Genomic DNA, 72,089 nt, shown 5'->3' with positions numbered 1-72,089 from the left:
TGAGGCGATGAACTATGTCGTCGATATTGCTCTGTTCTTCCTGGAGATATTCCAGAAGAGGAAGATTCTGTTGTAAGCCCGACAGCTTAAAAAATGTGGTTAGAGCTTAAAGATGGAAACGCAAAAACGGCGTTTCAAAATCTTCCCACTCTGAAGGCTGAATAAAAAAAAAGATCGTTTACAGACCCCCGAAACGCCGGCTTTGTATGGATGAGAGGCTGGTTTGGTGAAAAATTTGTGCGTTTAGGCCAGGGTTTGACTTCGTGTGGACGGGGCCCGAGGCTGCAGCATTCCAACCCCTGCATAAAAAGGGGAACTCCACACACATTAACATTCCACGAGGGAAACACTTTAGCTCATCAAAGGACAGAGATGACAAATGTTTTCTATTCACACCAGGATGTTAGAATCTTGACTTGTTTCCCCCTTATCTAACCTAGGGGGAAACTTCCTTTCAAACCTCCTTTATTTCCTTTCATCTCAACAAGGCTTCTAAGTAATCAGTCCTAAATAAGAAAAAGAAAAGACAAACTTTAACATCACTCACAAACAGCCAAGGAAAAATACCATTCCACACCCCTCAACAGGATATTTGCAATATTCCAGGGATGAAAAAAGGACGTTCTAGAAACCTCTTTAATTTGGTGCTGTTAAAAAATAAGACCAAAGGTTTATCACTTTATTATCTGAAATCAATTTAATGCGATCCAAATTAAGTGGCTGAAAAACCAGCTTGTTCTTCAAAGGCTCTGGTTCAAAGACTATATCTTTTGTTTTGTCTGCATTTAGAAGCAGAAAGTTAAGAGTCATCCAGGTTATTATGTCTTCAAGACATGCCTGTAATCTATGTAATGGAATAGTTTCAACTGGATTTATAGACAGATATAGCTGGGTATCCTCAGCATTACAGTGGAAATGAATCCCATGCTGTCTACTAATTCTACCATTTTAGAGCATATATATACTAGAGATAATTGGCCCTAGCACTGATTCCTGTGGTACTCCACAGGTAACCATAGAGCATGAGGAAGATGTATCACTAGCGTGAACGAACCTAAAATTGTCAAATAAATTTAAAGCTGCCTAATGCCATTTCTTTATATTTCTGAAAATTATCCTAGTCTTTCTAAAAGTATTATGATAAGCTGTATCAAATGCAGCATTAAGATCTAACAGGAGGACCATATATACAATATTGAAAGTCTTCAAAATGCTAATTATTATGTAAATGGTCACAAAATTTTTTACCTAATATTTTCTTATGAATTGTAGAGAAAAGACCCTAACCCTAACCCTTTTGTGAAAGTGATCCTGAAGGTTATTAAAAAGGTGTCAGAGAGGACAGGGTTGTGAGGAAATGCAGTTATTTCTTCACATTTAATGTCATATGTCAGCACAAGGTCCAATGTTTGAAGATGAGAATGTGTGGGATTATTCACATTTTAAACAAAGCCAATAGCATCTAAATAGCATCAAATGCTGCACTTAAGTTATCACCCTCAATGTCAGAGTGGAGGTTAAAATCCCCACCATGATGACCTTGTCAGTATTTAAATTTTAATCAGACTGCAGTTACGAAAACTGATCTAAAACTCAGAGTAGGTCCTGGTGGCCGATACAAGGTTACAAACTTTGTTGCTTCACAATTTAAATGGGCTAATCTAAGGATTAAATTTTCAAAGAATTGTAACTATTAACTGGCTTTGGAGTAATCAGTTTTTTTGCTCCTCCTCCTCCATGCTCAGAATTTATGGGCATATGAACATTTACATAACTAGAGGGATTTTAGAGTTTATTAGAGTTTATTACTTTCATTTTTCTGTAGTTGAGTTAGCGTTAGCTTGCATGACCGGCTCCGTCATGCTGGTTTTCCTTCAGTATGAGCGCCACAAGCGTCACGTCACGTGACTAAGAAAACGTAACGGGATTGGCTGGGTGTTGGACGCCACACTCCATTGCTAATATCTGTGACCTGAAGTAACCCTTCCCTTTTTACACTGAATTTAGACGCTGAATTTAAGACAGTGAAACAGAACCAGTTGAATCTCAGGAGGCTTAAAATTGAAAATTGAAATTTTGAAAGGTTGAATTCTTTTATATGCATATTTTTTTAACACTCAAAAACTAAACTAAAAAATAAGTATTGAAAATGTAATCACTTTGAAATAGTAATGTGGATTTTTAGCTTAAAGATAAAATAACAAATGAAATTTCAACTGTGTAGAAATAATGACAATGAACTTCTTTTTAGGTCAAAAATGTGTTCTGAATATAGTTTAACACTGAAACAGTGATTTCAAACATACAACATTTAAATTTCAGTGGCATTTTTATTTCAAATCCCAGCAACACAGATTTACTTCCATAATGAACCTAATAAGATCAAGTGTTTAACTTACAGGAAACAGAACTAAGAAATTTATGAAAATTCAATCATAGACTCTTCTGCTAAACATGCTTTTTTATGATTTGCAGTTTAGATCAACTCTAAACTACTTAAAATAAGTAACCCTTTCCTTCTATCTCCACCAGAGGGCGCCATCATCCAGTAGGCGGAGCTCTCCTTGTGCTCTGTGTTCCAGCATTGTGTCAATAATAAGTGTTGCTGTGAAGAGAACAATAGTCAGACTGAATGTTGAACATCAGCTAGTTTCTCCTGCTGATTTAAACCTTGTTGGACAGATGGAACATTGGCTGTGGATTATTCTAGCTGCTCTTTTCTTTGGTAAGATAGAAAGCTCAACATGTTTCCTCTTCAAACACTTGAACACATTACTGAGCTCTACATGAAGAGCTTTAATGTTCATTCTACAGAAAATCAGAGCAGATCATTTCTGCTGCCATTTGTTACCTTGTAGAAACACCTGATATGGTTCAAAGTGACAATGATCAGAGAAAATGACATCTATTCTACATGGAATAGAAGTCTTTAAAGCTGCTGATTGTTCTCCTTTAATCAATCATCTTTATTGATTCATCTCTTCCTCTGCATGTTCTGTTCTTCCTCAGAGTGTAAAGGAGACTCAGTGACGCAGACAGAAGGACATGTTGCTGCTGCTAAAGGAGAATCTGTCACTCTGGGATGTATTTTTACAACAAGCTATACAGGTTATACCTTGTTCTGGTATAAGTTAGAAGAAAACAGCTTTCCAAAGTACATGCTAAAGCAACTTTCTTCAACCAAGGAAAAAGCTCCAGATTTTAACCACATCAGATTCAATGCTGACCTTGACAGTGACAAGAAATCCTTTAATCTGACGATCCAGGATCTCCGTCTGTCAGACTCTGCTGTGTACTACTGTGCTCTGCAGCCCACAGTGACAGGAAACACCAGAACTCTGTACAAGAACCTGCAGAGCAAAGACAACACGGCACCCAACAATATCCACCAAAGAGCCTTACAGTCTATGAGATTGAGTCAGGTTATTACTCTGAAACCAAACATCATTTCTAATTTGTGAACAACTTTAGATCAACAAAACATTCCAAGGAATAACAACATGCTTGTTTTAACAAGCAACAAAATTAGAAAACATAAAGTTGAACAAGAATTCATTTATGGGTCATTGTCTTTTCGCTCATCTGAAATACACACATGTTACTGTAAATTTATGAATTGTGAAGCAAAAAAAAAACTCATTGGAAGGAATATACTGCTTAGAATGCCAAGCTGGGATAATGCAAGTCAGTTATGTTATTTTCTTGCTGCATTGGGTAACCTTATATATAGATTTATGTGGAAAGTATGCATCTGTACAAATTAAATCATCCTGTTACAGATAGCAGGGAAAGTCAGTCAGATTTTAGCCCTGAGTGTGGAACCATTGGCTCTCCAGTCTTTTAGTAAATTTGTTATTGAAATTTTATTCCATGTTATTTACTTGTATTTTAACTTTAATTTAATTTTTTCATATGGACACATGTGTGTCTCTATTAAAAGTGATGATGATGATGATGATGATGATGATGATGATGATGATGATGATGATGATGATGATGATGATCATATTTTTCTGAATGACATACAGTATATTAAAGATAATCCAGGAAGGCATTAATGTTTACTCAAAATGTTTTCACTCACTCACAGTGAATGCATTTTTTGAATACCAATCACAGTTTTCAGGGGTTTTTATCCACCTCTTAACATATATTTTGTATGAGAGATCAGCATAGATGCAGGTGTGACAAACTATTTTTCCATTGTTTTACATATTTATCTAAATGACATACAGAAAAGAAATGAACCGTAAATCAAGGAAGAGGAATGACTGTTGCTCATAGTGAAAGAAGGTTTTTAAACCGTTTTACTGTTTTTGCACAGTGCTCATTGTTTCGAGGGGTTTTGGAGCATCTGACCTTGCCTCTTTAACATGGAACCCAATGTAATTTAAAAAGACAAGCAGAGGTGACAGACCTTTATATTTGTTGTTCTCACTCTTTTTGTGAATAAGCTGCAGATATGAAATCAACCACAATCGAGGACGAGGGATAGCTGTCACTCAGACTGAAGAAACTTTTTTGAATTTTTGTTACGTTTTTTGTTCAGCGCTCATTTGTTCGGAAGGCTTTTTCCTTGTATAAAAGGATGTGGAGTTAAGGAACAAAAGTTACTGCACCTTGGATTCTGTTTCCGTTATGCTTGTTGAAATGTCATCAACAAGGGGTGCCAGGTCCTTAGAGGTCAGTTTAAGCTGTTCTCTATGAACTAGCGCAGGGGTTGGCAACTTTTCCTTTTTTCTTTTCTTTCTTCTTTAGTGCCCCCTTGCGGCTCCCTTTTTTATATGTTTATTTTAATATGGTGTGCAGGAGGTCAAACAGACATTTATTATGTTTTCCAATGTTGTAAACATTCGTATAATAAATTAAATTTAACAATAAATGTAAACATTTCTTTCAACGAAAATAAGCGTCATAGCCATAGAGATCAGTGGTCACAGCCTTCAACACACGATCAGCATGGCGCAGTTCCAGGTGAACAAAATGTGGGGGATGTCCCAGGCCACAGATCACAAAGGCAAAAAAGGAAGAGAGCACTGGAAACGGAATGTGAGATTACTGGGTTACAGAGATCTGCTCTGATGAATGTCAGTTCCTGCTTGGTTCCTCATGACTCATCAAACTCCTCTCAACAGAAGCATGTCCACCATTGATTCCTTTATTTTGTTTCTATCATTTCATGATCCTGACAAAACCTAAACCGTGGCGAAGTGGCTCCTCCCTAAACTCATGCTACTATGTGACATTTGCTTCAGGATAAAGATTTAATCATGAATGACTATTATATATTTAAGCCCAGTTGCTCCCTTTTTTATAGTGGGCTAATACACTTAGAGTCCGTGTTGCCAGATTTGGTTTTTTGGTGCATCATGGCTCTGTGAACAGTTTGGGTTGCCGGCCCCTGAACTACCGGCTTTGCAGCTGATCCTAGACTAACGTAAATGAGCCTTATTCAAACACCTGTAGGACTTTAAACCATGGATGTTCACACAGGGCAATTTAATTTCATATCAAACCATTTCCATCATAACAGAGTCTATTAACAATATAGCAGTGAAAAAGAGTGATTAAATCATTGCTGGCTCTGACCCTATCCTTAACACACAACCCTACTAGATTTTCAAAGTAAGACTTCACAAAACAAATGCCTCTACTGTAATGATCTTGGCACTGCTGTCTGGTCTGATTACTCATTTCACTCACCTGTATAGCTCCGCCCTGTTTGCATCCCTGCTTATCTCATTCACCTGCTCTAGTCTCTATTCAACAGCCTTCAGACCATTCAACAGTTCCAGATTATTTTTGAGCTGTTCGTGAGAAGTTTTCTAGCATTCCTGGATTCTGTTTGCATTATCCTGACCCGTTCTACCTCCCGTTCTACCTCTGAGCCCGCCTGTCCCCATTTGCTTGTCCTTTGCCAGGGATTTCACCACCTTTTTTGCCAAACTATTCAGACAATTCTGAGCTATGCTGGGGATCTTTGTGAGTCCATCCTCAGACGGAAGGTCCTACAGAAAGGAGCAATCAAGAGATGCAGACCAATCTCTGCGTATTATGTAAGTGAAAACCTACCAAATGGTCCAGTCAATTGCCATGGTTTGAATAGGCTGTTCCGCTCCTTCGAGCACCACTGTGCTCTCTCTGCTTTTTGTTGTTTTTGGTTTTCAGACAACAGTGTTCACATCCAGGAAAAAGATTTAAAGGTTGTCTGCTTTGATGTACCAGTGAGCCATCAGAGAGCCAAACCAATGCTACAAACCACCAGAGGGCCCTGGCAACTGAATACTGGTGGGGTCAGAAGGTTTGACTCTCCACCAAACAGTGGTGTCAAAAGTTCACACATTTGTTACTTGAGTAGAAGTATAGATCCTGCAGTTTAAAAATACTCTGGTAAAAGTTAAAGTATCAGCTTGACCTCTTTACTCAAGTAAAAGTGAAAAAGTATGTGCTCCAGAAACTACTTAAAGAATAAAAGTATAAAGTAACCTTTGAAAAAACAGCCAGATGCCACTATATGAATTGAAAGCTTTTGAGTATTTCTACAAATTCTTTGAGATAGGGCCAAGGATGAGGGAGGTCTTGTTGGTCTCCGTCTCCCGATAAGCTCTTGCCTGTGTCCGACCTTTCAGACATTGTAGCATGGCATAGACAATTCACGTCTGCAGTTTGAAGAACACCTGCTTGCTTCTGATGGTTTCCTTTAGCTAACCAATGAGTGTTTGCGTTCTATGACTCATCCAATCACACTAGTTTTCACTAGATGTGGATGGAGCCAATGATCTGCATTGGATGGAGCACATGATGGGAAATTAATATTTAGAAACATTAAACCAAAGCCAAGAGTAACAAGTAACATTTGTTTTAAAAATCTAAGGAAGAGAAAGTACAGATACTTGTGTGAAAATGTAATGAGTAGAAGTCGGAAGTAGAGTAATACAGTAAAGTATAGATACCTAAAAAGTGTACTTAAGTACAGTAACAAAGTATTTATACTTCATGACTTGACACCTCTTCCACCAAATACATGTCCTTTAGGTTGGAAAGCAGGAAGCTGGCACCTCAGTTCATCGGGCCATTTCCCATTACTAAGGTGGTGAATCTGGTGGCTGTCTGCCTCCAGCTCCCCCATTCTACGAGGATTCACCCCACTTTTCATTTGTCCTGGGTCAAACCCTTTGTAGATTCCAGGTTCCTCCAAACAAAGTGGTCAGATCGCATCTGAGTTTATCTGAACTCATAAGGAAGGAACCAGGAAAAACAAGACACATCAGAACACAGGGCAGAATAATCCCCTATGATCTGTTAATTGACACACAGGCTACCTGATGTGTTAAGGACAGACTGTTCTCCAGGCAATGTCTGTATGAGGGGCCAACAGCAGAAAGACTTTTGGTTATTTATTTACACAACGTAACTGTGAAGGGAAAATGTGTTGTATCCTAATGAAAGATTACCATATTTTTTGGCATTTGAGTGTTTGATATTAGTTTCTTAACACAAAAGAAGCTGCAATTGTTAAGCTTGGTTTATGCTCAGAAACCAGGTCTTCTGCGTGTGTCGCAGTTAAACCAGATATGCCCCCCCACCCCAATTCCACAGACACTCTGGTGCACCTCCCTTAAATTGTGGGTGAAAGCAGACAGTGCTGCACATAGCATCACAGGGAGAAGAGAAAGGAGACCTCTGATTGATCAATTCTACATCCGCTCTACACCATGTGTATTTCCTCTATGGTACCTTACCAACTTGTTTTGTTTGTATGACTGCCATTGTGGAAAATGACTTGTGAAGATGGACCAGCTAGAAGAGTGGATGTTCGAAGAAGCGAGGAAGAAACCCCATCTGCAAAATAAAATTTTTTAAATATAGTCAGAAAAAAATCTTGAGGATGTATCTTTAGGAAGTTGACCCAAATATATACTCTGAAACTTGAAATACCCCCAAGTTTCAGAGTATGGCTGGATTCAGTTAAGATTATCTCACCAAAAATCCAGATTATTCATTTGAATATGTTAAGAATAATTTGATTGTACCTGGATTAACCTGATTTATTGTCTTGTTTTGCTGCTGCTCATGACATCCTCAAGATGTTTTTCTGACTATATTTAAAAATATAGTCAGTTATAGTTTAAAAATAATCTTTTGCACTAATGGTAAAAATGACCATTTGAATGCATGTTTGTTTTTTGCAATAAAAAGAATAAAATTTCTTGTTTTTTTTTTTTTTTCCAAACTTGGGTGAAACAATTTCATAGTACTCTAAATAATTGAGGTAACAATCTGCATAGACCTTTTTGAGTAGAATTTGACTCAAAACAAATAAGTTATGATAGATTATATAACTAACACCAAAACTTAATTTTCCTTCAAAAATTTTAGTAATATTAAGTTCAATCAGCATTATTACGCATTTAGACATCAATCTAAATCATATTGGTTATACTAAAAAAGTTAAGTTTGTTGAACTATAAAAGTTTCTTGATATATACTTGATAATGCTTGAGTTGTAAGTACTTAAAAAGGTCCATGCAAATTGTTACCTCAATTTTTTCAAGTTTAACCATAATATTATTTTTTAGAGTGTAGTACTAGAATGTGAAATGCTTACTGGTGGAAAAAGCTCCCCCCTCTCTGCCAGGCAATAAACATTGGAAGTCCTCAGAACCCGGGCATCGTAGACGCTTCCTGGCCATCCAGCATAAATGTTGGTAAAGCTGTTGGAATACTGTGTTTATTTCATGCACTACAGTACTTTAAAATATGAAAATATCACTATTTCTTACCAAAATCGATGATCCACGACTCCCTGCAGGATAACTGAGTGCCACCCTTTGCGATTGAAATAGTCTGTGTGGTTCTCCTCTGGGGCGATTATTTGGATATGACTCCCATCTATTGCTCCTCCACACTGCGGGAAACCCCATCTGTGTTTGAAGCCTTCAATGACCTCCTGCAGATCCTCCCCCTGGGGTAGCTTTATGTACTCCGGCATGAGGATATCACGAACAGCTTTACAGAAGTCGTGGACCAGGGAGCAGACGGTGGACTTGGCTATGCCAAAGAGGTTGGCTATTGTGCGATAACAAGCACCTGTAGCTAGCCAATACAGCCCCACGGCAATGCATTTACTCACTGGTATGCTCCGCCAAAGATGTGTGTCTTTGCGTGAGAGCGCTAAAGAGAGCCGTTCACAGACGCACATGAAGGTTGCCTTTTTCATTCTAAAGTTATGAAGGAACTCCGTATCACTAAAGCCACTCACATCGCTATCCCACCATTCCTGGCTTCGACTCCGCACCCACACGCTTCTCTGTACAGACGTTGCTATTACTGCCCCACAAAACGCCATTGCAAGAAATCTGGCTCTCTTTCTTTTTGATCTTCTTAAAAAGATTTCGTTAGTAATGTGCCTGCTCCTGTTGGAGAAGAACTTAAAGAATGCAATATACGCTGCGGTATTAGGAGTCATGTTTACTTCCGCAAACACTGAGGACGCTGCTACATGTGACGTCATCGCGTCCCCGAGTGCGCATGCGGGACACTTCGGTTGAACACTTTCAGTTCACACAGTAGATCACATACAAGTCGCATATACTTGGAAGTGTGAACGGACACGCAAAAAAATCCGATTTCACAAAAAAATCGGAATTGAGCATTAAGGCCTGCAGTGTGAACGTAGCCTGAGTCAATGCAATCAACTGGTTTTCCTTAGATAGAAAACTTTGTATCAATTTGACTGTATGATCTGGTTGAACTGTAAAGTGCCTTGAGATGACATGTGTTGTGAATTTGGCGCTATATAAATAAACTGAATTGAATTGAATTGAAATCAAAAATATCTGCGTCATACCTGCAAAAAACTAACTGCAACACACTGCTGCAGGGTTATAACCAGCCCTTTAGATGACCACATGATGGTTGATGGTAAGTATTGACAGATTTCTGTATCGGAGAATGGTCCAGACCAATGTCCCTGTTTTAATTCTTACCTGCAGCTGCTATAGTAATCTACCTATGTTGTTGTGTTCCATGTGTCCAAACTCTGATGATCGGGTAACTGATATTAAACCTCTGCCTTGTGAAATATTTGCTTTGACTGACCCTGAATCTCAAGAGCTGAACTTGTCATCTGTGTGAAAAATCTTTATGTTAAGGTTTTAACAGTTTGCATTGAGATTGATCAGGCTTATCACATTTAGGAGCGCAGGTTAATCAATTCTTCGATTGTTTTGACATTTTCTCTTTCCAGGGAAAACATAAAAGGGTAACAGATGATGATGAGAGCTCAAATGATAATATTGTGTTTTTTAACATTCTCAGCTAATATGTCTTTCATCATGAAAAGCATCATAACAGTTTAATGTATCCCTGCCAACTGATGTGACATTAGCCAAACTCTGGAATGTGATTCCAAGGTTCCTTTTAAAGAGGTGGGTTTAACAAATTCTCAACTCTAAATTCATCTATTTTAAGGTCAGGAACTCTGGGGTTTCAGTTTCACAATGTCTGCTATGAATTAGTTCAATCAACCGTCAGTAGGTTCACTCAGAGTTGAAAATGTGCGTAACAAGTTTGAAAACTGTTGGGAGCTGGAAAAAATACCATTTTTCTCCAGCAGAGTCCGCCGTGGATCCTCTGAGGGAGCCTCCTGCACAGGTGCAGCTCATCAAGACCATCAGAGGATCCACTACTTAAGCTGCCTTCAGACCTTACCTCAACGCCGCAGTGTTGTTCCAGTTGGTGACTCGTGCTTCCTCCGTGAAAGCTCTGAAAGAGCTAACCTGCCGAGCCGACCCTCCGAGCCAAACCCTGAAGATTCTCAGTCAACCTCTAAGCAGCTCTGGGCAAGAGCCAGGAAACCCAAGCCAAGGTCTGTTCAAATAAGACGTGAGACGCTGAAGCAGCTAACGGACTCTGCTAACACATCCTTCTCCAGAACCAACAGTGACTCTCCCAAGGAGAACCTCAAGAACCCTCAAGGTACTATCAGAGCTCCATTGGAAACCAAGACCCCGTCAACAGTCCTTAACTGTGCTGTCTCTCACGCAGACTCCGGTGAAACCAGATTCCAGGCCCTAACCAGTCATCGGCATATTGTGTGCTTGTGCAAATAAACTTGTTAAACTTTTCATCCTGTGTCCGTCAGTGGTGTTCTGCATCTTTGGGTCTCCATTAGAGAACCGATCATGACAGAACACTGCGGCCAAACTCAAGGCCCAGCAGATCACCTCACCCGTCGTTTGGACGAGCCGGAAGCTCTTCTCCAAGGTCAAACCCAAACGCTTCGTGAGTTATACCATCTTGTTGGTTCACATAATCAAATGCTACAGAGTTGCTCTAACTTTCTGAATGGAGCTAACGCTACTTCTGCACAGCAACCATTTCCGGGTCCAGTTCCTCCCCCGAGGTCACAACCTGTGACGTCATCAGAGTTCCGTCCTAGTCTCCCAGAAAAATTCTCTGGTAACATGAAAGATTGTAAGGGTTTTTTATTCCAGTGCCGGCTGATTTTTCTGAACTCTCCTAGTTGTTTTTCTTCTGATCACAAGAAGATATCGTTCATTCTCTCTCAGTTAACAGGAAGAGCTTTAGATTGGGCTCAGGCTAGATTTGCCATCGATGACGGTGTAAATTGCCGTTTTTCTGACTTCATTGCTGAATTTTCCCAGGTATTTAACCAGGAGACGGACCAAACGATCGAGATCTAAGCCCCAGTCTCTATCGTTGCCCGTTCAGGCCTCTCATTCAGGCGAAAGGGATAATGAGCCTATGCAGGTGGGACACACTAGGCTTTCTCCTGAGGAGAGACAGAGGCGTTTTCTTGGAAAACTTTGCATATACTGTGGTGAGAGTGGTCACTTTATCGCCTCCTGCCCGGCAAAATCAAAAGCCGGGGCCCGCCAGAGGATATGAGGAGTCTGGCGGGCCATATAAATTCAAGTAAATCTCCTCGACTTTTGTTGCCAGCTACTTTGTTCTGTAATAACCAGAGTCTCTCTTTCTCCACCTTCATCGACTCAGGCTGTGAGCGCAATCTAATCGACTCTGAGCTCGTCCAGCAGCTTCAGATTAAAACCATTCCCCTTTCTCAGCCTCTCAGTGTGTCTGCCATAGACGGAAAGAGACTCCATTGTGTTACCCACCAAACCCAGCCCCTCGAGCTACTTCTGTCAGGTAACCACCGAGAAACTATCACCTTTTTTGTGTTTCCTTCTGCATGTTCCCCCCTGGTCCTCGGATTCGAGTGGTTGGAGAAGCATAACCCTCACATAAATTGGACCAAACGTCTCCTGGAATCTTGGTCTACTACGTGCCACGAAACATGCCTTCGTTCTGCTGCCCCGATGGTGGGGCCTCCTAGAGGTGGGGGGGAGATGGACTCTCCTGACCTTTCTTCTGTTCCCTCTGAGTATCACGACTTAGCCCCCGTTTTCAGTAAGGTCAGTGCGACGTCCCTACCTCCACATAGACCCTACGATTGTGCCATAGAACTTTTACCCGGTGCTCCTCTTCCAAGCAGCAGACTGTATAATATTTCCAAACCAGAAAGAGAGACTATGGAGAAATACATCAACGAATCATTGGCTGCTGGAATAATCCGTCCTTCATCCTCTCCTCTGGGCGCCGGTTTTTTCTTCGTGGGAAAGAAGGATGGTTCCCTGAGGCCATGCATTGACTATCAAGGTTTGAACCAAATAACTATTAAAAACAAATACCCACTGCCTCTTCTCGCCTCAGCTTTTGAACCAGTGCAGGGTGCAACTGTCTTTACTAAGCTGGATTTAAGAAACGCTTATCACCTCCTCAGAATTCGAGAGGGTGATGAATGGAAGACAGCCTTTAAGACACCCTTGGGCCAGTTTGAGTACCTGGTGATGCCCTTTGGTTTGACTAACGCCCCAGCCTGTTTCTAAGCCCTTGTGAATGATGTTCTCAGAGATTTCCTCAACGTATTTGTGTTTGTTTACATTGATGACATTCTCATTTATTCCAAGGATCTCCATGAACACAAGAGACACGTCCGTCTCGTTCTACAGAGACTACTGGAGAATAAGCTGTTCGTGAAAGCCGAGAAATGTGAATTTCATCAGTCTTCAGTCACCTTTCTGGGGTTTGTGCTCGAGGGCGGCCAGGTAAAACCTTCTGAGGACAAGATCAAGGCAGTCCTAGATTGGCCTGTACCTGAGAATCGAAAGCAATTACAGAGGTTTTTAGGGTTTGCTAACTTCTATCGCCGCTTCATCAGGAACTACAGCCAAACCGCCCTGCCATTAACCTCACTAACTTCTTCCAAACAAGTTTTTCAGTGGACTCCCGAGGCCCAAGCTGCATTCGAGAAATTGAAATCCATGTTTTCCAGAGCACCCGTGCTAATTCAACCTGATCCTTCGAGACAATTCATCCTTGAGGTGGACGCTTCAGATTCCGGTGTTGGAGCTGTTCTCTCCCAAAAGGACGACTCAGATCAAAGAATACACCCTTGTGCCTATTTTTCCCGTAAGCTCTCCTCTGCTGAACAAAATTACGATGTGGGTGATCGTGAGCTCCTGGCAATCAAACTGGCGTTGGAGGAATGGAGGCATTGGCTGGAAGGAGCTGAGCATCTGGTCCTTGTGTGGACTGATCACAAAAATCTGGCTCACATCCAGTCAATCAAACAAGCTAACCCTCGCCAATCCAGGTGGTCCATCTTTTTCTCCAGATTCAACCTCATTATCACCTACAGACCCGGATCCAAGAACGTGAAGCCCGATTCTCTCTCTCGTCTCTACTCTGCCGATCATCCAGAGACACCTGAACCTGTCCTCCCAGCCTCATGCACCGTTGGAGTGGTCAACTGGGAAATAACAGACCTAATCAACTCAGCCCTAGCCACCGAACCAGATCCAGGTACCGGTCCGTCTAACCGCACATATGTTCCTTCTTCTGTCAGGTCCCGTCTGATCCAGTGGATGCACGCCGCAAAATTCTCCGCCCATCCAGGAGTGAGTAGGACTGTCGCTCTAATCTCCAGGCGCTTCTGGTGGCCCACGCTCCATCGTGATGTTAGAGAGTATGTGCTGGCCTGTCCCACATGTGCTCGCAACAAGGCTTCGCATCAACCTCCTTCTGGTCTCCTTCAACCTCAACCTGTTCCCTCGCGTCCATGGTCCCACATAGCCATTGATTTCGTCACCGGTCTCCCTGTCTCCCGAGGTATGTCCACCATACTAACCATTGTCGACCGTTTCTCTAAGTCTTGCCATCTAGTCCCCCTGAGAAAACTTCCCACGGCCTTCCAGACAGCCCAGCTTCTTATCAAACATGTGTTCCGGCTTCATGGCATCCCCCAGGAGATTCTATCGGACAGAGGTCCCCAATTCATATCCCAGGTATGGAAGGCTTTTTGTTCTGCGCTCGGCTGCAAACCATCTCTCACCTCAGGTTACCATCCCCAAACGAATGGCCAGACCGAGCGTATGAACCAGCATCTGGAATCCACTCTCCGCTGTCTAACGTCCAATAACCCGGTGGATTGGAGCCTATACCTTCCCTGGATAGAGTATGCCCACAACTCTCTCCGTTCTGCATCCACTGGACAGTCGCCCTTCCAGGTCAGTCTTGGATATCAACCACCTCTGTTCCCCGCAGATGAGAGAGAGATATCGGTGCTGTCCGTTAATCATCACATCCGTCGCTGTCGAAGGATTTGGAGGGAGACCATTGCCACACTCAACCAGTCAGCTGAATCAACCAAGCGTTTCGCTGACGCCAAGAGACGCCCCGCCCCTGAGTATTCTGTGGGCCAGGAAGTGTGGCTTTCCACTCGAGACATTCCCCTCAAGGGGATGTCTCGAAAACTTTCCCCGAGATTCATAGGCCCATTCAAAATCTCCCGTGTCATCAACCCATCAGCTGTCCGTCTCCAACTTCCTCCTTCCCTCCGAATCCATCCGACCTTCCATGTCTCCCAGATCAAGCCTGTTTCCTCGAGCCCCTTGTGCCCGCCATCCGACTCCCCACCACCCGCCCTGGAAGTCGATGGCCATCCAGCCTTCACGGTCCGCCGTATTGTAGACTCCCGTCGACGAGGTCGCGGTTGGCAGTACCTCGTCGACTGGGAGGGCTACGGACCAGAAGATCGTCAGTGGGTCCCAGGCTCGTACATCCTCGATCCTGCCCTGATCGAGGAGTACGAGCGTTCCCGTCCTTCCACTTCCTCCGGACCGCCAAGGGGCGGTCGTTGAGGGCGGGGTACTGTTGGGAGCTGGAGAAAATACCATTTTTCTCCAGCAGAGTCCGCCGTGGATCCTCTGAGGGAGCCTCCTGCACAGGTGCAGCTCATCAAGACCATCAGAGGATCCACTACTTAAGCTGCCTTCAGACCTTACCTCAACGCCGCAGTGTTGTTCCAGTTGGTGACTCGTGCTTCCTCCGTGAAAGCTCTGAAAGAGCTAACCTGCCGAGCCGACCCTCCGAGCCAAACCCTGAAGATTCTCAGTCAACCTCTAAGCAGCTCTGGGCAAGAGCCAGGAAACCCAAGCCAAGGTCTGTTCAAATAAGACGTGAGACGCTGAAGCAGCTAACGGACTCTGCTAACACATCCTTCTCCAGAACCAACAGTGACTCTCCCAAGGAGAACCTCAAGAACCCTCAAGGTACTATCAGAGCTCCATTGGAAACCAAGACCCCGTCAACAGTCCTTAACTGTGCTGTCTCTCACGCAGACTCCGGTGAAACCAGATTCCAGGCCCTAACCAGTCATCGGCATATTGTGTGCTTGTGCAAATAAACTTGTTAAACTTTTCATCCTGTGTCCGTCAGTGGTGTTCTGCATCTTTGGGTCTCCATTAGAGAACCGATCATGACAAAAAGCCAGTATAAGTGAAACCCCAATTTGATGAGTAAACATAACAATACGCAACAGGACATGCCTATTTCACCCCACTGGAACTACAAATTTTAATGAAGAATTTGAAGAAATGGACAGAGGTGTCAAGTAACGAAGTACAAATACCTCGTTATTGTACTTAGGTACACTTTTTAGGTATCCATGCTTTACTCCATTACTTATTTTTCTTCCTACTTATGACTTCTAGTCATTACATTTTCACGCAAGTATCTGTACTTTCTATTCCTTACATTTTTAAAACAAACGTTACTTGTTACTATTGGCTTTGGTTTAATGCAGAGGTTACGGATTAGCGGACCGCGGTCCGGTGTTATGCCGACAAGTGCATCCCTGTTGAGATATGCATCCCCTGTACGGGTGTTATGAATAATATTAATTCCAAAGATTTTGTCCGATTTATTTGATCTAGTCTCTTGTTATTCACACACAACAATAAACAGTGAAACTACAAAGCTTTGTCTTAAGCAGAAAATCAAACGCACATCTACACAGCACAGCGTTCACAGACCAGTGTGATGCATTAACGAGCGTCACATAGCTATGATGCATTCAGGAGCATGGGACACTTCACACTTACAAGGAAAGAGACATAAACGGAACAGAACTTAAAGGAATAGTACACCCAAAACATGATTAGTCTTCATTTTCTACTCACCCCCATGCTGAACAACACTCTGGAGTACTTTTTTGATATCTCAAATGCATCTGGAGATCTGGGAGGCTTCTTGCTGTCTGCTAACATTCAAATAATGGAGGTGCCCAGCGCACGAGGCAGAAAGGTTCATAAAAGTCCACAAAAAATGTTTCAATATTCCTCCATACTGCTCGTCCAATGTATTCCAAGTTTCCTGAGTGGGTAGCATCCAGAATTTACTCGAAACGAAGTCATTTAGAATGTTTTTAGAGCATAAACAGTAGTGTATAGGATTTCCTGAAAGCGCGCACATGCGCGATCCCGACGCTACGGAAGCCGGCAGACCAAACCAGCGCATTCAGCTCGGCAAAGAACTCATGCTCTTCCTCAACACTGAAGTCCTCAGACATTTTTCTGTCGTTGTTTCTTTCTTTGCACAGGTAAAAACCACATTTCTTCTTCTATGCTTGCATTATTGGAAGAGCAGACGCTGAATGCGCACTTTCATCTGGTTTGGTCTGCCGGCTTCCGTAGCGTCGTGATCGCGCATGTGCGCGCTTTCAGGAAATCCTATACACTACTGTTTATGCTCTAAAAACATTCTAAATGACTTCGTTTCGAGTAAATTCTGGACGCTACCCACTCAGGACACTTGGAATACATTGGACGAGCAGTATGGAGGAATATTGACACGTTTTTTGTGGACTTTTATGGACCTGTCTGTCTCGGGCGCCATAGACCTCCATTATTTGAATGTCAGCAGACAGCAAGAAGCCTCCCAGATCTCCAGATGCATTTGAGATATCAAAAAAGTACTCCAGAGTGTTGTTCAGCATGGGGGTGAGTAGAAAATGAAGGCTAATCATGTTTTGGGTGTACTATTCCTTTAACTCATACAATAATGTATTTATGCAGAAACAGTTTTCTTACAATACTGAAAGCTCTATAATTGTATTTGTTATTTTTTGATTATGCACATCTTCTAGCTTTTTATTATAAAAAAAATCTATATTACAGCAGCAAATTATCAAAGTTTTTCAAAAGCCTGTTTAAAAGCTCCAAATGAGGCTTCAGGTCATACAGCAACAATTACGCTGTAATTGTTTTACAGGCAGAATTAGCATTTGCTGACCCTTGACCTTTAACTACTGATGGATATACAGTAATACAGTCATACAAGGTTCAACTCCTCTGATATAGCACGGGAATCAATTTTTGGCAAATTGTATTTAAATTTTTTTTTATTTCAAAATTCAATGTATAACAAGAATGCATAAATACCTGATTTTATTTCAGTGTTAAATTCTGTTTAAAGTAACAGATCATTAAAAATGTCTCTGGACCTTTACTGGTTGATGATTTGCTTTATTCGGACCAGCTGATTTTTAATTGGTTCCCTGTGGTTTAATGTTTATAAATATTTATTTCCCGTCATGTGCTCCATCCAATGCAGATCATTGCCTCCATCCACATCTAGTGAAAACTAGTGTGATTGGATGAGTCATAGAACGCAAACAGTCATTGGTTAGCTAAAGGAAATCATCAGAAGCAAGCAGGTGTTCTTCAAACTGCTAACATGAATTGTCTATGCAATGCTACAATGTGGGATTCAGAAAAAGATGTTGAAATGTCTAAAAGGTCGGACACAGGCGAGAGCATATCGTGAGACGGAGACCAACAAGACCTCCCTTATCCTTGGCCCTATAAAATAGTCCTATAAATAGCCCTAGAAATAGTCGAAAAATGTAGCTTTCAATTCATATAGTGGCATCCAGATGTTTATACTTTAAGTAGTTTTTTGAAACACATACTTTTTCACTTTTACTTGAGTAAAGAGGTCAAGTTGATACTTCAACTTTTACCAGTGTGTTTTTAAACTGCAGTATCTATACTTCTACTTTTGACACCACTGGAAATGGAGAATGTGTTTAAAAGACATAGAAACACCAATACAGCTGCAACAGAGAGGGTGATGGCAAAGGAGAAGATTGTTGCTCGAGTTAATGTGTAAGTTACTATGAAGCCACTATGGCATGTCATTTTTACATTTAGTATAAGCCCTTTCCTCTGTTGTTACTTTTTTAGATAATTAAAATAGGAGTTCTTCTGATGAAAATCACATTCCTAGAATAAACCGTAATCATTTATTTTCTAAATGACATTTTTGCAGTAAAAACAAAAATTTCTGAAAATTCTTTTAAGTGGCTGTAATACATTATTCATATTCAAAATAATGCAAATGCAATAAGAACAACAGAAATTAATTTCTAGACATCCAGAATGTTTATTCTAGATATGAAGAATTACATTTTGTATGAAATGTTAATTTTGACAAGTAAAATTGTTTTTTTCAGATATCTGGAATACACATTCAGTAAAACTAATACATATCATTAGTTTCACTGATATATCAGTACAATTAAGCATTAAAGGCTGCAATGAAGCTATCATCTTCACTGTCAGCATGGATTTTAAAATCCCCTCACTACGATGAAGCTAAATCAGATTCTTATCCAAAAATTCAGATTAAGGACCTGGTGGATGATACAAAGTTACAAAAAGAAGAGGTTTTGTGGCTTTGCAATTTATATCAGGGAAACTAAAGGCTATATATCAAAAAGAGTTTTAAATATTAACCATCTTTGGAGTAATCAGAAAGTCAGACCGAAAGATTGTTGCTACTCCTCTTCCTCGTCCCGAATGTCTGGGGATGTGAAAATTAAAATAACTAGGAGTTGCCTCGTTTATGCTCATACAATCCTCTTGCTGCAGCCAAGATTCTGTAAGGCAATACAAATGAATGTGATTATTAGGGTTGTAAATAATAATCATTTTGTAACGATGCGTCGATCCAACAGCTGACGATCCGATGCATCGATACGTCCGCAACATAATCGATTCATGTTTTTTTTTCCTCCGGTCTGTTTTTATCCATTTGCTCCTGGGCGTAATTCTCCCTCACGTGCTGCGGTGGCGCTAAACCTATTTTGCCCTCCTACCGCGCTTCCTGGTTATCCTCCTGCAGCAGTTTGTTGCAGTGGGCTTGACACAGACATTTTTTATTTATGCTCAATATTGAAGCGTGGTCTGTGCTACACTCTGTGGGTCTAGATACGGCCGAGGCGGCGAGGAAGTGGGGGCGAGTTTCATCCGACGACGGAGGGACATGAGGGCCAAAAAGAGCGGAGATCCAGGTGGAAAAATGGTCCCAGCGCTCTCACGCACCTCGCTCTTCTAAAGGGTCAAACTTCACGAGTTGTTTTCTGCAATTTCGGTCGTGAAAACAAAACAAGCAGGCCTCCTGTCTGCGGCACTGTCTGCGGTCAGCTACAATTTGGGAGAGGAGCAGCGGAGCGTCTGTGGAGGGGGCGGGGACATCTGGAGCCGAGGTATTGCATTGCACTCATTGAACTGATTTTGTGCAGTATTTTTTGATGCAAAGCCTCAAAGATGTCTTGATGGAGTAAAAAGTGGGTAACAGTAGAGAAGCTGCAGAGAGGTGTGTTAAACTACAAATCTGCTTCCTGGTCTGCACCCTGAGCTGTCAGTGTTTTGGAGTAAACCATCTCTAACAGTTAAGAAGAGGCACATACTGTAAAATTACGGCACTAATCTAAACTATCACAATAAAATCAAGACCATGCAGGGCTCCTCTGTTATTTCTGCATATAAAGTGCCAGACAGACATTTTCCTTAGATGGGAACCAGTGTTAAAGAATATTTAGTCTTTCATTAAGATGGCTGTTTTTAATTCTTTATTCATCTAGGATAAGTTATTTTGGATGGATTACCACTGTTTACTAAGAATAATTAGATCAATTTAAAAATAAGCATAAAGAGACATGGTAAAATTGATCCAAATTGAGTCAGCTAAAATCACCTAAAAGAAGGCTTATAATCAGGTATTTAAAATACAGTATTCCACCATATTATGATGATAGCTGCTATTCATTTTGCTTGCTATAAATAATATCCAGGAAAACTAGTTTCTACTGCCCACCCCACTATATGACAAGCAACTAGAAGCCTCATATTTACATTGTTTAAATCTGTATTGCAGATCCACCAGAGGGCGCCATCATCCAGTAGGCGGAGCTCTCCTTGTGCTCTGTGTTCCAGCATTGTGTCAATAATAAGTGTTGCTGTGAAGAGAACAATAGTCAGACTGAATGTTGAACATCAGCTAGTTTCTCCTGCTGATTTAAACCTTGTTGGACAGATGGAACATTGGCTGTGGATTATTCTAGCTGCTCTTTTCTTTGGTAAGATAGAAAGCTCAACATGTTTCCTCTTCAAACACTTGAACACATTACTGAGCTCTACATGAAGAGCTTTAATGTTCATTCTACAGAAAATCAGAGCAGATCATTTCTGCTGCCATTTGTTACCTTGTAGAAACACCTGATATGGTTCAAAGTGACAATGATCAGAGAAAATGACATCTATTCTACATGGAATAGAAGTCTTTAAAGCTGCTGATTGTTCTCCTTTAATCAATCATCTTTATTGATTCATCTCTTCCTCTGCATGTTCTGTTCTTCCTCAGAGTGTAAAGGAGACTCAGTGACGCAGACAGAAGGACATGTTGCTGCTGCTCAGGGAGAATCTGTGACTCTGGGATGTACCTTTGAGACCATTTCTACAAATTATGCTCTGTTATGGTATAAACAACAAGGCCAAGGTGTTCCAAAGTACATGCTCAAGGAATATATTAAAAGAAGTGACAATGCTCCAGAGTTCAATAGAAACCGATTTACTGCTCAGGTCAATAAATCAGCCTTCGATCTGACGATCCAGGATCTCCGTCTGTCAGACTCTGCTGTGTACTACTGTGCTCTGCAGCCCACAGTGACAGGAAACACCAGAACTCTGTACAAGAACCTGCAAAACAAGGACAAAACAATGCATCCTATCATCCACTAGGGGGGCTCCTAAAGCAGGCTTTAAGAACATGTAATAAAGATGGTTATGGAGGGTGTCAAGTGCCATTATAAAGTAAATTACTTATGAAATAACCATTTAGATGTGTCACTTAAATTGAGTAGTGAATTTATTTTAAATGTATGTAATTATTTTTAAAGGCACAAGTTTAGATGTTTTTATTTCAATTTAAGAACTGAATATCACTGTTTAATTGTTTAATACATAATTTCATGTCCCTGTAATTGAGCAAGCATGAAATGATTTAAATTGTCATACATCAATCAAAGTCAAGGAAGCAGGACTAGGGCTGCTTCCTTCAAGGCTGGACTATTGTAATTCTTTACTATCAGGAAGTCCACAAACTGTAGTTAAAAGCCTTCAGCTGATCCAAAATGCTGCAGCCAGAGTTCTGATGAAAATGAAAAAGAGAGATCATATCTCTCCTATCCTGGCTTCTCTTCATTGGCTTCCTGTTAAATCCAGAATAGAATTTAAAATCCTCCTTCTCACATATAAAGCCTTAAATGGCCAAGCTCCATCTGATATCAGAGATCTGATTGTTCCTTATGTTCCTAACAGAGCACTTCGCTCTCAATCTGCAGGTTTACTAGTGGTTCCTAGAATTTCTAAAAGTAGAATGGGAGGCAGATCTTTTAGTTCTCAGGCTCCTCTCCTGTGGAACCAACTACCAGTTTTAGTCCGTGAGGCAGACACCCTGTCTACTTTAAGGCTAGGCTTAAAACTTTCCTTTTTGATAAAGCTTCTAGTTAGAGTGGCTCAGGTTATCCTGAGCTATCTCTATAGTTATGCTGCTATAGGCTTAGACTGCTGGAGGACATAGGGACCCCTTTTTCATCATTCTGCTTCATTCTATCTCTCACTCTGCAGAATCTGTTAGTTCAATCTCTAACGTTCTGCTCTCTCTGCTTTTTCTCATAGTAGCTTCATCTGGTCTGTTCCTGTTTGGCTGTGACTCCATTCTGGAGAGAAATATCAGCTGTGCTGCTGCCATCAACACCTTTGTTTCTAGATGTTGGAGCTTGGCCTGTTTTCCAGTGTAGTTTCCTGTTTCTCTGACTGTGACTAACTGGATGTGCTCTCTTCATCCTCTGACATGGGAGCTGGCTCGGAGCTTGTCTGCCTGGCTGTGTGTTTCCTGGACGCCTGTGGAGCTGGTTGACAGTTGCCTTTTGTATCTATGCTTCTTTTTCTATCTCTGCTTCTGTCTCCTTGAACCCCAGTGGGCCTCAGCAGACGGCCGCTCACACTGAGCCTGGTTCTGCTAGAGGTTTCTTCCTGTTAAAAGGAGTTTTTTCTCTCTCCTGTCGCAACAAGCATGCTTAGTGTGAGGGATTGCCTTCGAGTCAATAAATGAATGCAATCAGCTGGTTTTCCTTAGACAGAAAAATTTGATTCAATCTGACTGGATGATCTGGTGAACTCTAAAGTGCCTTGAGATGACATGATGTGAATTGGAGCTATAGAAATAAACTGAATTGAATTGAATTGATATGAAGAGTGTCATTTTTTAATGCTGTAGTGGACTGTAGCATTCAGTCATTGGAGGATAGATTTACATCTCTAAGTGAGGTTAAAGATAACTTTGGAGTGCTGCTCAATTTTAGGGAGCTTGGTCAAAAGGTCCGAAGGGAAAAATGTGAGCTTCTTGGGGAAAAACTCTCTTGTGGAGAGGAAGCTGATATGGCATTAGAGACAGGAGAGTCTTCCTGAACTTCCCTAAACTATGAAGACTGCCTTTGAGCTTCTCACATACATCTCACAAAATGAGATGTGTGAGGTTTACCCAAATCCTTGGGTAGCTCTCAGGATAGCCTGCATTCTGCCTGTGACAGTTGCCTCAGCAGAGAGGAGCTTTTCCAAACTCAAATTAATAAAATCATACTTGAGATCATCAATGGCCCAGGAAAAAGTGGACTTGCAGTCATTAGTATCAATTACCAAGTAGGCCAAACGATACCATACAATGTCGTCAGTCACTTTGCCTCCAGAGAAGCTAGGAAGGAACAATGTTGAGGTCATTGTTGTACAATTGTCACTGTTGAACCCTTGCTGTTTCTATGTTTGCTTTGATTATTTAAGTGTCTCTTTTGTAATAATCTATTTTTGATTATATTAATTTTGTCTATTTGGGTTTTGTTTAAAATATTGCATATTTAATGCACATTTGCAAATAATTTATTTAACATGTTTGTATTCAACAGTTTTAACAAAAGAAAGTATTGTAAGTATTGTTTATTTATTTATTTTGTATTAATACATAACGGTAGTGTATTCATTTACAATATTCACTATAACATTATAGTGATGCATTTGTATCAGTAATGTTCTAGTATAGTTGATTCTGCATGGTGGTGGGGGTGGGGGGTGGGGGTGGGGGGGGGATCCAAATCAAATTCTGCTCAGGGCCCCCAAGATGCTCGGGCCGGCACTGCAGTGTGGAAGAAACTGTTGTGCTGTTGTGGAATCTGCTGGACCTGCATCGGATGCTTTGAAGCCTCTTCCTAGAGGGCAGCTGGGAGAAGAGTCCATGGTGGGGTGGGGGGGTTGGTGGTGTGTTGGGTGAGGGGTCATTGATGATGTTATGGGCTCGGGACACGCAGCGCTGGGATGAAATGTCTTCAATGGAGGGAAGAGGTTGTTCACTTCCGATCACTGGGGATAGGGTTAATAATAACCCCTTATTGTCCTAGGAAGGAAAACCAAACAAAGCAAGTATTCTTTTCTGCAGAAAATGGGATGAGACCCCTTAAAAGAAACAGAGAAAATGTTTCAGTGACAATACAAGGAAACCTTTACATCATATTTAAATATATAGAAACGATAACAATGAGAGAGAGATATAGCTAGATCTATAGATCTACATACACTTTCATCTGGAACTTTATACAAAAAAAACAGAACTCAATGAAATATTTTCTTTGGATATAATTCAGGGATTCCTTTTGGTAGAAATTAAAGAATGTTTTTAACTTCTTGTGAGCTGGAAGAAATATAATCTTGATAGTTAGACAGGTTAGACTAAGGGGTTTTTACCCTTGCTGGCTGATGTGGTCCAGATCCATGATGATGTTAGTACCCAGAGCTTAAAGGAATAGTACACCCAAAACATGATTAGCCTTCATTTTCTACTCACCCCCATGCTGAACAACACTCTGGAGTACTTTTTTGATATCTCAAATGCATCTGGAGATCTGGGAGGCTTCTTGCTGTCTGCTGACATTCAAATAATGGAGGTCTATGGCGCCCGAGACAGAAAGGTCCATAAAAGTCCACAAAAAACGTGTCAATATTCCTCCATACTGCTCGTCCAATGTATTCCAAGTGTCCTGAGTGGGTAGCATCCAGAATTTACTCGAAACGAAGTCATTTAGAATGTTTTTAGAGCATAAACAGTAGTGTATAGGATTTCCTGAAAGCGCGTTCACGACGCTACGGAAGCCGGCAGACCAAACCAGATGAAAGTGCGCATTCAGCGTCTGCTCTGCCGATAATGCAAGCGTAGAAGAAGAAATGTGTTGTTTACCTGTGCAAAGAAAGAAACAACGAAAGAAAAATGTCTGAGGACTTCAGTGTTGAGGAAGAGCATGAGTTCTTTGCTGAGCTGAATGCGCACTTTCATCTGGTTTGGTCTGCCGCGGTTTCCGTAGACTCGTGAACGCGCTTTTAGGAAATCCTATACACTACTGTTTATGCTCTAAAAACATTCTAAATTACTTCATTTCGAGTAAATTCTGGATGCTACCCACTCAGGACACTTGGAATACATTGGACGAGCAGTATGGAGGGATATTGACACGTTTTTTGTGGACTTTTATGGACCTTTCTGTCTCGGTCACCATAGACCTCCATTATTTGAATGTCAGCAGACAGCAAGAAGCCTCCCAGATCTCCAGATGCATTTGAGATATCAAAAAAGTACTCCAGAGTGTTGTTCAGCATAGGGGTGAGTAGAAAATGAAGGCAAATCATGTTTTGGGTGTACTATTCCTTTAATATCATACAGATGAATAATAAAAAAACAACCATGGAGAATAATATATTTTAATGCTGGACAATTAAGTTTGGCTAAATTTTATTATCATGTCACATATTTATGAATCCACTTATCTCATCAATTCGTACATTTTCATTGATAGTAGTAACAGATTTGGTCCCTGTATTAACCAATCGTAGCTCTTAGAAACTGGGTCAACCACACCTTCACACTAAAACTGAAATTTCCATTAGCTCTTTGTTTAGAGTTGCTCTGTATGAGGAGCTGAACGAGGCCTAGATAGGAGCTCAGAGAGTCTGATAATCTTTTTGAATACAGACCCTGAAACAAAGCTGCTGCTGAAGAAGAAAACATATTTGATTGGTTGTGTGAGGTGGCCATGCCCACTGAACGAGCTCATCCTATGACATTATATCTTCTTCCTTCTCCAGCAGTGGAAGTGTTCATTTGCTGTGTTTAGCTTCAAGTACTCCAAAGACATGTGGCTTTACCTGTTTTTCTTTCTTTCTCACATTCAAGGTGAGTTTAAGGACAGAAATTCAGGTTTTGTTCCATGAGCTGCATTAACCACAGATACAAACTTCATTTCATTACTTTTATGCTTCTTTTGCTCTGATGATGCATCTTTGACACTAAACTGACAGATTACTACAGTTAGTTTTGATTATCCATGGAGTGACATAATAGAGGGTTATTTTGTCATTCGACTGTTTTTGTCAAATGACTATATTTCGTCCACTTTTTTCAGGCCTGGACGCTCAAGAAGACTCCATCATTTCTGATCCAGAGAAAGATCCTGTGATGGAGGGAAAAGCTGTCTCACTCAAATGCAAATATGAGACATTATCTGGTCATCCTATCCTTCACTGGTTCAAACAATTTTCTGATCTTCAAGCTCCTCAGTTCCTGCTGTATAAGGGGGGAAAGAAAAAGAATAATGAAAGTTACACCCTTGACCATCATTACAAATCAACAACAACAGAAACATCAACTGAGCTCATTATAGAAACACCAACCGTGGCAGACTCAGCTTTCTACTACTGTGCTCTGGAAACACAGTGACACAAATTATAGGAGAGGCTGTACAAAAACATGAACACTGATATCTGACTTTGTTCAGAGATAAGAGAAACCACACACCACAGCTCTTGATCACAGTTTTATGCTTTTTGAACAATCTCTGTGAACATAGCTGCTACCCTGAGCTTCAAATCTTATCAGTAAGAAACAAGCAACGACTGCCCAAACAAAGGTTTGTGTTTTATGTTACCACATGGTTTATGTTTTCTCTTTGTTTGTATATGGTTGTTTGTCTTTTCCACTTCAGTAGACTGCAGACATGTCTAGGGTAAACCCTCTTTATTTTAGTTCAGCTTTAAAAGCTGAAATGATTTCAAGGTTCAATCACTTCTGAGAAAACGAAACTAATTTAAAAGCTCAAATTCAGACAAGTCATCAGTTTTTGAGTGATGTTAACTTCAGCAGGGTAGGGATTTCTGTCCCCCTCAGAACTTTGTACAAAATCTCCGCTAGAGGGCGCCATCATCCAGTAGGCGGAGCTCTCCTTGTGCTCTGTGTTCCAGCATTGTGTCAATAATAAGTGTTGCTGTGAAGAGAACAATAGTCAGACTGAATGTTGAACATCAGCTAGTTTCTCCTGCTGATTTAAACCTTGTTGGACAGATGGAACATTGGCTGTGGATTATTCTAGCTGCTCTTTTCTTTGGTAAGATAGAAAGCTCAACATGTTTCCTCTTCAAACACTTGAACACATTACTGAGCTCTACATGAAGAGCTTTAATGTTCATTCTACAGAAAATCAGAGCAGATCATTTCTGCTGCCATTTGTTACCTTGTAGAAACACCTGATATGGTTCAAAGTGACAATGATCAGAGAAAATGACATCTATTCTACATGGAATAGAAGTCTTTAAAGCTGCTGATTGTTCTCCTTTAATCAATCATCTTTATTGATTCATCTCTTCCTCTGCATGTTCTGTTCTTCCTCAGAGTGTAAAGGAGACTCAGTGACGCAGACAGAAGGACATGTTGCTGCTGAAGGCGAATCCATGACTCTTGGATGTATTTTTGAAACCAGCAGTACGGGATATACCATGTTCTGGTATAAACAAGAAGAAAACAGCTTCCCAAAGTACATGCTGAACCAATACTATCAAACAAAAGATAAAGCTCCTGAGTTCAACTACAATCGATTTAATGCTGACATCAACAATGAGAAGAAATCCTTCAATCTGACGATCCAGGATCTCCGTCTGTCACAACTAGGTGTACATGGTTTTTAGACAAATCAGAAAGGAAAAGCCCATACAAAAACAAGGGCAGTATTTTGAATATAACACTTCACAGGTTATATCATCTTAAAATCTTCATCAAAGCAACTCTTTTCCTCTGGGGTGAGATCTGCACTTAATTGTATAAATATGGTTCACTTTCCTTAAGAATTACATGATCATATTATCATAGTAAGTATTCAGACTATATGTAAACTCCAACTCCAAAATAATTCAAACTGCATTATTCATCAGAGATACTTATTTATTTATATGATCCACTGAACTATAATGAATGGTTTGAATAAGAACCTTCGTCCACCCATCATTATGAAACCTCTGCCTCTAGGTATAAGGGAAGCATACTCTGAGGTTTTTGATATAAAGTACATTGCCTTTTGTGTGCTTGAACAGCGGCTAGTAAAAATATCCCAGGATGGTCTGAGCAGCTGCATTTAGATTCCTTCATTACTACATTACAGGGTATGTCAATGATTTTGGCCTTTCATTATGGAGTCAATGCTTATAAAAGCAAAGCTCCACCTCAGTGTATCTTTGATGAACTACTCAGAAGCATTTGAAACAATCAACATGGACAAATATTTCAAATAGACTTTTGTTTTAACAGTGACCCTCACTGATCTTCACTGATTGATAATGTTATGTTCAACGGATTCTTTATTTCATAATAAAATAACTTTTGTTATGAGAAGGAAGATGGATCACTGCAGCAACACTATATTTTATGCACGTCTCAGCTTATATAGAAATGACCTTAGCCTGAAACTGTGTGGTGAACAATTGAAATATTTGACCTTTTTACGCTGATGTCTAGTTCTGTGTGAAAGTGCTCTTGCTGTCAAACTTGCTATTATGTCTATTTTATTTATTCTTAACTTTGTTATGAAGAGCACTTAAATAAACACTGCAGCTTTTAAATGTGCATTAGAATAAAATTGATTTACTCTGAATAAGTACAGCAGCAAAGCAAACTTTTTCAGTAACAACAAACTGTTCTGACTGAACCTGTTTTCCTGAACTCAAGGAGCATCAAACTCTATGTTGATCAATTTGAGTTTTTGGGAGTTAAACCTGAACATGTCAGGCTCAGAGCTGAAGGATTCAGTATTCAAGGCAGGCAAACTTTTTTCTTTTAGAATGTTTATTGAAAATAGAATCAGAGTGAGTGGAGTCTTCGTCTAAGGCAGGAACCTCTGCGGGTGGAGACAGCAGGTTAGTGACCACTTATATCTGGAGGTTGAGGTTAGTGAACGTGTGAGTCAATAATCTGGTCGGTTCAGTCCAAATCCAGATGTAGAGGATGGTCCTGGCTGTTCGGCTGCCAATGCGGCACATTGTTTGCCACACACAGAGTCCCAGACTCTGATGTATTGGAGGTCAGAGGACAGGTAGGAGATCAGAACTGAGCAGACGGTTGTAGGCAGGATGATCCACAGGGCAAAGCCAAAGTATATGTCAGTGACGTGCTTGGTAGTCAGAGCCAGGAGGTCAGAGTTCCAGGGAGATGCCGAAGGAGAATCCAAGACGGAGTCTGGTCACAGTTCCAGTTACAGTGGGGCTGACAGGCTGGACGACGTCTGGCAGAACTCAGTGGTCAGGAAATAGTTCCGATCCATACACAAGCAGGCAGAGATCAGGCAGGAGTCAGAAGACAGGTCAGGCAAACAAATCAGATGGGGACAGGCAAGCTCAGAGGTCAAGAGACAGGTCAGGATCAGGTCGTCAGAACACAAAATGTCTCACCAATACCTTGAAATAATCTGGCACTGATGACCAGTTGAAGGCTGGTTATATAGTGACTAATGCAGGTGGATCTGATGAGCGGGTAATGAGAACTGTGCTGAGCTTAGCAGGTGTGTGAAATAAGTGATCAGACCAGAGATCAATACTAAGATCATGACAGAACAATCCACATTAATTTCTTAATTGGCATTTTCAGTCTAAATGCAAATCAAAGTCGGCGAAGTTAGTGCGATGATTCATAAGTAGGCAAATTACTAGATAATCTCACATATCCATAAATACCTGAAAAAAGGCATAATTGTTGGAGGATAGCAGCCTTGGTGTCGTCCATGTACTACTATCGCGGGATTGTTCAGTGATCTTATAGACCTCCTGAAACATTAGGATGCATGAGTTATTTGCTCGTTTCGACTGACCAGTGTTAAAGAGCAAAGCTTGGCAGAACAGTGCATGCTGGTACTTGGTAAGGTTCTCATTATTCCACTTTCTTTGTACCTCAATTTGTTTGTAAGGAGCTGACTGACACCAAGGGTTTTAACCAGTCATCTTAAGTCATCTCATGCCTGCCATTTGGAACAGTCTAATCCGTAGTGTTGCTCAGATTTCAAACATTCCCCAAAGGTAAACCTGAATCTGTCATAGTGGACTTTAAAGATCTGACCTACATGCAGAGAACCACTCAGACACCAAGGGTAAAACAGGTTTATTGTAGGTTAGCAAACGCTGATGGAGATTGAAACTCTGGTGGGGAAACAATGCTGGAACTCAGCGGACTGGTGAACCGGAACCGGAAACTCTGAAGGGGAGATCACTGTGATCAGTTCAGGGACAGTGGGAACATAGACTGAGGCTTGAATATTGCTGGAGAGGCACTCACTTTTGGGGGGCTCTTGGTTTATCCTTTAATGCAGTTTGTGGGGGTTTAATCCCAATGCACCGCAGGTGTGCAGGGAGCCCAACGAGGACAGGGCACCGCCTGGTGGTGGAGAGAGGGAAACACAAGAACAACCCACACAAACTGGATCCTAACAGAATCAATCCACATCAAATAGATCTCCAACAGAGCTCTGATTGCACTCATTTTGCTATAAGGGCTCCATCTGTCTATGAATAAAAAGCCTTCTTATTAAACAGCTGTGCACCTCTGTGATGTGCAAATGCGTCTTGTAAATGTAGTGGTGGGCTTTGGCATGGTTCATCTCAGGATTATTTTATACTATAATATATAATTATTCTGATGAAATCTGTAGTCATTTCAATCACTGTGACATCTTGAACTGTTTTAAACATTAATTGTCCTTCACAGCGTACTTGCGGTGAGATGCCCCTGACAGAAAGATGGTGGTCTAATCAGCTGATAGGGAGCAGGTGTGGATAGAACTAACTAGAAGGGAGCTAGGGGAAAGGAGACGGGCCCAAGGGGGCAACAGAGAGTAACTCAGAAAATACAACACTGCTTAAATATAACAAAAAAAAAACTATATGACACAAAATTGAAAAGAAAACACAGAATTACATAAATCAAAAAGGAACTAAAAAGGAAACTTAAACAGAACCAAAAAGGGCAGAATAATGACAGATAGAGTTGTTTGAAGTTTGTAGAATCAAACAGATTTGAGCAGAGAAACTACTTTTAGCAGGTTTCTTTGGTGAAGAGCAGGTGTCTTTCTTTAAGTGGCTGGTTGCTTGTGAAAAATATCCCTTATGTGTGAAAAAAAGTCTCTGAATGACTGGTAACACCGTTGCTATGGTTATTTTGACATATAGTGGATGCCTTCAAGGTGTTTATACAAAATATGGATGTACTTTGATGAACAAGGACCTCAATGTTCTTCCCTGCTCTAATTGGACAAATGTTCTCTCACTAACTTAAATTCTACAAAGGGCAGCTGTAAAGGTTTTCCCACAGAGTTAACCTAAACAAGTTACACACTTTTTATGGAAACAGTTCATATGTTGAACAAATCTTGAGGAGAAAAAAGAGTGACTAGGACAGGACATTTAGATACAGCCTTCCTCATGGAATTAAACAAGGATTACATTATTTCTTCACGTGTACTGCTGGGTGACACATGCAGATGTATGCACCTGTATATATTACAGGTTTTATAATGGAGAGTTTTTACCATTTGCTACATTACTTTAAGCTTTTCAGAGGGCAGCAGTCGGAGTTTTGACTCACATCTTTCATGTTGGTTTCTGTTGCATAATTACCTCAATAAGGCTGACTCCTATCCAGGTTCAGCACAGTAGTCCAGAGTACCATGCTTACCCACAATTCCTATTTCGTTCCTGTTATGGAGTTCCTATAGTTGATCCCACGAAAGAAAGAGGAGCTGTGATTAAAATCAGTCCAACCATCTGCAGCTTCAGTTGCTTCCTCAGGGTCACCAATACTCTCACTGACAGTAAAATGTTTTCTCTGACTCCTCCCCCCACTGCTGGGTTCAGCCAATGAGATGGTTTGTGTTTGCTGCACTAAAAGCAGCTTGATGTTGAGGAGAAGGTCTGTGCACCAGAGAAGCTTCTTAGTCTTTATTCTGCTGCAGTGGAACAACTTTGTTCCTCTGCTGTCTGACTCTACCTGAAAACATGTTTCTTTACTTCTTGCTGCTTTTCTCTCTCTGCATAGGTGAGTGTTAGAGCACAGAGAAAAGCTTTGCTCTGATTTTCTCTTTTAACCTTATTGTGATCACATGTGGAGCACAGAGTAAAGAACCTCTGCTGAATCTCTTTATGTTTAACTGACATTAATGACTCCTTTTTTACAGCCATGGGCTCCATGAACACCATCAAACAGGAACAGAGGGAACAAGCTGTTTCAGAGGGAAGAAGCACCAGTTTGAGCTGTGAATATACTGGTTCTATCAACAATATCCAGTGGTACCGACAGCAGGAGAGATCCAGACCAGAGTTCCTGCTCTACATCACAGAAGGAGGACTGATTCATCCAAGTGGTTCAGAGTTTTCTGTTCACATCAACAAAACGGTGAAACAATCAAAGCTGCTGATCTCCTCTGCTGCACTGTCAGACTCTGCTGTGTACTACTGTGCCCTGGAGCCCACAGTGACAGGAAACACCAGAACTCTGTACAAAAACCTTCAATACATCCACCAGAGGGCCTCACACACTGTTAAACTGCTGATTGACTGCTGGGACAAAGAAAACAGAGGAGTGAAGCAGTGAGGATTAGAGACAGATCTGCTGTGAAAGCTACAAGCATGGTGGTGGTATCATCAGCTGCACATTGCTGTTGTAGACAAGGGGAAAGAAAAGTACTATAGATTTGTTTTTTGCCAAAAAATAGTGGCTTTCACATTTCATTTGCCCAGAAACAATTTTTACTTGCCCAGTATAATGTTTGATAAATATAGTTCCTAATATTTATTTTTGTATATATATCAATGAAACATGTTTGTTTTTTTTAATGTTTTTTGTAATTCAGTATTTTTTAAGTTTCCAGGTTCCTGGTGTGTATCTGCATGCGTCAGATAATGAACTCAAGCCTACATTACTGTGATAACATGCTTTTCAATCCTTCCTGCACTTTCTTTTTAAACTAAACTTTGCTTTAAACTGTTGTGTGCTTGGAAAAACATAAATTGTAATGTTAAAAATCTAAAAAAAAAACTTGACAGGTTAAAAACTTAAGATAAATCACAAGACAGAAGTCAATGTCACAAATGAATAACTTTTATTTTAGAGTCACGGTATGTTGATACAAGATAATACTATTAACATAATGTGACTTTTCTAGAGAATCATATTTTATACAGAGTTTCCACAGTCTGACATCATTTCAGAATTCCCTGACTTTTAACTGACTATGGATTAGTTTTCCCTGACAAATGGTAAATGGCATGTACTTATATAGCGCCTTTATTCAAGTTAGGAGACTTGACCAAAGTGCTTTACACTACATTCATTGACCCATTCACACACACACTGATGGTGGCAAGCTACATTGTAGCCACAGCTGCCCTGGGGCTCACTGACAGAAGCGGGACTGCCGTACACTGGCGCCACCGGGCCCTCAAAATAAATGCAGCAACAAGACAATAATAATAACATAACAGGTCACCAATTTAACATGTTTAGCTCTATAACATTTAAATGCACCTCTCCAATGTCTCAGAGAAAAAAATTTAATGAACAGTTTTTTAATGTATGACCTGCATCACTGTACAGAAGACTGCCATATGTTAGAAAGATGTACACTGTGCGCATGGCATACAATTATTTCAATTTTCCTAATCCTTAACCGATAATTTATCATCTAAGGTTATCACGCGGCTTTTTTCAAATCACGCGAGAATGTGTACAAAACAACAAAAATGGCGCCTGCAACGCTCGTGGGTCGTTTTCAGCGAATGTTGGTGATTTTAAAGTAATTTGAGTGATAAATAATTTTTTTTTTGCGATCATTGCACTTGCCCAGCAGGCAAATGCAATGAAATTTGTACTCTCCTGACAATAAAAACTACTTGCCCCGGGCGATCGGGCAATGGTTAACATCAAGCCCTGCAAGTCAAACGTCACAAAAACCTAAGAGTCATCAGGGTAAGAACTGTAACCAGGAGGAGGGCTCAGAGAGACGAGTTGGAGGAAGACTGACGAGGTTAGACGAGGACCCAGCAAACAAAAACTGAAGAGGGACTAATGAGCAGATTGGGAACAGGTGAGCACAGGGCAGGAGAGGAAAAGAGCTAGGGAAAAAGGAGAACACAAGAGGGCAGCAGAGGCGAAGACATAAGAAAAACCTAGAAGACTGGAAATAACTAGAAAACACAACAAAATAACAATTAAACCACAAAGAATATAAAACAAGGAGCAAAGCAAAACTGAAAACTCAAAAGAAAAACATAACAGAGCCAAGACTGAAACAGTAACTAAGAATGACCAGAGAACACAGCAAAAATAAAAATAAAACCACTAAAACTAGAAAACAAGGAGTAAAGCAAAACTGAACACTAAAAAGAAAATATAATAGAACCAAGACTGAGACAGTAACTGAGAAAAACCCAAAGAACACAACAAAATAAGAATTAAACCATAAAAAAAATTAATAAAACCAGGAGCAAAGCAAAACTGAACATCAAAAGAAAAACATAACAGAAACAGAAACCTAACAGAGACTGGAGAGGGTTCTGAATAAAGTTCTCCAAAAAGGTGGCCTACCACCTTCCTCCAAAGACAAGGCACAAATTGAGCAACTCCTCAAAGGTTCAATTCAATTCAATTCAGTTTATTTATATAGCGCCAAATTCACAACACATGTCATCTCAAGGCACTTTACAGTTCAACCAGATCATACAGTCAAATTGATACAAAGTTTTCTATCTAAGGAAAACCAGTTGATTGCATTGACTCATTGACTCAAATACAATCCCCCACACTAAGCATGCTTGTAGCGACAGTGGAGAGGAAAAACTCCCTTTTAACAGGAAGAAACCTCCAGCAGAACCAGGCTCAGTGTGAGCGGCCATCTGCCGAGGCCGACTGGGGTTCAAGGAGACAGAAGCAGAGATACAAAAAGCAGCTGTAAAAGGCGGCCCCGTCCAGGAAACACACAGCCAGGCAGACGAGCTCCAAGGCAGCTCCCATGCCAGAGGACGAAGAAAGCACATCCACTCAGCCACGGTCAGAGAAACAGGACCACACTGGAAAACAGGCCGATCTCCAACATCTATTAACAAGGGTGTTGATGGAAGCAGCACAGCTGATGTTTTTTTCAGGATGACGTCACAGCCAAACAGGAACAGACGAGGCAAAGCTACTCTGAGGAAAAGCAGAGAGAGCAGAAGGTTAGAGATTGAACTAACAGATTCTGCAGAATAGGAGAACAGAGAGAGAATGAAGCAGAATGATGAAATGGGGGTCCCTATGTCCTCCAAAAGTCTAAGCCTATAGCAGCATAACTATAGAGATAGCTCAGGATAACCTGAGCCACCCTAACTATAAGCTTTATCAAAAATGAAAGTTTTAAGCCTAGCCTTAAAAGTAGACAGGGTGTCTGCCTCACGGACTAAAACTGGTAGTTGGTTCCACAGGAGAGGAGCCTGATAACTAAAAGATCTGCCTCCCATTCTACTTTTAGAAATTCTAGGAACCACTAGTAAACCTGCAGATTGAGAGCGAAGTGCTCTGTTAGGAACATAAGGAACAATCAGATCTCTGATATCAGATGGAGCTTGGCCATTTAAGGCTTTATATGTGAGAAGGAGGATTTTAAATTCTATTCTTGATTTAACAGGAAGCCAATGAAGAGAAGCCAGGATAGGAGAGATATGATCTCTCTTTTTCATTTTCATTAGAACTCTGGCTGCAGCATTTTGGATCAGCTGAAGGCTTTTAACTACAGTTTGTGGACTTCCTGATAGTAAAGAATTACAATAGTCCAGCCTTGAAGTAACAAATGCATGGACTAGTTTCTCAGCATCACCCCTGGACAGGATATTTCTAATTTTTGCAATGTTCCTCAGATGAAAGAAGGAAATTCTAGAAACCTCTTTGATATGGGATTTAAATGACAGGTCCTGATCAAAAATAACAACAAGATTTTTTACTTTATTATCTGAAATCAGTTTAATCCCATCCAAATGAAGTGACTGGCTAATCAGTTTCTTTTTCAGAGACTCTGGTCCAAAGACTATAACTTCTGTTTTGTCTGCATTCAGAAGCAGAAAGTTAAGAGTCATCCAGGTTTTTATGTCTTCAAGACATGCCTGTAATCTATGTAATGGGTTAGCTTCATCTGGATTTATAGACAGATATAGCTGGGTATCATCAGCATAACAGTGGAAATTAATCCCATGCTGTCTAATAATTCTACCAATTGGGAGCATGTATAAAGTAAAGAGAATTGGTCCTAGCACTGATCCCTGTGGTACTCCACAGGTAACCTTTGAGCGTGTTGAAGATCTATCATTAACATGAACAAACTGAATTCGATCAGATAGATAAGATTTAAACCAGTCTAGTGCTGTTCCTTTAATTCCAACAAAATATTCAAGTCTTTCTAAAAGAATATTATGGTCAACTGTATCAAATGCAGCACTAAGATCCAACAGGACGAGCACAGATACAAGTCCATTATCTGAGGCCATGAGAATATCATTAGTGACTTTCACCAGAGCTGTTTCAGTGCTATGATGAGCTCTAAAGCCAGACTGAAACTCTTCAAAAAGTTCATTATGGTGGAAGTGATCGCAAACTTGTTTGGCAACTACTTTCTCAAGAATTTTGGATAAGAAAGGAAGATTGGATATAGGTCTATAATTGACCAAGTCATCTGGGTCAAGAGACGGTTTCTTAAGCAGAGGTTTAATTACAGCAATCTTAAAAGCTTTAGGTACATATCCCTGTAACAGAGATAGATTAATCACATCTAAAATGGAGGAGGAGATCAAAGGGAATACCTCCTTAAATAACCTGGTTGGAACTGGATCTAACATACAAGTTGAAGGCTTAGATGAAGACAATAATTTTGCTAATTCAGAGAGTTCAACTGGATCAAAGCAGTCTAAACCCGGTTCAGATTCCATGACTACCTCAGGTACAATCGCGGATAGAGGAGTGCTTATGATCTTATTTTTAATAAGATCAATCTTATTTACCAAGTCCACCAAGTCTGATATGATGCTTTTGAGTCTTAGGCTAAGAGAGAGGAGAATTGCTCCACCCACATTCCTGGAGCTTTTGAATGAGATCTATATTTAGGAGGAACATGAAGCATCCCCTCAAAGGCTGAATCCGCATAAATCTGTGCATGTCTTGCGTAATCTCGCTCTAAACTCACATCTTGCGAAATCTAGAGAGTCAAGTCCTATTGGTCATATGTCTCTGTGACACAGCCCAGCGGGGCACTGTTATTGGTGAAATATCTAATATAATATAGGACAATTTTATTCATGGGAACAAGTATGTTTCCCTGTTTGCAAACAGGTAAGCTTCAAATTTTTAAAAGTTCACAAAAACTCATAGAATGCCTGATAACTATAGGATTACTCTGAAGGTTTTTTTGTTGTTTGGGTCAATACTGTCCGTTAGTGATGGGTTCATGAGGCGTCATGAAGCGTTGACACATTTGCAAACTGTATTGATAATGTGTTGGTTCTGTGTCACTGAATACTGACACCTGTTGGACATTTAAAGTTCCTACAGGCAGCTTTCACAGACTGACCCCGATTTCATGACCTTTAAGCCATTGTTTTCTATAATGTATTATTTTATATCTATAGTTATAATCGAAAATATGTTTGATATCTCTAGATGCAATTCATAAATGTGAACATACAATGGGAAAATTTAAGTGAACATGTGAATGAAGATGTTTGTGGACTAAAATGTATTTATTTTATTTATTTTTAACATAACTGCTAAGGAGTTTGTGAAATGAAAAGAGTAAAAAGAGATAACCACTGAGGGAGCAATCTCCAGCTCCTTTAAGAGCAACCAACAGTGAAGAAATGTGGAAAACCAAAGACGGCTTATTATTGATCTGTTTTCAGTATGTGGGCTCATTTGTTATGGCGCAGTGTTAGCCTTAAGGCTAGCTACTATCCCTAGTTGTTTCTTTTGAAAAAGGAATAACCTCCTTATTAGCATTGTTATTTTTTCACACATGGTACAGCCTTTGGGTCATTAGCGTGTGACACAAGGAGAAAGAAAGCAAACAATGAATCAAACAAACGCAATACAGTCCACTGTGCAGCTGTAGCTAACCTGCTAAAGTTAAAAACGATTTCCTTTTGGCCCTACACCCCATTGTTTTTAAGGAATATTCTTCAACTCGCACTTATGCTGCCACAGAGTTATGAATACTTTTAAAAAGAAAAATTATGTATTCTCTTCATGCATAAATAAAAAACTAAACTAAAAGCTTTCTTTCTTTTTCTATGCTTATAAACTGTTTGTTGTTGTTGCCTAATCTGTTCCAGAGTGGATGACCACTAACCTACTGTAGGTTGAACAGGAATGTACCCATTCTGCGCTTGTGGTTTGACGTGGAGTTGGAACTCATCTAGGACTTCAGACTGAGTAGGAAGGCCATGCATGCCCTGCAGTGCCTGCTGAGGAGAGAACAGGACCATGGCTACCAGCTGGAAGTTCTGATAAATGTTAACTGGCTTGCCCTGGTTTGTTCTACCCTGTTTCTAATATGTCCAGGTCCACTATCCATAGAACTGTTAAAACAGCAGGTAAGGCTGCGCACTCCCGGAGTTGCTTTGTAGTGAACTTTTTCTGCCCCTCATTTTTTGCTGTAAACTTTATTAGGGTTTTGTTTTCCTCCACAGTCCCTGAAACATTAGCCCACATAACTAGATTAGTCAGAAGACAACACATGTTGTGTTCACATTCTAGAATTCTTTTTCGGGTGGAGGGAAAGGTCCAATACACTATGTGAGACTGACATAATTTTAAGGAAGAAAAAAAAAAAGCAAATTCACAAATGTTGTTCTTGGTAATTATTTGATACTGATAAAGTATTGTCCTGACAGAGAAGACAATGAATAACAGTTTTTTTTTTATTTGGTTTGTCCCAGGAACTACAGAAATATTACTCATAAACCTTAAAAATCATGCCTCATGACAGTTACCGTGTGTGCGTGCTGCACAGTAACAAGCACAATGACAATTACGCATAACGTTATTGTTGTGAAGGACGAGGAACCGTTCATATGAGCAGGCAGCCTCTTGCTGGCTGTCCATGCGTCCTGGGCGTGACTACACCTGTGGAGTTAACTGGGGTGCGAGTCCGAGGGCGCATTTGCACACGCTAGTGGTCGGAGAGACAGAGAGGTGAAAGGACCCCTTGTGTTCTGTGGACCTTTGGGCTGTTTGAACGTTGTGCGTTCATAAACCGTAAGTTTTGGCATTTCTTGTTTTTGGGTGAGCTGTTCATGCTAGTTTGTAGAGTGTTGTAATTAATATCCGCGTATGTCGCCGACGCTTGCTTTTATAGCGTGTAACGCGGTTTGCCGTGGTTGCCATGGTTAATTAAACAATGAAGCAATAACTTTTCCTGCCATGTAAAAATGGATATGAGGCTTCTAGCTGGATAATCTGTTTTATATTGCTGTGTAGTACATTTCTGTAGTAATGTTTAGTTAGCCATTGCCCATGTGTGTTCATATATTATTAGCCATGCTTTGCTATTAATGATTTAGTCACCATGTAGGCTATATGTTTCTAAAGGCACTGTTCTATTCTGTTTACTTATAGAAACACAACTTATATAACTTCAGTTTTACAACTCAAGATACAACTTCAATAAATACTCTGGACCTGTTCATCATGTCTGCATTTTAATCAGATGCCCCACGGTGGCTCCTACATATTCGTACTAGGATGAGTCACAACTGTTATACCGTCTATGCTGCTATAATGACCGTCGCAATTCCACAAGTCAATATATAAATGGTGATCATTTGATTTGTTAAAAGCTGTCATGCATTATCATACTGTGGTGAAGTTGTTTAGAAGCTGGATATTGGATATTCAAGCTCAGCGTAGTCAGTGGAATCTAGCTCATGGTTGATCCAAATGAGGGTTTTTGGCCAGAATCGCAGTCGCTCAGTCTGATCAAAAATGAGCTAGGTCCTGCTGATTCCAGGTGACGCTTCACCCAGTCTTCTTGGAAGGTTTTGCTGAACATTTCTCCTTTTAGGCAACAGATTTGTTCATTGGAGTTCCAGATAGAACTAAACCTAAAGTGCTACACATTGTTAACCTATTTTGCCTGGTCAAAATAAATTGTAATTTTCGGAGAAGAAAGTCTATTAACTAGAAGTAAATGTGGAAGATTACACAATGATAAGCTCTGCCTGGGATCCCAACAGATAGCTCAACAACTCAGCCAGCAACAGAGAAAGCTCACACATCATGCAAGAATGGAACAACATGACTTTAGCATATTACACAGGTTTAAGCTGTTAAATTCCAGTGAATAAAACTAAGTTGTAAACTGAGTGTTAAAGTTTACCAGTGAAGGAGCCTCCCTCTTTGAGCTTCCTCTTAAATCTCGGTACCTGCAGGAGCTGCTGTTCTGCTAACCCCAGGCTGTGTTGAGAGAAAAATGTCTAGGTTTGCAAATATTCTTAACTGATAAAAGTAAAATCTCAAAAGGCTCCAATTTGCTTTCCCAATTTAAAATCACTATCCACCTTAAAACCCATGTTTATTACAGTGGATTTAATTTCAATTCAATTCAATTCAGTTTATTTATATAGCGCCAAATTCACAACACATGTCATCTCAAGGCACTTTACAGTTCAACCAGATCATACAGTCAAATTGATACAAAGTTTTCTATCTAAGGAAAACCAGTTGATTGCATTGACTCATTGACTCAAATACAATCCCCCACACTAAGCATGCTTGTAGCGACAGTGGAGAGGAAAAACTCCCTTTTAACAGGAAGAAACCTCCAGCAGAACCAGGCTCAGTGTGAGCGGCCATCTGCCGAGGCCGACTGGGGTTCAAGGAGACAGAAGCAGAGATACAAAAAGCAGCTGTAAAAGGCGGCCCCGTCCAGGAAACACACAGCCAGGCAGACGAGCTCCAAGGCAGCTCCCATGCCAGAGGACGAAGAGAGCACATCCACTCAAATTTAAAATCTGGTGTTAGGGGTCCTACAGTAGGTCTATAGTAGTGGAGTCATAGGGGTGATTTGATCCTAACACTTTAACCTCAGTTTCTTCTTATTCATCCATGCATCCATTTTCTGGCACCCTTATTGCAGCTGGGGTCGTGAGGGGTGTTGTTGCCTATCTCCAGCTGCCAATCGGTGGGGAGGCGGGGTACACCCTGGACAGGTCCCCATTTTATTCCAGGCAGTTTGTTTTTATTAAAATTGTAAGTTCAGGGCCAGCCAGGCTTTAATGTCAACTAATCAATTAAAAAAATGACCACTGTAAAAACATCCCATTGCTTTAGGGGCAAATAGATCTGGTATCATCAGCATAAAAATGGAAATAAATTCCATGTCTTCTCAGTATAGAACCAAGTGACAACAAATACAAAGAAAAGAGCAGGGACCCTAAAATTTAGCCCTGTGGGACCCCGTAGGATAAAGCCACACTAGACAATTCAGTATTGCCAATTTTGCAACAGAAAGATCAGTCAGGCAGATATGATCTAAACCAGTTAAGAGCAGTGTGCTGGATGCCTACCTAATTATTATGTTTTGAATATTGTATTATCAGAATATGGTGAGCAACGTGTCAAAAGAAGATGAAAGGTTCAATCAAAACCAAGAAGTATCACTTTACAAAAAGCTACACAACATTGATTACCTACTAGAGAACACCAAGGGAACTAAGCAGGAACTAATGGCTAGTTAACCAATACTTAATGAGATACACCGAGCCCAGCATTATTATAGGACTACTGCTAAGGTACCTGGAAGGAGGAAAAAATCTGTGGTTTCACTTTACTTTAGGGCTGACAAAAGCATTTGATAATGGTCAGATACTGATGAGGTAATGAATAGATCCTTGGAACCACTTGATATGATGCTTGGCTCGATTAACTTCCTAAAACAAAATCTAGGCAATAATTTGGTACTCAGTATAGCTTTCCATAAACTGTGACTTCACAGGTTAAGGGTATATTTAGAACCAACACTGATCATTTCTACTCTAATGTTGCAGCAAAGAACCAGTATTGTTAGAAGTACTAGTTAACTACTCATTAGTTTCTTATTAGTTTCTCCTTGCTGTCCTTGGTAACTACACATTAGTTCTTGATTAGTATTTCCCAGATAACTAAGCAGTAGTTCCTTGGTAAGGCTGGGTTGGGTGTAGTAAGTACCAGTTAACTACAAATTAGTTCATTCTTAGTTCTCTGGGTGTTCTCCAATAGTTAATCAAATGTTTTTACCTTATTGTACAGAGTTACCAAACCAAATATCTTTAGACAGTACTTTAAATCAGGGGCGGATTTAGGGAAATTTGAGGCCCTAGGCAAGGACAGGCAGGGGGCCCTCTGAATTGAGAACACAAAAACATAAAACAGCCCCATTCTACAGATAGAGAAATGTTAATAGAATAGACATCCATTATCTGTTCTAGGTTGTGTCCCTCTCTTCTTGTCCCTTTTCTTCTTGTTTTCCTCTCTATGTTTTGTACTCAGCTGACTTTTCATGCTGTCTCTAAAGGAATGAAAGATTTTTCCAAGCACTAAGCTCACTTAGCTGATTGCTCCTTCCTGTGTTTCCAAAAAGGCCAAAGTAAATAACCAAGTCCTTCTTTTCACTGTAGACAAGCCATGATCTGCTTATCTGTTCTCCATTTTTCATTTGGATGAAATAATAGCTGCATGAATCATGACAGCTGACAAGATAGAGGAGAGCAGGAGGCGGGGTTACCAATCTACTCGCTCTGGAGAGCAGAGTTCGCTGCTTTTAGATGTTGTTGCCAAAGTCTCCAGTAGCGCTAGGAGCTTTTTTGAAATAAAAGTGCTAGAGGGGTCTGAAAAGTCACTAAATATAACAACAGTTTGGTGACTAAAGTGCTAAGTTGGCAACGGAGTATTGCCTAATGGTAAATCACCCCTTGCTTTAGATAATCAAACAAAAATGCAATGGGAATTGGATTTGGGTCAGCAGAAACCAGAAATTCAAATGGAAACAAATATGTAAAAACAAAGTCAAATGAAAAACATAATTAGTATGATTTAGAATGATACAATTTCTAACATTGCTCAGAGAATTTTGGACTCTGTATTCAAATAATAAACCCAAACTCTTCATATCTTTGCTGGTGAAAAAGAGAACTGTTTTTCAAATAAACACTTGTCAACACTAAAACTATATCTATTGTATTGTATTGTTATATTTATGTTTTACTGTCTCTGTTTTCTTAGCAGCCTCGTTTTTTTATCTCTGTTGTAGTTCTTTTTGTCATAATTTGTCTAGTTTCATCTCCTATCCTTACATTCTTCTTTTTTTAATGCTTCTTTACATCTTAACCAGGGGACCAGGGGGGAAAAATTGCCTTTAGCTAATTTTAACTTTTACAACTCATGAACTGTCAAGTCATGTGTTTTGATAAAATCTACTGTCTCCTTTCAGAACAATAACTTAATACAATCAAGTGTGTTATATCATTGTCAATTAGTTTAATATTTTGGTCCCAAACTATTTTGATGGTCATAAAGTAATAAATGTTGAGCTAGTTCTTGGCCCTGCCATATATTCTATTAGTTAAAAAGATGCTTAATCACGTAATAAAAGAGAATATTAAACTGCCAACATTGCTTTTATATCTCCCAGAAGGAATTGTACTGATGAATTGTGAAAAAAAGCATAAATGAAATTGTTTTGACATAGAAAAATGGTTGCATGATTTTCTTCATCAATCTAGTAGGGAACAAGATGCTCATTATAAAAAATGTTATGAGTTCCATTAGATCCATTATCTTCAAATGACACTTAGCTTTACCACAACAACCTAACAATAGAGGTTTGTCCACCAGAATCCTCAGAGCAAGAGGGAATTAATTGAGAGAGGCAGCGCCGCATCCAAAGGACACTCTAAAATACAAAGTTAAATCTTTCTATATGACCACAACAAGGAATAAGCTCCTAAGAGGAAGACTTAATAAAAAAAAGGCTTTTAAAAAAGGTATTTTGTTGATCTACAGTGAACATATTTGGGTTTGACAGTGACAAAAATAAGTAGAAAAAAGGATTAAATCATTTGAAAATAATTAAGAAAAATTTAGATTAGTAGTTAAGTTAAAGACCTTCTAGCTCCACTAGAGAGCGCCATCATCCAGTAGGCGGAGCTCTCCTTGTGCTCTGTGTTCCAGCATTGTGTCAAAAATAAGATTTGCTGTGAAGAGAACAATAGTCAGACTGAATGTTGAACATCAGCTAGTTTCTCCTGCTGATTTAAACCTTGTTGGACAGATGGAACATTGGCTGTGGATTATTCTAGCTGCTCTTTTCTTTGGTAAGATAGAAAGCTCAACATGTTTCCTCTTCAAACACTTGAACACATTACTGAGCTCTACATGAAGAGCTTTAATGTTCATTCTTTAAAGTTAGTCTTTAAAGCTGCTGATTGTTCTCCTTTAATCAATCATCTTTATTGATTCATCTCTTCCTCTGCATGTTCTGTTCTTCCTCAGAGTGTAAAGGAGACTCAGTGACGCAGACAGAAGGACATGTTGCTGCTGCTGAAGGAGAATCTGTGACTCTGGGATGTATTTTTGAAACCACTGACACATTTCCATATCTTTTCTGGTACCAGCAAAAGGAAGGCAGTTCTCCAACCTACATGCTGAAGCGTTATCCAGGAACTGCAGAGAATGATCCAAAGTTCAGCATAAACAGATTTAATGCTGATCTCAACACAGAGAATCAAAAGAAATCAGTAAATCTGACGATCCAGGATCTCCGTCTGTCTGACTCTGCTGTGTACTACTGTGCTCTGAGGCCCACAGTAACAGGAAACACCAGAACTCTGCACAAGAACCTGCAGAGCAAAGACAATATAGTAATGCACTATAACCACTAGAGGGCCTCATTTACTTAAACTATTTATAACTTTCTAGGATTTAGTCCACATCTTTACCTTTTGTTATGCTTTAATGATGATTATCAACATTGCACTGCTAGAAAGATGGAAATGGCTTCTGATCTCCCTTATAAGTTGGGTAGCCTCAATTAAAATGATGGTCTTACCCAGAATTAACTACCTATTTTCAATGATCCCAAATAAACCATCACCTGAATGGTTTAAATCTCTAGATCCTTCCATCTCTAAATCTCTTTGGAAGGACAACCCCCCTCGTATCAGCTTAAAGACACTACAGAAAACTAAAGACAGAGGGGGACTAGATTTACCTAACTTCCAACACTACTACTTAGCAAATAGATTACAATACATCTCTAAATGGATAAAACATAATGCCTTAGATGAGCCCTGGATAGACACAGAACAAGATATATGCAGTAATATCATAATTTCAGATTTGCCGTTTATTAGCTCTAAGATCAAACGGCACCCATGTCTTAAAAATATTAACATCAGCTCTTCCCTGACAGCATGGTGGGAATTTCTAAAAATGACGAAGTCATCACTTATCCCGTGCAGTCGTACACCCATCTGGAATAACCCTGACATTCTACAAAACAATAATATGATAAACTTTCCGTACTGGAAGAATAAAGGTATTAACTATCTGGATCATTTATTTGAAGGAACGGAGTTTATCACATTTGCTAGATTAAATTTGCAATATGGCATTAACAAAAATAAATTCTTAGAATATGAGCAAATTAAAGCTATAATTAAAAATAAATTTAAGCATATTGATGGAGATTTAAAAATTCCAACTAATATATCAGAGTTTCTAGAGTTAACCCCCCCAAACTACTGTCTACATTATACAGGACACTGACTAAACTGGATGATACAATATCTCTTCCTATTATTAAATGGGAGGAGGATTTATCAGTCAGCTTTGAACAAAACATCTGGGCTCAGATATGTCTAAGAACTTTTAACATGACCAGAAACCCCAATTTACAATTAATACAATACAAAATCCTCCACAGAGTGCACTATACAGGTCAAAGATTATTCAAGATGGCTTTTGCACAATCTAACATCTGTCCACAGTGCACAGGCAATCAACTAGATAATTATTTTCACACGTTATGGTTATACACGCCGGTTCAGAGGTTCTAGGTACAGGTATGTAAGGATCTATCACTGTGCCTGGGTTGTAAAATCTCACTTTAAAAAAAATTAGTTTTCATGGCCTTCACTGCATTATGTGTCGCAAAGTAAAACTATCCTCATGAAATGGAAAAGTAAGGATAAACTCAGCATGAATCAGTACAGAGATCTGGTGTTGGATCATATTAATCTTGAGACAGCATCTGCATCCCCATCAGACCGATCTCTCTGGTCTCCCTTGATCGGCTCCATCACTTAGTGTAGTGGGGGGCTGTGGGGCGCGTCCTATGAGGAGCGGGGGCTGGTTTGGGGGTCCTGGAGGGCTCGGAGGGGCGCTTGGAGTGGGGTGCCTGGAGGGTCTAGCCCTGGGGTCTATTGCCCCCATCGGGGCGGGGCCTGGGGCGCCTCGGGGGGGTCCTACGGCGGCCGCATGCGGTGCTCTTGGGGGATTCCGTGGTGGAGGACGTAGGCTGCTAGCCTTGTAGCTGTGCTGTTGCTGGGTGGGTCCGGGGTGCATTGCCCTCGGGCGGGGGCCCCTGTGGGGCTTGGGGGTTCGGGTTCTGTGGGGAGTGCTGCTTGGGGTCTGGGCCGGTGTACGCCCGGCTGTCCAGCCCTACCGCGGCCTCTGGTGTGCTGGGGTGCCTCGGGGCCTGTTGTGCCTGGCTGGCTGGTGGGTACTGCTGCTGGTCCCTGGCCCCCGGGCTATGGTGATGAGACTGGTAGGGGCCCCCTCTCCGGAGGGGCTCTTGGGGAATGGGGGTGCCTATTGGAGTCAGCGGGGGAGCTGGCTCCCTGGGAGTGCAGTAAGCACCCCAGTCCTTTGCTCCCACTCCCCGAAATCCTCCCTCTGCCTGCTCCATCACACTGCCACACAGGTAGGTTTTTGGGGAGGGGGTCTTTACTGGAGGGCCCCACCTTCTGATGAGGTCCCCCATCCCAATTTTATTTTGCATTTTAGACACTTCCATCTACAACATTTTCCCAACACACATCTATGTAGGGAATTTTCTGGGGGTCAAGGAAGGTTGGAAGGAGGGGTGTGTAGTGGCTGGTTGAAGTAGTTTGGGGGGGCCCGGTCCCGGGGGGGGGGCTCTTGCTTGGGGTGGTCCGATCCGTGTGCGGGGTGGGGGGCCAGGCTCGAAGCAGGAATGAGATGGGTTGGTGTGGCAGTGTCGCCGGTCCCCTCCTCCCATCCGGATTTTAGGTTCACTTATTGGGTCATCCGATAATCAACCACCGGTGCCGCCGGGTCTTTGATCCTGGTATTAATGGATGTGAGTGTTATGAGTGAATGTATTCCCACAATCCATTGTGTGACAGGACATTTAGGCATAGCGTTCCTCATGGAATTAAACAAGGATTGCATTATTTCTTGACTTGTACTGGGTGACACATGCAGATGTATGCACCTGTATATATTACGGGTTTTATAATGCAGAGTTTTAGCCATTTGCTAAATTACTTTAGGAGATTCAGAGGGCAGCAGTCCCGGTTTGACTGACATTATCCATGTTGGTTTCTGTTGCGTAATGACGTCCCAAGGGTGACTCCTATCTGGATTCAGCACAGTAAACCAGAGTACCTTGCTTGCCCACAATACTGTTGTTGATCCAATGAAAGAAACAGGAGCAGTGATCAGAATCAATCCAACCATCTGCAGCCTCAACTGCTTCTTCAGGATCACAAATACTCTCACTGACTAAACATAGTTCTAGGAGAAAAGGAGACAGTAAAATGTTTTGTCTGACTCCTCCCACCACTACTGGGCTCAGCCAATGAGATGGTTTGTGTTTGCTGCACTAAAAGCAGCTTGATGTTGAGGAGAAGGTCTGTGCACCAGATAAGCTTCTTAGTCTTTGTTCTGCTGCAGTGGAACAACTTTGTTCCTCTGCTGTCTGACTCTACCTGAAAACATGTTACTTTACTTCTTGCTGCTTTTCTCTCTCTGCATAGGTGAGTGTTAGAGCACAGAGAAAAGCTTTGCTCTGATTTTCTGTAAGAATCTTATTGTGATCACATGAGGAAAACAGAGTGTAAGACCTCTGCTGAGTCTCTTCATGTTTGAATCTCCAGCAGACTAACTGTCATTAATGACTCATTTTACAGCCATGGGCTCCATGAACACCATCAATCAGGAACAGAGGGAACAAGCTGTTTCAGAGGAAAGAAGCACCAGTTTGAGCTGTGAATATTCTGGTTCTATCTACAATATCCAGTGGTACCGACAGCAGCAGAGATCCAGACCAGAGTTCCTGCTCTACATCACAGAGGCAGGACAGATTCATCCAACTGGTTCAGAGTTTTCTGTTCACATCAACAAAACAGCGAAACAATCGAAGCTGGTGATCTCCTCTGCAGCACTGTCAGACTCTGCTGTGTACTACTGTGCTGTGGCGCCCACAGTGACAGGAAACACCAGAACTCTGTACAAAAACCTGCAATAATTTAAAACCTCCACTAGAGGACCCCAAACATCCATTTGTAGGTCCATGAGGTGTACAGTAGCTTCTTCCCCTTAAGTCTGCTGTCACAGTGACCACACCAATCAGAATCCTAAAAACTATTTTGCTTTTTCTTCTGGAGTTTATTTGGATAATTTGCGCCCAAACATGTTCATCTCTGAGACAGAACCTGTTTCCTAATTGTTAATGTGAAGAACACTTTAATAACTAACTGCATGTTTGGTCCTTTCAGCAGCACAAAGGACGATGTATTTGGCCCCAAAAAGTTGAGTCCTCAGAGGGGTCCCTAATCTCAGCAGGTCATAAGCTTTCATAGAGATAATGACATCTGAATATCTAGGCCGAGCCAGAGGGACGTTCCCTTCCATAGGAGCAGCTCCCAAAATGCTGCCCGTTCCAGCTTAGTCTTCTCATTGGTCCACTTTAATTCTTCATCCAGTGATTTATGCCTGATATTTCACAGATGGGAGACCCAAAGTGTTTATCTTTTTTTTCCACACATCAACCAATGTGTCTTTTTTCATTAAGTGAATGCAGACATCTGTTTATAGATGTTCTTACAAAATGCTACCAGTGGTTATTTGTTATTTTCAATAATCATTAAAAACACAAACGTCACAAATGTTCCTGATTTCTGCCTCAGGAAGTGGAGTGGTCTGGGAGCTTGATCTACTGACAACAGATCTGTTATAGATTCAGGTGCTTATCTATTCACTGATTTCTAGACTAACACAAGGATTGTAAAGTCTATTCTCTGGTACAGGGAGCTAGTGGAAGGACTTCAGAACCGGGCTGATGTTTTCTAACTTCTTAGTTCTAGTGAGATCATGGGCAGCAGCGTTTTGGATCAGCTACAGGTGGCTGAAGATTTATGAAGACACTATTGCAGTAATCATTTCTACTAAAAATAAATGCATGAATTAGTTTTTCTACTTCCTGCTTGGACATTAGTCCTTTAATCCTGGAGATGTTCTTCAGGTGATAAAAGGCTTATACACCCCTTTCCCACTGCACATATTCTGCACATACATGGAATAAATTCACCTCTTGTGTTCAAAATAAAATCATTCAGCTCCAAGTCAAACACATTTCCTTTTAAAACTTCTAACTAAGACCAGTGAAACTCAACTAAACTAAACTAAACTAAACTAAACTACTATGCACAAAGAGGAAGCGAAGCATGGTTGAAAACCATATTAAAGTTTGATCTTTGGAAGAATTTGGGATATGATCAAATTAGCTTTTCACTAACTTAGAGAAAGTTTAATGTTTTCAGACCAATTCACAATGCCAATCCATGAGGTGAATAAAACATTATTTGGCCAAATAATGTTTTATTAAATGATTTGCTTAATCAGGAACCAATAACCTTTAGTTAATGATTCTTTACCTTCTTTGAAATAGCTAGCAGGGAATAGACATCAGGATTCCACTAAACGACTCTTTGTCATACTCGGTAATGGAAATGTAGTGAGCATTTGAGGAACACATGAACACTAATGTTATATCAGTGTTTAGACCCTTTAGTGAAATAAAGCTTCTCCAACCTTCAGCAACAGCTCAACACATATTCCTGTAGCATAGCGTAGCATGCAGTCCGTTCTGTTGACGTTGTCTTTACTTATCAGTAAACACATGTTGTTTGTTCTGTCCCTAATCATCCCAGACCAGCACACCTTTTGGTCTATGTCCATTTGGAAAGGTTGAGGTTAATCCAGCTGCATCTTAGCGGTCAGACCAGGCTCTCTTTTGTCTCAATGGCTCAGAACATGGGTCCTCTTTGTCTCAGGCTCCCAGCAGGGCAGGCTCCTCATTCAGTCTGGCCGTATAAGTTCTGAAACTCAAGAGAAATGTGTTGCAAAAGGCCTGATTTGCAGCAGTTTGGTTCTGAAAGGTTACCACAATAACTTATCCTTGAGGAGATCTGGGTTTTTCCGTTCCGGGAAGATCTCTATCCTGCTGGAGATAGACCCCAGCTTCATGGGCAAGGGAGAGAAGGCAAAGAGAAAAAATGTTGTATGCTCTGTGATTTTGTATGTCCTCACACAGAGGGGGGTGGTAGATCACACCTCTGTGGGCTACCATGTGACTTGCCTGTGGAGGCCTCTGCTAAAAAGCTGTTATTCACCAAAGCTGCATGTTCTCCTCTGGTCATCATGTCAAGATGAAATATGGAAACTGGTTCCCAATGTCCAAAAACCATGATCATGGCATATGGCACAACAGTCACTATATGGCCCATTTACTGATTTAATGTGTCATTTTTTTTTAAATGACAGAAGTTGAGAGGACTGCAGAAACTAGCAAACCTCCAAGGGCAATGGCCCCAAGTCCACACTTTCCTGTGCTCTTCTCAAGAATATACTTGTTGAGAACACAAGTCTGTACTCGCGTTCTTGTGAATTGAGAAACGGCCTGAGTTTATACGGGTGTCATTGAACACCTTAATCAGGGGAGTCTCTGTACTGTTGTTGGCACGGAAACCTTACTGGAAGACAGCAAAGCAACTTGTCTTTGTTAAGAAGACATTTAACTGTTGAAACACAACTTTTTTCAATAATCTTACCGATAAAGGGGATGTTTGGGATGCGCCTGTAAATCTGCAGGACCAATTTGTCCAAGCTTCTCTTTTTCAACAATGGTTGTATAATTGTTGTTTTTAAGGGAAAAACACCCAACATAAGGGATGTGTGCAAAAGCATTTAATCTCATTCACAGCATCATCAGTTACAATTAATGTACGTGGATTTGCAGCTGGTTTGTTATGACGCTGTTTGGTAGACAGCTGAAAGTTGTCATACCTTTTTCCGTTGTCTGGAAAAACACCATGGTCAGTTTCTCATAGGGCCAAAAATATGTTTTTTAGCAGAATCCCAATGTGTCTCAATAATCTTTGTGGGTCCTTCCTCATCTTTCATTTTGGGACAAACTGCTTTTTGCACCTATTGATACTCGGGGTGGAAGAAATGAACAAACGTGGCTACTACGGTCTGTCAATTTTACAGAAAGACTATTTTACTCCCAACCCACCATGCTTCTGTGATTAAATCTGAGACGAAGAAAAAAGATAATCTTTATTTGCTCATGCCCAGAGCAACAACAATATTTAAGTTTGAAAAACACCTTAAGTTTGATTTTTTTTTTTTTTCAAATTTTCCTGATTTTTAAATATTCTAAAATCAGAAAAACTGTTTTATGCAAACCAGTGGGGTTTTTAAAATTATTTTCAGTCTTTCTAAGCACGCAAAAACAGGACATTCTTGCCTCTTTTCTTAAATCTGCATTGACTGACAAATGCATAAATTCACAGATTCATTATTCAGTCAGCAGCCTTGTCTTGAGATCAAGTGAAACAAGCATGGCCACTCCATCCTATTTTTTGTCATGACTAAATTGTTGTATCTTTATATGTATTAAACATTATTTTTTTGTTTAAGTTGAGACTTAAACATTTGCTATGACTATTATCTTGTGGGTTTTTTTTGTATGTTTGTTTAATTGAGAGAGAAACTAAAAAAACTGGCAGGAAATGTCAGAGGTCAGGTTGACCGATGTCCCAATAATTGGTATTGCATTAACAAAACTGTATTGTTCAATCACTAGACTATATAGCACAAAAATGTCCAATAAATTTGTGATAAGTGATTTTCGTACAGGACTTCCCAGGAGCACAAGAGGCGGATGTAGATGAGATGTGGTAGATGCCAGAAAGGGGAGGACAGCATGCCGGGTGTGGTGGCTTGAACGGTGGGGTTTTATAGCGGAACAGGTTTGATAAAACCCAGATGGATCTGCTGATCTCCTCAGCTGCGGGGACAGACTCTGCCATGTACTAGTGTGCTATGCAGCCCACAGTGACAGGAAACCTGGCAATACTCCAAAACATCCTCTATGCCAGGGGTGCCCAACCTTTTTTAAACCAAGCTCTACTTTTGAAGTTGATGGCATGCCGAGATCTATCGAGCCAAACACAAGGGATGGGCAGTATTGGTTTTTTATTTGCACAGGTGGAGAATAAACAGTAAGTCCAACAAACGAGGAAATTATCAGTTGTGTCAAAAAAATAGATTGCAAAAACAGAACTTAACAATCTCATAAGAACTTCACACCATATCACTCACTCACTCACTCACTCACTCACTCACTCACTCACTCACTCACTCACTCACTCACTCACTCACTCACTCACTCACTCACTCACTCACTCACTCACTCACTCACTCACATCAGACACCAAAACTACAGAAAAGAGCAGTCAAGATCTCCAGACAAAGGCTGTGCAGTCAAAAAAAAATAAACCAACTGATACACACACTGTCCCCTGCAATATATTTTACTGGTTAAAAAGTGTGATTACGAATTGGGAAAAAAATCTAAATTCAATTTTTTTGACATAGAAAAAAATGTCGAGAGGAGCCAGTTGAGGTGCCTCAGGCATCTGTTTAGGATGCTTCTGGATGTCTCCCTGGTGAGGTATTCCGGGCACATCTCACTGAGAGAAGGCCCAGGGGGAAACCCGGGACACGCTGGAGGGACTATGTTTCTTAGCTGGCCTGGGAGCACCTTGGGAGGAGCTGGCCCAGGTGCCTGGGGAGAGGGACGTCTGGGCATCTCTACTGAAGCTGCTACCCCAAAGACCCGACCCCAGATAAGTACAAGAAGATGGATGGATGGATGGATGGATGGATGGATGGATGGATGGATGGATGGATGGATGGATGGATGGATGGATGGATGGATGGATGGATGGATGGATGGATGGATGGATGGCATTTCATAATCAGTTTACTACGAAACAAGTTCCTGCTTATAAAAATGGAATGAGTTTCTTTAGATCCATTATCTTCACATTCAATTCAGTTAATTCATTTATATAGTGCTGCTGGGCTCAAATGATCGTTATGTAACTGGAACCACTCCCCTCTGAAGACACACCCCTCCAACTGAGCTTTTAAAAGACAAACAACTTCCCATTCACTTTCTGTTGCTGGTTGCCCCTCGGTTGCTAATGGCTAGTCGGTGACTGGTCCTGCCTGAGAGGGAGACTGCTACATGAGGACCACGGCTACCAGCTAATAGCAGTACCTAAAGGGACACCTGGACTACCATGAGTTATAAAATTAACCATCCTCCAAAGTTGCCTCTTATTATTGATTCGGATTGACCCAAATCTGTTTGAGAGCTGCTGTTGGATGAACAGACTGAATTGGGACTGGGGCCTTCAAGGCAAGGCAAAGCAAGGCAAGGCAAGGCAAATTTATTTATATAGCACAATTCAGTACAAAGACAATGCAAAGTGCTTTACATGATTAAAATATAGGAAAATAAAACAGAATCAAACCAAGTAGGAAAAATAAATAAATGAATAAAATAAAAAATGCAGAAACAAAAAAGAACATTAAAAACAGTTGGACTAAAGAATGATGTTCCAGTTGAACTATTTAACTAGAACAGTCGAAGGCAATCCTAAACAAATGTGTTTTTAGTCTTGATTTAAAGGAACTCAGGCTTTCCGCACTTTTACATTTTTCTGGAAGTTTGTTCCAGATAAGTGGAGCATAGGAACTAAATGCTGCTTCTCCATGTTTAGTTCTGGTTCTAGGTATGCAGAGCAGACTGGAGCCAGAAGACCTGAGTGGTCTGGAGGGTTGATACACTGATAGCAAGTCTGTGATGTATTTAGGTGCTAAGCCATTCAGAGATTTATAGACTAACAGAAGTATTTTAAAGTCTATTCTCTGAGATACAGGGAGCCAGTGGAAGGACTTTAGAACTGGGGTGATGTGCTCTACTTTCTTAGTCTTAGTGAAGACACGGGCAGCAGCGTTCTGGATCAACTGCAGCTGTCTGATCCACTTTTTAGGCAGACCTGTGAAAACACCGTTGCAGCGATCAATTAGACTAAAAATAAATGCATGGATTAGTTTTTCCAGATCATGCTGAGACATTAGTCCTTTAATCCTGGAAATGTTCTTCAGGTGATAGAAAGCCGACCTTGTAATTGTCTTTAAATGCTTTTGGAGGTTCAAGTCTGAATCCAGCACTACACCTAGACTTCGGGCCTGATCAGTGGTTACTAGCTGAAGCGACTGAAGCTGTGTGCTAACTTTAGATCTCTCCTCTATTGGTCCAAAGATTATTACTTCAGTTTTGTTTTTATTTAGTTGAAGAAAATGATGGCACATCCAGGCATTGATTTCTTCTAAGCATTTCCTCAGTGCTTGAATTGGTTCATAGTCACCTGGTGACATGGTGATGTAAAGCTGTGTGTCGTCTGCATAGTTATGGTAGCTGATGTTGTTGTTTTTTATTAACTGAGCAAGAGGGAGCATGTAGATATTGAATAGGAGGGGACCCAGAATGGACCCTTGGGGAACCCCACATGTGATTTTTGTCATCTCTGATGTAAAGTTGCCTACTGACACAAACAAGTCCCTGTCCTTTAAGTAGGATTTAAACCAGTTGAGAGCTGTACCAGAGAGGCCGACCCAGGTTTCCAGGTGCTCTAACAGGATGGAGTGATCTACAGTATCAAATGCTGCACTGAGGTCCAATAGTACCAGCACTGTGGTTCTTCCGCAGTCTGTATTTATACGGATGTCATTAAACACCTTGATAAGGGCGGTCTTTGTACTTTGTTGAGCACGGAAACCTGACTGGAACACGTCAAAGCGGCTGGTCATATCTAAGAAAGTGTTTAATTGTTGCTTTTTCAATAATCTTACTGATAAAGGGGAGGTTTGATATGGGCCTGTAGTTCTGGAGTAGTAGTTTGTCTAAGCTGTTCTTTTTCAGCAGTTGTTTGATATTTGCTGTTTTTAGGGACTGAGGGAAAAGACCTGACAGAAGTGACGTGTTTATTATCTGTTGTGACTTACAACTAAATAGGACGAAGCGAGACGGTCAGTTTCATTTGGTTGAACTTTAGTGAAGAACGGTGAAGGAAAAATAACATACAGCGTGCGCCAGTTGGCTCGGTTCAACAATACAACCTTTTTTTCTCTACTTCCTGCTCCTAGAGCATCTTGGGTAATAGAGTCCACCTCATTGCAACTCCAAATAAATGCAGTCCCGAATTTAACCACAGTTAACACATGAACTGTGTTATCAACATTAATGTTAACTTATATTTTTTAACTCAGTAACTTATCATTCATATGTTATGAAATAATAAGTCCTCAACAAATAAATTCACAACATTATCTGAGTCAAATCAGACGTTATGACAGGCAAAACTTTCTTAAAGAAAGCTGTGGGTAGAACATCAAGGCAGCAGGAGGAGGAACTTAGCTGCTGAATGATTTCCTCTTAGCTTTTATAGTTTATTTGGCTGAATTGGGTTTGGTCAAGATCAATTCCAGTTGGAGACAACTTTGGTACTGAACTTGATATGGATGTATAAACTGATCCTCTGATCTTTAGGATTTTCTCAGTAAAGAAATTAGCAGATTCATTGCAGGCCCTGGTGGAGTGGAGTTCAGGAGCCACGGACACAGGAGGATTTGTTAGCTTGCCGGCTGTGGCAAATAACGCACCAGTATTATTAATGTTCTTGTTAATGATTTCAGAGAAGAAAGATTCTCTTGCATTTCTCAGTTGTAAGCTATATCTGTAAAGTCTCTCTTTATAGATGTCATAGTGGACCTGGAGTTTCGTCTTTCTCCACCTGCGTTCAGCTTTTCGACACTCCCTTTTTTCACTTCTAACTGCAGGAGCACTTCTCCAAGGAGATTTTTTCTTTCCGGAAAAGACTTTCACTTTAATTGGAGCAATGCAGCTGATGATGTCTGAGACTTTAGACTGAAAGTTATCTACTAGCTCATCTACTGAGTTGCACCCCAAGGTTGAAGTAGCAGAGTAAGCTTGAATAAAAGTTTCCTTAAAGGTGCGTTTTCTTATGATGTCCCTTTGGCTAAATGAGTCACTGAAAATGATGCCCTCAAAGGTAACAGAAAAGTGATCAGATAGGGCAACATCAGTAACACTGACTTTAGAAATCTTCAGACCTTTAGTGATGATCAAGTCTAAAATATGTCCCTGTTTGTGCGTTGGTTGTTTAACATGTTGAGTTAAACCAAAGTTTCTAAGTGTGTCACACAGTTCTTTTGCACTTCTGTCTTCAGGGTTGTCAACGTGAAAATTAAAGTCTCCCACAATAATTAAACAGTCATAATCAACTCATATCACAGATAGGAGGTCATTAAAATCATTTAAAAAGTTTGATGTGAACTTAGGAGACCTGTAGACATTTAGAAACATAGTTCGTACCGGGCTCTTTACCTGCAGAGCCAAATGTTCAAAAGAGTCAAATTTTCCCAAAAACACCTTTTTACACTTCAGTGAGTCATTAAACAATGTTGCCACTCCTCCACCTTTCCTTTACTGTCTGCTCTCGCAAAGAAAATTGTAGTTTGGAGGAGACGACTCCAACAGAATATGTGCTTCATTAAGTCCATGTAACCACGTTTCTGTTAAAAACATAACATCAACATTATTGTCAATAATTAAGTCATTAATTAAAAGGGTTTTTCCTGACAGAGATCTAATGTTTAATAAAGCCAGTTTATATGACTTAGTGGTTGATGTTGTCTCTTTGGCAGGCTGCATCTGACAGTTTATGACTCTTAAGTGTCTGTTCCTGTTTGTTCCCATTTTGTTTTTCTTATTTCTGCCACGTATCATCACAGATAATAATCTGTGGTAAAAGGCCCAAGCTGATGCTGGAAACTGTTATGTCTGATAAGCCTGTTGCCAGGGTCCAGTGCGTATCACCCGTGCCAAAACATTAATATCCATTGTTTCCCCTTTCCGAACTGATGCTTTGATTAGGTGAAATGGGTAGAATAGACCCTGTTTGTGTTTTATTTGAAACAAGCTTCCTGATTCAACATGTGGGTTCAAGAGTTTAACTGAATGCTAATGCTCACTGAATAGACTGAACGAGCAAGTGTGGGTCTGCTGCAGTGGACTGGATAGAATAGTGACCTACGTCTAACTCATACTGGACACATTGTAGAGGCTACATGGTGAGCTAACCTTTTCTTTGTTTCAGCTGGACCAGTACCGACCAGAACCCCTGGGGCCAGCTAAGCTACCCCTTTTCTCTTTTAATTAATATATAATTTTAAAAATTCCAATTTTACTCATTTAATAAATTCATACTCTTCTGGTGAAATTGCACAACAGCACCATCTAACAACATATGTCATCTCAAGGCACTTTACAGTGAGAATGCAACCAGATCAAATTTTCCGTCTAAGAAAAACCAGCTGATTGCATTGACTTATAGACACTCGAAAGAAATCCCTTACACCCAGAATGCCTTTAGAAACTGTGGAGAGGAATAATTTCTTTTAACAGGAAGAAACCTCCAGCAGAACCAAGCTCAGTGCATTGTTGTAAAATTAATTTCCCTTAACTGTACCATAACAAAACTAACAATAGAGGTTTGCCCACCAGAATCCCCAGACCAAGAGGGAATTAATTAAGAGAGGCAGCACAGGACCCAAAAGGAAACCCTAAAATAGACAGAAGAATCTGTAGTCCACAGGACCACAATAAGTAATAAGCTCCTCAGAGGAATTAATAAATAAGTGGGGGGGAAAGGGGTTTCAAAAAAGGTATTATATTGATCTACAATGAGAACGTTTGGATGTGAAAGTGACATATAGACAAGTAGAAAGAAGATCAAAGAATAAATAATATAAAAAGAATACAATTAAGGTGTTAAGTCAAGCACCTTGTAGCTCCACCAGAGGGCGCCATCATCCAGTAGGCGGAGCTCTCCTTGTGCTCTGTGTTCCAGCATTGTGTCAATAATAAGTGTTGCTGTGAAGAGAACAATAGTCAGACTGAATGTTGAACATCAGCTAGTTTCTCCTGCTGATTTAAACCTTGTTGGACAGATGGAACATTGGCTGTGGATTATTCTAGCTGCTCTTTTCTTTGGTAAGATAGAAAGCTCAACATGTTTCCTCTTCAAACACTTGAACACATTACTGAGCTCTACATGAAGAGCTTTAATGTTCATTCTACAGAAAATCAGAGCAGATCATTTCTGCTGCCATTTGTTACCTTGTAGAAACACCTGATATGGTTCAAAGTGACAATGATCAGAGAAAATGACATCTATTCTACATGGAATAGAAGTCTTTAAAGCTGCTGATTGTTCTCCTTTAATCAATCATCTTTATTGATTCATCTCTTCCTCTGCATGTTCTGTTCTTCCTCAGAGTGTAAAGGAGACTCAGTGACGCAGACAGAAGGACATGTTGTTGCTGTTCAAGGAGAATCGGTGACTCTGGGATGTATTTTTAAAACCAGTGATTCAAATGACGCTGTGTTCTGGTACAAACAAGAAGAAAACTACTCACCAAAGTACATGCTGAAGGAATATGCCAAAATACCCGACAATGCACCAGAATTTCCAAAAGACAGATTTCATGCAGAAGTCAAGAGTTTAGCTTTTAATCTGACGATCCAGGATGTCCGTCTTTCTGATTCTGCTGTGTACTACTGTGCTCTGAGGCCCACAGTGACAGAAAACACCAGAACTCTGCACAAGAACCTGCACAGCAACAATAACAGTACTGCATTATAGCCACAAGAGGGCCTCATTTACTGCTGTATTTGTAACCCTTTCTATGATTTCTGTTTGTTCATGGATAAAAAAAGTCTGTAAAACAGAGATAATGAATTTGTTGAGAACCAAATACCAATGAAGTAGAGTTAGATTCCATGTAGAAGGACGCCATCATAGTAGAGTGTTATATTTTAAAAGCAGCAGTTGCTTGATATGCTTAGAAATTCAAAATTTTAAGTACTTTTTCGGAGTACAAATATGCGGACAGGTGCTTCAGTTCTCATCCAGAGGTAAGTCATGTAGTTATAGTATGAAAAAAGTTCAAAAAGTTCAAAGGACAAATAAGGCCCTGCTTTGAAAGGGTTTTTTTAGACTGTCAAATTGAATGCTTTAGTGTCTTTCAAGACATTTTAACATATCTCATTGAACTACTCCAGTTCCCTCTCCATTTAAGATGTAGATGTTATTAAACAGTTTAAGAGGAATAAACCCGACAAAGCAGCTGTACTGCACCCATTTTTTCCCCATCTGTCTTTTAAGCATTATGCTGATCAGCTTTCTCTGGTGAGACATGTTAAAGCTTGCTTTGGGTACATGCCATGTGTCAGGCTGCCTGATAGCCTTCACTATCAACCCTGGCCCTTAAAACCAAAGGCCACATGGCTAAATGACTACCATGTCATTCCCAGTGTTCATCATCCCCAAATGATATAAAAGCAAAATATAAGACATGAGGATCAATTTGAATAAAAATCATTCTCCAGTTTATCTAAATAAATATTCCTTTGGAATATGCACTGGAATATGTAGTGCATTTTCTGATTTATGAACTTTCTGTCTTTCAATACATCGAACTTTTAATTAAGAATACTGTACATGTGTATCTGAGAGAAGAATGTAAGCATGTGAGGAGAATGTCTGGATGTGTGAGAAAAATGTATGTGGGTGAGGAGAATGTATGCGTGTAGGGCTGGGTACCGAACATCGGTTCTTTTATGGTACCGACCGAAATGCTTCGGTTCTACAGAGTATCGAAACATGCCTCGTCTTTCGGTGCCAAGTTTCGGTGATTGGCTGTAACACTTAACGTGATTGCGTCATCCAGGAAAAATACACAGGTGGTCCCGCCTACAGCCAGGGTTCATGTGTATCTGTTGTGAACTGGTTGTGAGCGTCGTGAAACCCCTTTAAAATGCCCCCCAGGTCAAAAGTGCGGCTTCACTTTATTAAGACTGATGCCAATAGTGCGCAATGCAACACATCGTGCACGGAAACAATTTAAGAGCAGAAAGTTTCCCGGTGTTTGACTGCAAGAAGTGCGGACCGCAGCGGCGCGACCATCCTCCTCTCAGCAGCCCGTGGGCAGAGCAAAGCCAGAGCGGAGTGAATCATGCTGCTTTCAAACTGGACGCAGCAGGAGCAGCAAAATCACGTCTGCTGCTTCCTTTTTTACTGCATGGACCAGCTTCTGATGCGCAGCTGAAGCAGCTTTGCTGCTCTGGCTGCGCGGTGAAAAAGTGTTTCTGACGCGCGTTGGGCGGAGCTACTCTATCCTTTATTTGCCTTGCAGCTATATTTGCTGTGATCAGTGGGAATAAAGTAGTTTTAATATGTTTTTAAGTTGGAAAATCCACCTGAAAACTTAATCAGTGCAGTCAGTTCATCCTGCCTTCCAATATTATTTCTGTCGGAGCCGCTCAGACCCCCACATACCAGCGGTGCGCTGTCAGTAGGATCCCATTCAACGGGCTTGTTTGTCAGACATGGTCATTTTTCTAAAGGAAAACTGCTAAGTAAAAAGGTCCTCACAATGTAACTGTGAATATTAGACACTGAATTTTTTATCTTTTTTATGTAAGAGGAAAAATGTAAATTGAAAAATCAGAGCTTAAAATAAAACTCAAGATTTGTACTTTTTTATGTTGTGTAATTTTCTTTTTTGTCGAATTGATATTATAAAACTGGTATCGAAAAAAGTATCGTTCAGGAACCGGTATCGAAGTGAAGGTATCGGTATTGGTACCGGAACTGAAAATTTTTGAACAATACCCAGCCCTATATGCGTGTGGGAGGAGAATGTACGTGGGTGAGGAGGATGTATGCATGTGATTGGAGAATGTATGCATTTGAGAGGAGAACATTTGCGTGTGAGAGGAGAATACATCTGAGAGGAATATGTAGGTGAAGGAAAGAAATGGGGACAAGGAAGACTTTGCCTCGTCTGTTCCTGTTTGGATGTGACTCCATCCTGGAGAGAAATATCATCAACAACACCTTTGTTTATAGATGCCAGAGATCGGCCTGTTTTCCAGTGTAGTCCTGTTTCTATGACCGTGACTGAGTGGATGTGCTCTCTTCATCCTCTGACATGGGAGCTGGCTCGGAGCTCGTCTGCCTGGCTGTGTGTTTCCTGGACGGGGCCGCCTTTTACAGCTGCTTTTTGTATCTCTGCTTCTGTCTCCTTGAACCCCAGTGGGCCTCAGCAGATGGCCGCTCACACTGAGCCTGGTTCTGCTGGAGGTTTCTACCTGTTAAAGGGAGTTTTTCCTCTCCACTGTCGCTACAAGCATGCTTAGTTTGAGGGATTGCTGAAGAGTCAATGAGTCAATGCAATCAGCTGGTTTTCCTTAGATAGAAGCTTTGAATCAATGTGACTGGATGATCTGGTTGAACTGTAAAGTGCCTTGAGATGACTTGTGTTGTGAATTGGCGCCATAGAAATAAACTGAAATTGAAGGCTCAAAGGATATTTGTCAATATATGAGCCCATTTCCAATCTAAGTATCATATTTCTAGTATGAACTTGAGCAATCCAGTTTCATTCTTATAGTGGTGGTCTCGATCAAAATGAAAATTAAAGGTTGCACATTAGAAAATTAATTTCAAAATACACAATAATGATGACTCATAAGGTGATGAAGGACTAGACAATAACACGTGTATAAATGTCCATATAAAGACATAATTGTGGAAGAATAGCAGTCTTCACACAGATGGAACACCTCACCAGTGGAGGACTATGGAGGGCGTGTTCAGAGATATTACTGACTCACAAGGATATTATGATATATGTTATTTAGGTTGACCTGAGTTTGCCCAGAGCAAAGTTAAGAAGAACAGTGTTTCCAGGTGCTAAGTCAGGTTCTTATTATGTTACGTGTGTGTGTGTGTGTGTGTGTGTGTGTGTGTGCGTGTGTGTGTGTGTGTGTGTGTGTGTGTGTGTGTGCGTGTGTGTGTGTGTGTGTGTGTGTGTGGTGTGCTTTTCTTACTAAGTGCTCTAGTGGGGATCAATGTCTGGTCCCCATGGGTATAAAAGCTGGTTAAGGCTTAGGGTTAGGTTAGGTCTGAACCCATAATGTTTAGGTATAGGGTAAGGGCACAGTTAGACTCTAGAAACTTATGGAAGTCAATAGAAAGTCTCCACAAGAATGTGTGTCTGTGGAGGTATGATCCTGATAAAAATATGGGTGTGGCATATTGATGTCATAATTACAGTTCCGTTAATATTACAATGATCAGTTTAAAGCTATTATTTAATTCAATGCAGCAGCTAAATATGTTTTACATTTGTTTTACATTATTCATAAATATGAATAATGTAAATCAAAATAGAGTGAGCTGACAGACTTTTTGTTTTCAACCATTTTGTTAGCAGCTTTTGATAAGTTGTAACAAGTAACCCTCAGGTCCATCCTTCCATGTTCTCCCGCTTAAAGCGATAGTTCGGTATTTTTGACATGAATCTCTATGGCATCCCCATCACCAGCGGCATGCAATCACACTGACTTACCCCTGGCAGCGTCCTGTGAGCAGAGTTATCGTCCAGTTTTGGTCAAGCCAAAAGTAGTCCGGCAGGTTTTTAGGAACAGCGAAATAAAACTTTTCTCTTCCCAAAACATTATGTGTTCAAAAGAGCGATATTTTTGCATCCCAAAAAGATTGTAGTGGGAAAAAGTCACACGTTGTTATCAATTGGTCCTATTTTCTCTCTGTTCGTATCAGTGCGCGCCGTCATTCAGACAGCGAGCCCAACAACAGCCATGTCTCCTTCCGCCGCGGAGGGAGACATGGCTGTTGTTGGGCTCGCTGTCTGAATGACGGCGCGCACTGATACGAACAGAGAGAAAATAGGACCAATTGATAACAACGTGTGACTTTTTCCCACTACAATCTTTTTGGGATGCAAAAATATCGCTCTTTTGAACACATAATGTTTTGGGAAGAGAAAAGTTTTATTTCGCTGTTCCTAAAAACCTGCCGGACTACTTTTGGCTTGACCAAAACTGGACGATAACTCTGCTCACAGGACGCTGCCAGGGGTAAGTCAGTGTGATTGCATGCCGCTGGTGATGGGGATGCCATAGAGATTCATGTCAAAAATACCGAACTATCCCTTTAACCCATCAGGGCCACTGGGGGCCGGTGCCTATTTCTGCAGTCTTTTGGTGGTACGTGGGGTACACCCAATCCATAGCAGGATTACTCAGAGACAAACAACCATACAAACACAAATTCACACCAAAGGACAATTTAGAGATGCTAATTAACCTAACAGTCATGTTTTTGGACTGAGGGAGGAAGCCAGCGTACCCGGAGAGAATAAGCAAACTCTGTTGGACTCAGGACCTTCTTGCTGCAAGGTAGTAGTGCTACAAAATGCGCCACCATAATGCCACAGTACCCCTGAGGTGTCTTGACAAAGTCTCTTTTTGACAGCCTAATGACAGTCTTGCCTTTCTTATTTTTACAAATGGAGTCTTCACAGTTTTTACATTGATTGTCATATATAGTTAGAGTAGGGGAGAGGGGGAGTGAAAATGTTTATACAGCTGTGACCAGTTCCATGTATGAAGGTAAAGTGTGTGGTGACATGTGAGTGCAGGGTTTTTCTACATCTCACTTTTTTGTGTGCTTGTCAGCACCATCAGGAGAACCTTTTGGATGAAGAAAAACTAGAGGAAATAGAATGTACAATAGTTACATGCCCAAGGCTGTGAGGATTGTCACCCCCTGTAGTGTAAACTGCCACCTTGAATTTCCCCTGAAAGTCTAAAACATGTATCTTACCAATAGAAGAGGAGCTCAAAGATTCAAGGGAGGAGCTGAGCTGTTACTGAAGTAAAGAAGAGACAACAGCTTCCACATTGAAAACAGTTCAACACACATGACATGAACTATGCAGATCATGGAATATTATGGATTTTCTCTGCTTATTGCCACACTTCTAACAGGTCAGATTAAACCTAATTTTTTCAGGGCTTTTGAAAATGTATTCAAATATCTGCAAATATTTCTGAAATAGTTTTTTATGCTGAATTAATTAAGCAGATAACTTTACTTTCTAGGAGTCCAAAGTCAAAAAATTACTGCCTTCAAGAATGAAGAGTCCACTTTAGAGGGGAGCACTATTACCCTGTCCTGCAACTTCACCAAAGCCAACGCGCTTTTTTTATTCTGGTATCGTCAAAACCCAGGAGAAACCCCAAAATTCCTGTTTTCCCACTCCCCTTCAGCGGCAGAGCAGAAGCTCAACAGGCTAACATTTGAAGTGGATAAAGAAGAAATGAAAATGTCGATCTCCTCTGCTGCAGTGACAGACTCTGCTGTGTACTACTGTGCTCTGCAGCCCACAGTGACAGGAAACACCAGAACTCTGTACAAGAACCTGCAATACTCCACAACATCCACTAGAGGGCTGCAAACATCCAGTAGTAGGACTCTGAAGTACAGCTATAGAAACCAATATACTCAAAGGCAAAGCAGCACCTTCACTTGGAATCCAATTCACTAAGAAATTGATAATATTAACACTCAGACCTAAAACGATTGGCTGATGAGATTGGAGATATATGCAGGAAAACAGGTTCGGCCCCATTAGAAACCACTTGCAGAGGTTTGTTGTGCAACAATTTACAAACACAAAGGCCCAAAATCCAGGCATGGCCTTGTTTTAGAATAGCGGGATAGTTGAGAACTGAGAACATGTTGTTGGGTAAATACCTGCACATCCTGGATTTTTGGTTTCAGAAAGCCGGATAGTCACTATCCCAAATTTAAAGCCAGATAGCAGTTATCCCAAATTAAGTTAATATAGATAACCAACTTAAGATCTGTCAGCAACAGCCACTCACAGGTGACAATACAAAACTTTGTCCTAGCCAGGTCTTGAGGGTCAAACAGAAATACAGGTTTAACAGAAATACAGGTTTGGCAACCAGTTCAAACTCAGAACAGATCCACGGATGAGGTTTGAATCGGTGGTCAGAGAACAGCAGAACCTCAGAGGCAGATACAGGCAAACAAATCTGATGGGCTGAGGGTTGAGGCTGGTATTCAGTAGGCAGATGCATGGTTATGGTCCAGAATATTGGAGGGCAGGCTAGATAATCCAGTAAATGGAAGCAATATGGAGAAGTCAAGAGAAATAAAAGGAAAGAAAAGGAAATATATTTTAATAAAAAACTTCTCCTTTGTGATTAAACATGTTTCTATGTTTTAATGTAAATAAATCTTGCACTGTTTCACAGGGATGGACATATAAAAGATCAATTGGAGCTACATGTCTGCTGGTTTTTTTCTGTTTTGTTTTTTTTGTAAGTCATGAACCAAGGTTTAACTTTTCAAATGATAATTAGGGCTGTGAAACGATAAAAAATTTTAATCAAATTAATAACAAGGTTTCTTGAATTAATTTTGATTAATCACAAGCCTAAATATTATTGAAAAATACACATTTTCTGTGTAATCTTTTCAGAACAGAAGGATAAACAAGATGGTACTACATTTAGTTTTTATTAATGGCAAATCCAAAAAAAGAATTTAATTCTGAACAATTTTGGCAACTTAGCCATTGCTTTTTTTTTTAGCAACTACAGGATGGTTTAATGGAACGTTTATCATTTAAAACAAACAACTTCACTTTTAAACAATTATATGAGGTCTTTTTTACCTATTATTTATTCATCTTTTAGCCAGTTGTTAAGGCAAACTAACTTTTTCTTAATGTAAAGCGGACCGTTACTTAATGCCCTGCGTTCAGTGAGGGTGGTCTGATGCATGCCAGTCGTAACACCTGAAGTTGAAGCCCCAACAAATGAATGATTGGCATTAAGATGATATTTAAGCCTCGAGGTGCTTCGGTGAAATGAAAAGTCCTTCTTGCAGTGTCAGCAGTTTTTATACTCGAACTGTCCATCCAGCGGGCCAACGGGTTTTTCTGATTCCTCAATCTTGCTCATGTCGGACAATTGAATTGTGGGAATTGCGGGACTGCGTTAATGCGTTAAAAAAATATTGCGTTAATTCCAGAATTTAATCATCTCGCGTTAACACGTTAATTTTGACAGCCCTAATAATAATTATATTTGTTAAGGAATTTGAAGGTCCTATAATTCATTGTTTGAAGGTTAACCATAACAATAGCTAACAACTGGACCTCTCCTTATTTAACTGCATTTTTATATGTTATCTTGTTTCACTGCTACTTCTTTTGCCTGGTTAGTTACACCTAGATGCATATTTCACAAGCACAGAGAAAGGTTTCAATTCAGTTTATTTATATACCACCGATTCACAGTACTTCATCTGAAGGAACTTTACATTTCAACCTGATCATACAGTCAAATTGATTCAATGTTTTCTATTTAAGGAAAACCAGCTGATTGCATCGACTCATTGACTCTTCAGCAATCCCTCACACTAAGCATGCTTGTAGCGACAGTGGAGAGGAAAAACTCCCTTTTAACAGGAAGGAACCTCCAGCTGAACCAGGCTCAGTGTGAGCGGCCATCTGCCGAGGCCGACTGGGGTTCAAGGAGACAGAAGCAGACATAGAAAAAGAAGCATAGATACAAAAGGCAACTGTAAAAGGCGACCCTGTCCAGGAAACTATTAATGAGATATCAGACTGTGCTTTTTCTTATTTAAATAAAAGTAATATTGTTTTATTCTTTATGTTGAGATGTAGGGAGTTGAAGCAAGTGTGAAAAGAGGGGGTTTCCTGCCTAGTTTAGACAAGAGGGAAAATATAGATAAACATTTCCTTACTGCATTCAAGGTTCTCACATCCTTTTTCTGGTGTGAACGGAAAACAGTTGTCTTAAATGTTTAATGTCTTTGATGAATCGAGATGAATCGGGTTGTTTTCCTTCTTTTGTTTGAGAAGTGTTTGAGAAGGCTTTTTTAAGCAGGACGTGGGTTTTAGTCTCATGGGAGAAAAAGAGTGGGCTGGGATTTTTTTTAAGAGTAAAAATGTTTTTGTTTAGGATGATTGAGTCAGAGCTTTTATATACTCTCCATCCAAAGGACTTTAAATAAAATTATTATAAAAATATTATAATATTATGCAAGAAATGCTTCCAGACTCAGTTTCCTAACTTCACAAAACACACAGCCAGGGAGATTAGCTCCGAGCCAGCTCCCATGTCAGAGGATGAAGAGTGCACACCCAGTTAGTCACAGTCAGAGAAACAGGACTACACTGGAAAACAGGCTGATCTCCAACATCTAGAAACAAAGGTGTTGATGGCAGCAGCAGAGCTGATATTTCTCTCTAGGATGGAGTCACAGCCAAACAGGAACAGACCAGATGAAGCTACTATGAGAAAAAGCAGAGAGAGCAGAACGTTAGAGATTGAACTAATAGATTCTGCAGAGTGGGAGAACAGAGATGGAATGCCGGAGAGTGATGAAAAAGGGATCCCTATGTCCTGCAGCAGTCTAAAGGGCTGGTTTTCCTCCCGCAGCAGTCTGTTGCAGTGAGCTTGTTGCATGTATTTTTGATTTGTATTTTGATTTGCTATCTTAGTCCACGCCACAACGCCGGAAGCAGATCACAAACTAGCTGTGGGTCTAGAAACGGCTGAGGCGGTGAGACAGTGGGGGTAAGTTTGTCTACAATGGAGGGACATGAGGTTCAAAAAGAGCGGGGATCCAGTAGGAAAAAGGGTGCTAGCATTCTGGCGCACCTCACTCTTCTAGCTGGTCCATTTCATGATTGGTTTTCCACAATGGCGGTCATACAAACAAAACAAACTGGTAAGGTACCAAACAGGAAATATGCATAGTGCAGAGCGGATGTAGATTTGTCCAATCTGAGGCCTCCTGTCTGCAGTTTGCTACAATTTTGGAGAGGTGCAGCAGAGTGTCTGCTGAAGGGGCAGAGGCGCATTTGCATTCACTGCGATACACTCACAGACAAACTTGTTTCTGAGTGTAAATCAGCATTGGGCCTATAGCAGCATAACTATAGCGATAGCTCAGACTAACATCAGCTAACTATAAGCTGTCATGATTGGTTTAAGTGATCTGACCCACATGCAGAGAACCACTCAGAGACCAAGGGAAAGGGTTAAACAGGTATATTCAATGTTGTTGAAATACAGAAGTTGGATCTGGAACTCAGTGGACTGGTGAACCGGAAAGTCTGAAGGGGAGATCACAGTGATCAGTTCAGGGACCGTAGGAATCCAGAGAAGAGGGAACTCATTGGAGGGCGGACAGATAGACAAGTGTAGGACCCAGAGGAGTAAAGGAGCGCACTTTCACTTGGATTTCCGTTGAGGACTTGAAAGGATCACATGGAGGTTTTGCCCTGCTCAGTGTGTACTCAGTCAATCCTTCCAGGGGGAGAAGGTCCAGGTATCCAGTTACTCAGGAAGGCTTCCTGCCAAAGAGCAAAGACAAAAACTAGATAAGACTCAGAGAAACAAGGCTTAGGTTAGACTCTGCTAATCTCAGTTAGGCTAGAGTACCCAAAACTGCCAGCTGCTCAAATACTTCTCCAGTAATGATCGAACGTGCCGCAGGTGTGCAGGGAGGTCCAGCGGGGAACAGAGCATCACTTGGTCGTGGAGGGAATAAACACACAAACAACCCACACAAACTGGATTCCAAACATAAGCTTTATCAAAAAGGAAAGTTTTAAGCCCAGTCTTAAAAGTAGACAGGGTGTCTGCCTCACGGACTAAAACTGGTAGTTGGTTCCACAGGAGAGGAGCCTGATAACTAAAAGATCTGCCTCCCATTCTACTTTTAGAAATTCTAGGAACCACTAGTAAACCTGCAGATTGAGAGCGAAGTGCTCTGTTAGGAACATAAGGAACAATCAGATCTCTGATATCAGATGGAGCTTGGCCATTTAAGGCTTTATATGTGAGAAGGAGGATTTTAAATTCTATTCTGGATTTAACAGGAAGCCAATGAAGAGAAGCCAGGATAGGCGAGATATGATCTCTCTTTTTCATTTTCATCAGAACTCTGGCTGCAGCATTTTGGATCAGCTGAAGGCTTTTAACTACAGTTTGTGGACTTCCTGATAGTAAAGAATTACAATAGTCCAGCCTTGAAGTAACAAATACATGGACTAGTTTCTCAGCATCACCCCTGGACAGGAGATTGCTCATTTTTGCAATGTTGCACTGATGAAAAGAAACCCCTTTGATATGATGTCATGCACACACCACTTTGTTTTTAAAAGATATAAATATAAAGAATATAACCGCGGATGTCTGGGGGACAGTGATTCGCCTACAAGTTATGAATACTGGCGTACCATAAATGATATATTATGAACAGTTTAGTTTGTGCCTTCAAGTCGTTGCCCATAGGAAGACGTTACTTGGGTATAACCTAACAGAATACCTTCAGAACGGCTCCAAATTACACAAAACTAATATGGGTGAGTAGAACATGATGTAGTAACATAAAATCAAGTGCCCAATGTAAAAAAACAAAAAAACAAACTGCTTTTCCCTTTAAGATAAGTAGGTGTTTAGTTGAGGATAACAATTTCATTCTCTATCAAATCCATTTCATGCTCATCCTCAGGAATGTCTGGAGGTCAGTATGATAAATAAACTGGAGAAAGAAAGCCTAGCTCCTTACTGCTAGCATTGTTTGAATCACCCATGTAATCTCTACCATGAATGCATTCTGCCGTAGCTGATGCGTCCTTAGTCCTTACCTATTTGGAGTATTCAGATTCAGCAAGGGCCCATATATGGATTATTATTGACTGTTACCTTTTATAACAAAGAAAGTACTTATAGATCACCGCTCTATTGAACCCCTCAGCAGATGGCTTTTCCAAACTGCTGCATGCATGTTAAGTGTGAGGGGTTGCTGTAAAATCAACGACACAGTGCCAGTGAATATCTTTTGTCCCAAATGCTCAACCACGAGTAGCATAGCCTACAGTGAAATACTTGATGCATCAGCTGGTTTTCCTTAAATACAAACCTTTGAACAATCTGATTGTCTCTGTAAAGTTTCCAGAGAACAAACCTGTTGTGAATTGACGCTATAACTATTGTGACAGAAGAAGCTGTCTGCTAACAAGGGAAGGAGGAGCTGAGAGCTTCAGGGAGGATCTGAGCTGTTACTGAACTATAGAAGAGACACAAACTTCCACATTCAACACAGTTCAAACATTAACTCTGATCATCATGGACTATTATGGACTTTCTCTGCTCTTCGCCTCACTGCTAACAGGTCAAAATCATGCTAATTTGTATGAATAGTAACTAAAATGATTACAGATATGTCTTCCTTAATTTTCTTGAAATGTGTTAAACATGTTTCAAAGTATCAATACAAAGCATCTGAAAACTAACAACTGTTAAATATTTCTCCCTTTAGGGATCAGATGTAATCAATTGACTCCACATGATGCGGAAGTTATCAGCTTGAAGGAAACTTCTGTTATTCTGAGCTACAATTTTTCTACACAAGCAACTGCTTCTGATTATTTCTTCTGGTATCGACAATATCCTGGAAAACCTCCAGAGTTCCTGATCTCTCACTTAGGAACTGGAAAAGAAATATCTCAGGGGGTTCCTGGTTTTTCCTTCAAAGTGAGTGATGATAAAACCCAGATGGACCTGCTGATCTCCTCTGCTGAGCTGACAGACTCTGCTGTGTACTACTGTGCTGTGAGGCCCACAGTGACAGGAAACACCAGAACTCTGTACAAAAACCTGCAATACTCCACAGCATCCACTAGAGGGCCTCACACACTGTTAACTGATAGTTGAGTCAGTATGACAAAGACTTGAAATAGTAAAGCATAGAGGCAGAGCTGCTGTGGAAGCTACAAGCATGCTGGCAGTTTCATCGTGCTAAAATAAGCTTCTGTTTCCTGTTTTTTTGTACTTTTGATATCACACTAAGAAGTTCAATGCAACAGATTTAGTGTTATTTTTTTGGCTCAGTGAAAAGAAAAGTCATCAGACGATCTGAAAGTGGATTGTATGTTTGTTTTTTATGTTTATTTCCAACCAAAGATAGGGCAATTTAAGTTCAAATAATTTCCTCCTGAGACCAGGTCTTAACATATGAGAACACCTTTAAGAGTCACCAGATTTACATTTTCCATCAAACAGGGCTAAGATACACAAAAAAACGGAAATATTAATATTTTTACCATAGGAATAATCTAATTTAATAGATTATTCCTACAGTAAAAATATTAAATGCTACATATTGTCTTTAGATGCAGAAAAGGGATTTGATAGAGTAAACTGAATTTTTTTATTGGCTACTCTACATAAATTTGGCTTTGGCAATTTCTTTATAAATACAGCTTCCCAACAGCCTGTGTCAGGACAAATAATCAAACATCTTCCAGCTTTTGTCTCCAGAGGGGCACCAGAAAGGGATGCCCGCTCTCCCCCTCACTTTTTGCTATTTTCATTGAGCCTCTGGCTGCTACAATCAGACAAACAAATATGATTAAAGGTATGAAAGGCATAAAAATAGAGCATAAAATTAGTCTTTACGCAGGTGATATATTACTTTATCTCCAGTTCTCAAACACTTGCCTCTCTCTAGTAATTA

The 72,089-nt window shown here is 40.6% G+C and overlaps 5 gene segments (V, D, J or C); all 5 read left to right on the top strand.

Annotated features, from left to right (window-relative positions):
• Nucleotides 1-2,581: 2,581 nt before the first annotated feature.
• LOC119798178 lies at nt 2,582-3,781 on the top strand. The segment is given in 2 exon segments: nt 2,582-2,725; nt 3,010-3,781. Coding segments are annotated over 2 exon segments (495 nt in total).
• A 16,863-nt stretch (nt 3,782-20,644) lies between these two features.
• LOC119798177 lies at nt 20,645-21,604 on the top strand. The segment is given in 2 exon segments: nt 20,645-20,788; nt 21,073-21,604. Coding segments are annotated over 2 exon segments (420 nt in total).
• Nucleotides 21,605-27,046: 5,442 nt separating this feature from the next.
• LOC119798159 lies at nt 27,047-65,183 on the top strand. The segment is given in 3 exon segments: nt 27,047-27,190; nt 27,475-27,741; nt 64,850-65,183. Coding segments are annotated over 3 exon segments (507 nt in total).
• Nucleotides 31,991-32,850, top strand: LOC119798160. The segment is given in 2 exon segments: nt 31,991-32,151; nt 32,291-32,850. Coding segments are annotated over 2 exon segments (456 nt in total).
• On the top strand, nt 48,085-48,686 carry LOC119798161. The segment is given in 2 exon segments: nt 48,085-48,164; nt 48,318-48,686. Coding segments are annotated over 2 exon segments (378 nt in total).
• Nucleotides 65,184-72,089: the final 6,906 nt, after the last annotated feature.

This window comes from Cyprinodon tularosa, unplaced genomic scaffold (assembly GCF_016077235.1).
Source record: "Cyprinodon tularosa strain WSP-4 unplaced genomic scaffold, ASM1607723v1 ctg612, whole genome shotgun sequence".
NCBI lineage: Eukaryota > Metazoa > Chordata > Actinopteri > Cyprinodontiformes > Cyprinodontidae > Cyprinodon > Cyprinodon tularosa.
Note: the sequence above shows the minus strand (reverse complement) of the source record. Positions and strands in the feature narration are given on the sequence as shown.